The sequence below is a fragment of the Phocoena sinus genome, chromosome 19, assembly GCF_008692025.1.
Source record: "Phocoena sinus isolate mPhoSin1 chromosome 19, mPhoSin1.pri, whole genome shotgun sequence".
NCBI lineage: Eukaryota > Metazoa > Chordata > Mammalia > Artiodactyla > Phocoenidae > Phocoena > Phocoena sinus.
In genome coordinates, this window is record NC_045781.1 from 10609374 (window position 1) to 10672552 (window position 63179).

General features: G+C 51.1%; 2 protein-coding genes, 1 long non-coding RNA gene and 1 pseudogene across 4 annotated transcripts; 1 reads left to right on the forward strand and 3 right to left on the reverse strand.

Annotated features, from left to right (window-relative positions):
• Positions 1 to 2646: 2646 nt before the first annotated feature.
• LOC116744459 lies at positions 2647 to 7771 on the reverse strand. The gene is made up of 3 exons (XR_004347047.1): positions 7643 to 7771; positions 4803 to 4992; positions 2647 to 2917 (listed from the first exon to the last, which is right to left on the reverse strand). It is a non-coding gene; the product is annotated as an uncharacterized LOC116744459 (long non-coding RNA).
• On the forward strand, positions 4812 to 23747 carry SMG9 (SMG9 nonsense mediated mRNA decay factor). Of its 2 annotated transcripts, none has more exons than XM_032614189.1 (14): positions 4812 to 4998; positions 7649 to 7804; positions 10040 to 10114; positions 10203 to 10467; positions 10545 to 10642; positions 12143 to 12255; positions 14451 to 14562; positions 17355 to 17450; positions 17853 to 17938; positions 20593 to 20699; positions 21388 to 21495; positions 21666 to 21794; positions 22085 to 22229; positions 23228 to 23747. In XM_032614189.1, exons 2-14 carry the CDS (start codon positions 7655 to 7657, stop codon positions 23304 to 23306), a joined length of 1563 nt encoding a protein of 520 aa, XP_032470080.1. In that variant the 5' UTR covers positions 4812 to 4998; positions 7649 to 7654; the 3' UTR covers positions 23307 to 23747. The 2 variants fall into 2 exon arrangements, with proteins under 2 accessions (XP_032470080.1, XP_032470081.1); XM_032614190.1 differs by lacking the exon at positions 4812 to 4998 and adding an exon at positions 9378 to 9412 and having other exon boundaries at positions 7668 to 7804.
• A 799-nt stretch (positions 23748 to 24546) lies between these two features.
• On the reverse strand, positions 24547 to 30953 carry LOC116744096 (annotated as a pseudogene).
• A 262-nt stretch (positions 30954 to 31215) lies between these two features.
• LOC116744428 (interferon-inducible GTPase 5-like) lies at positions 31216 to 32581 on the reverse strand. Its single transcript, XM_032614192.1, is given in 6 exon segments — positions 31216 to 31437; positions 31439 to 31492; positions 31494 to 31758; positions 31760 to 31964; positions 31967 to 32389; positions 32392 to 32581. Coding segments are annotated over 6 exon segments (1359 nt in total).
• Between the last annotated feature and the right edge of the window lie 30598 nt (positions 32582 to 63179).

Sequence of the window (63179 nt, forward strand, 5' to 3'; positions counted from 1 at the left end):
AAATGTTCTCTACCTTGACCTGGTTAGTGGTTACACGATTATATATATTTGTAAAAATTCATTGACCAGTACTCTTAAGATCTGTGTCTTTTCTGCACTTAGCCACGTTTAAGTTACACCTCAACAACAAAAAAGATAAAGAAAAGTAAGTACCTGTAAACTTTTCCTTATAGATTCCATATTACGATATTGAGAAGTTTCCATGACATAGTGAGACTGAGACAGGAGGGAAGGGGGCAGGACACTACCTTTAAAAGAATGACACAGGGCTTCCCTGGTGGTCCAGTGGTTAAGACTCCATGCTCCCAATGCAGGGGTCCTGGGTTTGATCCCTGGTCAGGGAACTAGATCCTGCATGCATGCCACAACTAAAGACCCAGCGCAGCCAAATAAATAAATAAGTATTTAAAAAAAAAAAAAAAAAAGAATGACACAGCCCCTTGAGGATATGACTAAAACTGTTTAGAACCTACTAGGCCCAAGATGGCAGAAGATTTGACTTCCCTAGACCTTGAGCTTCATTATACGTTTGTTGCAATACATCAGCATATGCTAAGTGACACACCCACAGGCACCATAACAGTTCTGAGGCTGACCATAAAAAGCCGAAGAGTGGGTGGTGGCCCAATTCCTGGAAATCCCCGCCCCCTCCCCAAAATATTTGGAATAATCTTCTCACTTGTTAGCCTATGAAATTATCCAGCCCATAAAAACTAACCACCCCCGCACCCCAGTGCCACTCTTGCCTTCTGAGATGGTCTGCATTCTGCCGATGGAATGTGTATCTCTCTAAATGAACTGACTTTCACTTTACTGTGGCTCGCTCTTGAATTTTCCTGAGTGAAACCAAGGACCCTCACTTGATGGCCCGTCCCTGGGACTCGCCTGGGACATGACCATCTTCTTGCACCCCATTCTCCTGCAACAAGACTGGGGGATAAGACAGCCATGTTTTCTCCATGGTGGACCCCATGTCCACCTCCAGCTACTGCTCTGTATCTCTGCTCCCTAGTCGATCACCATCTTTTTGGAACTCTGTTTCCTCGGCCCCAGTTTATCACCTCTCCTGATATTCCTGCTCCATCTCTAGGATGCTGGTCCTTTCCCCGATTCCTAAATGTGGGAGGCCCAGGGCCCAGTCTCTGCTCAACCTACTCCCTCAGGCTGGATGGTTTCAGCAAATTCCGGGGCTTTAAATGTCATCTATATATTAACAGCTTCAAAATTTAGCACACTTGTATAGTTATTGATAAAATGACAGGACATCTGAGGTTTGCTTAAAAGCTTCAAAAATAATACAGAAACTCCAGGAAAAAGTGTGCTTATATGTGCGAGAAGAAAATAGAATAAATAAGATAAGTAAAATGTGATGACTCTCCACACTGGGTGGTGGGTATGTGGGAGTTCTTTACACCAGAAAACTTTTGTGCGTGTTTTTAAATTTTCATAATGAAAAGTCAGTAAAAATTCTGTATCTACAAACCCTGGCTTCGCCCTAGTGCGACCACTTACTTGGACCACTTAAGATGTCCAACGTGCATCTCAAAGTCAAGCAGTTCAAAGCTTGTCAATTTCCCGTCAAGTCTACTCCTCCCCGTCTTGGTAAAAAGCATCACTCTTCACCCAGTGGGTCAGGCCCAAACCTTCAGGATAACTTTTAAGTCATTCCTGATTCATGTTTCGTCTCACATAACCCTCTTCCTGAGTCATCATCATCTCTTGCCCAGGGAAGAGAGAGCAGCTTCCTCATCTCCTGCTTCCACTGCTGCCCAGCTGCAGCCCATTCTCCTCATGGCGGCCAGTGCTGCTTTAACTATTTTGTGCACAGATAAGAGTCACATAGTTCAAAAACATGAAAGTCTTAAGACGTTTTCCTCCACATCTACCTATAACCTTCACCCCCACAGGGAACCACTGTTACTACTTTTTGAGAATAACACTAGAGAAATCTTTATAAAACATACCTCACAACATGCTTGTCCTTGCTCACGGCCCTCCAAAGGCTTCCTGTTACACTTGTAAGTAAATTCAAAAGCTCTTACCATAGCCCACGAGACCCCATGTAACCTGGACCTCTCTACAGCTATATCCCTAAATAATTCTACCCCTTTTCCACTCTGCTCCGGTCACTCTGGTCATCTTGATAATCCTTGAACACCCAGGTCCATTCTCACTTCGGGATCTTTCCACTTACTGTTTTTCAGCATCTTCCTATGGTTCATTCCCTTACCATCTTTCAGGCTTCTGCTCAAATGTCACCTCGGAGCAGCCTTCCCTGACCACCTGTCACTCTCTGTGACCTCTGTCACTCTCAATTCCCTTATCCTGATTTTTCCAAGCATCTTTTACTTGACATCGTCTGCCCCTACTAGAAGATCCATTCCTGAAGGGCAGGTGCTCTGTCCTGGCAGATGACTAGAGTTCCATAATTCGTTCAGTAGAAACAAACGAATGAATGAAGTGACCAGAGAAGTGACTTGAGAAATGAACAGATCGTTTGGCAAAGGGCTCTTAAAATTCCCAGTGCATGTACCCTTTGACTCAGCAATTCTACTTCAAACAAGACATTCTATTGATAATACTGTCATCTACATGCAGTCAGATGTACAGGATATTCATTGTGGCAAACGTCTGTAAGAGCAGAAGTTCAGAAACAACCTAAATGTTTATCAATAGGGTAATGGTTAAGTATGGTACATCCACACAACAGCACGCCATCCCATTTATATAAAAGGCAGCTCTCTGGGTGCTTGATTGCACCACTGACTCACCGCTAGGCAGGCTGCCCAATGCCAGGGAAAAAATGTGGGCTCGCCCTAGAGTGAGACAGGGTTGGGTTTGAATCCAGGCCCTGATGCCTCCTGGCCCTGGGTACTTCAGTAAGGCCCTTCTTCTCTCTCAGACTCATTTTCTGCATCTGTTAAATGAGGAGGGGAGAAGGTTACAGTGATGTATATAAAGCAGAACCCGGTATACAGTGGGCCCATGGTCCAATGCCAAGCCCCTTCTTTTCCCTTAAGTCAAATCTCCACCTCTGAGGGTTGCCCAGAGGTGAAACTGGCATTTGTGAGGCTACCCTGGGGTTGAGAAATTCAGGTAAGAAAAAGAGATTTGACCTAACAGATGAAGATGCTAAAGGGGATAATGTCAGACATAACACAAAGATGGCCTGTCATGTGTATCTCTTCCAGACACCCACAATCTTCTGGAGAATCCATAAACAACAGGACTCTCAACTCAGTCTGTGTGATGGTTGTTTTCACCCAGCCTGTGACAGCCTGGAGAAATGGTTCCACCTGCCACCTGTGCTGAGAAAATGGCAGCAGGGATGAGGCCTGGACGGGAGGGGGGCAGTTCAGACTCAGTCACTATCACTGTCATCGTAAACCACGAAATAATGACAACACACAGTGCTACTATGCACCAGGCACTATTCTAGGCACTGTCACCCATTTAACTCTGCCAGTACCATCATTCAGCGCCCTCATCTCCATTGTAGCAACAGGACACAGACGCAGAGAGGTTAAGGAACTTGGCCAGGCTCAAGCTCTCAACCCCAATGCTTTGCTGTAACAGTAGCTCCAGAAGGAAACTGAGAAGCGGTGCTCTAGGAATGGAATATGGGAACCAGAGAGGAGACGGACTTTTCTTGTCTACCCCATGGACTGCTCGACTTTTGTCAGAATGTACATATATTTCCTGTCCAAATATACTTTTGTTGTTGTTTGGCCACGCCACGCGGCATGTGGGATCTTAGTTCCCCCACCCAGGGACCACCTGTGTCCCCAAGCAATGGAAGCCGAGTCTTAACCACTGGACCTCCGGGGAGGTACCCAAATGTAATTTTAAATGAAAAATGGTAAATTCCTCACTCACCTATATATCTATGAATATATGTATATGTATATATACCCTTCTCCCTTCTCTTGAAGCATCTGTCGTTCCCATTGGTAACCACCCGCTTCAGCTAAGTCGCGGAGGCCTTTGGGCTAACTGCGCATGCGGTCTCTGCGGGGCTCACTCTCCGCCCGGTATTCATCTTAGGCGTGCACAGGGTTCTCACCGCAGGCGTTTGAATTGTCGACTCTTAGCACTGTATCCCTCCTCCACCGCAGCCCCCGAAGGGTTTATACGTGCTCTGCTTCCCACCAGTCCACGTCTCACATCTCTTCAGGATCTGACCTGCCCATGTCTGCTGCCTCACCTCCCACCGCAGTGGAACTCCATGAGTCCAAGCCAGTCTGGACCTTTCTCCCGGGGTTCCCTCGCCTGGAGTGTCCTTGCCTGCCCTTCAAGGTCCAATCGTACGCGCACCCTTTCCTAAGTGATTTGATTCCCTAGCCGTCTCCCTCCACAGACCGGGATCCCTTCCAGGGCCTACGCCAGTTCTGATTCATGCCTGTGTTCTCAGCACTCAATCAGCCCGGGACACTTACAATTCTTTCCTGCCGTCCCACCCCACCGCGTCCTGCCAACACCACAGCTGAAGCGGTACTCGAACCCAAAGCCTCCGGCGTCCCCGCCCCGCCCCGCTTCCCCAGCTTCTCTGAAAGCCCACGTACGCCCCCTGCGATGAGCACGCGTACTGAAGCGGAGTCGCCGCGCACTCCCAACTGCCCTCTGCAACCCGCCGCCTTGCTGAAGCCAACCACCTACATCAACGCATGCTCAGCTCGGCGCTCACGCTCGATTCTCGCGCGCCCAGCCTGCGGCGCATGCGCAGGGCCGGCAGCCCGCGAGACGTGATCTCGGTTCGACCCCGCGATATCTTCTCGACTTCTTCCTCCCTCGGACCGGCCTACCTTCGGTGCCGCTTCCGGGATGCCCCCACCGGTTCTGGGTTGACCGGTACCCGTTCTATCCAGCCACGCTCCCGGGTTCCCAGGCTCCATTTACAGGCCGGTGGCTTGCAGTGGAACCTCCCCGTCCCCACCCCACCTCCGTCTCGGAGAGCGCGCGCCCCCTTACGCCCCGGGAACCAATCAGCAGCCGCTTTAGGTAAGTGGCCCGCGTGCCTGCGCTAGGCTGGCGCCTCGGCGGGGGGCGGGGAAACGGGGCGTGTTTCGGGGCCCGGCTCCTCCTTGACCGCTAACTGGTCGTTCGGACGCCTGGCGGTTCTGCGTAACTAAGTTCGGAGTCAAAGCAACGCGTTAAAAAGCGCGTTGCCGGGAGTGGGGTGGGCCGGAGACAGATAATGTGTATATTGGAAAAATTTCAGTTCTGGGAGACCATTTATAATGAGGGCCTGTAAACTGGCGGTAAAGTACTGCGAAATCCGTCCAATAACGTGCAGAGCCTTGGGGACACTCGTAGAGGGCCTGCAAACGGATTTTTAAACAGTGGAGAGGTCCTCCAAATTCCTCTAAATATAGTGTAAATAGAAACTTAAGTTCTGGGATTCCCTCTAGGAGGCCTGTTAACAGGTGCCTAATTATGCTGAAGTACCCTGAATAAAACACAGACTCAAGTTCCAGGGGAGACCCCATATAAGAGGCTGTACATATACATGTAATTGCTGGAGAGTCTTGTAGAAAAATAGTGTGAATAGACCCAAGTTCTGGGGTGGGAGTGCTCCATTAGACCATAAATACGGAGTTAGGAATTGGGAGTCTCCCCAAATAACTTGCAGGTAGATTCTGGGTGATCCCCCAAAAGGAGCATGTTAAGAGATGCTTAAGTACTGAGGAAGCCCCCCAAAGAATTTGTAATAGGGGAATTTGTAATTTGTAGTTCTGGGAGGTCACCTTAAGAGTCCTGTAAATAAACACAAGTAGACTGGCTTTATACTTTTGGGGGGGTCCCCAGAGGAGCCTGGAAACTATTGGGAGTCCCCAAAATGCTTGTAGGTGAACTCTTAAATTCTGGGGAGCTTGCCATAGGGGCTGTAGAGTAAACTCAGATACTGTGTAAGTTCCCAGAATAACATGCATGGGAAGAAGGTCCTCATGGGTTATGTAAACAGACACATTACTGGTGGAGCAGAATCCCTATTGAGGCAAGAAAACAGACAATTAAGTGCTGGGGAGGCCTCCAGGATAAAGTGTAAACAGAACCTTAATTGCAAGGCGGGGAGGAGTCTCGATTTCTGAGGAGGCTGTCCTTCAGGAGACTGTAAACAGTCACTTAAGTGCTGAATCAGTTTGCATAAGCATGTGTAAACTGGCCTTGCTCTCCTTTGTCTCGGAAGGCAGTCTTCCACCTAGTTTGTGGCTAGGGGAGAGGTCACGTAGAGCAGTGGGAGAGGAGCTAGACAAGCCCCTACCTGGCTAGCAAAATTACTCCTGCATCCTGTAAACAGATACTTCCGTTCTGGGGAAAGAGTCTTACACAAGGACCTCTTAATGTGACTGTACTGGGGTGGGAGGTGGAGGGATTCATAGAATGATTTGAAGGCACTTCAGAGCTAAGCAAAGGTCAGCAAACTTTTTCTGTAAAGGTCCAGAGAATAATTACTTTAGACTCTGCAGCCCATAGTATCTCTGTCTCAGCTACTCACCTCTGCCATTGTATCAAGAAGGCAGCCATAGACAACTTCTAAATTGATGGATGTGGCTGTATTCCAATAAAACTTTATTTCCGAAAACAGAAGGCAGACCAGATATGGACCCGTGAGCTATAGCAGTTGGCCTCGGAGTCCTGCAAACAGACATACTCAAGAGACATCCCTGGAATGAAGTGTAAACAGCTGGGGAAACTCTCTAGGGGCCTATAAGCAGCTAGTTAAATGATAGAGAGTGGGTTATATAGATAACCATACATTTTATAATGTCTTAGATGTGAGACATATAATGACATATAATGACCCTGGTGAGGGACATATAATGTCCCTGGTGAGGCCTTGGAGTGTGAGGGATGGCAGACCATCAGTAATGGAAGGTGAACACACTGAAAGTAGAGGGACACCTGGTGAAAATAGGTCCTTGAATACAGGTGCCCCACCCCCACATGTGCCAGTATTGGGTAATCAAAAGGGTAGTTGTCGGACTGGGGGTCATGTTACAGATTTGTATGGAAATGCTTTGCTGCACTTTGGGAAAGAGTATGTCCCATTTTTATGTGACCTTCCCCCATGTGTTAGTATTTATGTTGAGAAAAGTGATTAACAGTTGGGAATAGTTTTGGCTACAAGAGATAGAAGGGGATTTGTCACTGCATCCAGAGATAGGCAATTTAAGGTTAATAGGGAGTCCCCGAACCTTGTGTTTTGTCTCTTATGCCTTCCTTCCATTAAGCTGCCTCACAGACCTTAATGGCTGCTTGAGCTCCAGCCTCCACACCCGCATTCCTTTCAGCTAGTAGGAGGAAGGAACAAAAGGCAGGTGCCAGTGTCTGTGAAGAAAAGTTTCTGAACGCTGCCAAAACACACTTCTGGTGTCATACCGTTGGCCAGAAAGAGCTTAGTCACATGGCCGCAGCTAACTGCAGACTAGGCTGAGAAGTGTATTCTGGATAGCCAGGTATCCAGCTCAGAACTGAGGGTTTTATTTCTTTGGAAGTAGTGAAGAATGGCTATTGAGATCCTGCTGGCAGTCACTGCCACAGCCACAGAGCTCTCTTGAAAGGAAGTGCCTTCTTATAGTCCAGGGTAAGCCAGATAGAGTGGGGAGAGACTTTTTTCATCCTGGAATCAACCTCTTTCTACCCATAGGTGACCATGTCTGAGTCTGGGCACAGTCAGCCTGGGCTCTATGGGGTAGACAGGCGGCGGCGGTGGAAGGAGCCAGGCCCTGGCGGCCCCCAGAATCTCTCTGGGCCTGGTGGTCGGGAGAGGGACTACACTGCACCTTGGGACAGAGAGAGACGGGTGAGTGTCTGGGCCCAAGGGCAGCATTCATGTGTCCACTCATTCCACCAATGTTTATTGAGCACCAGCTAGGCACCGGGCCCTCATCTAGATGCTGGGGATATAACTGTGGACAAAACAGACTGCGCTCAGAGTGATAAAGAGGCTCTCTTAGATGAAGCAGTCAGAGAAGGCCTCTCTGAACAGCTGACTTTTGAGCAGAGACCTGAAGGAGGCAAGGGGACAAGTCCTGACAGAATCTGAGTGAAGAGCATTCAAAACAGAAAGAACAGCAAATGCAAAGGCCCTGAGGCCTTTATCTGGTGTGTTCAAGGAGTAGCCAGGAGGCCAGCGTGGCTGCAGTGGATGAAGAAGGGGAAGTGATAGATGAGATCAGAGAGGAAACTGGGGCCAGATCATGTGGGACCTGATAGGCCTTGGAAAGAACTTTGGATTTCACTGACTGGAATTGGCATTGGAGTTTGAGCTGAGAGGTGCCAGAAGCCCCTGTTTTCCAGAGTTGTGTCATAATAGCAGGCTTTTTTGTTTATTGAGCAGGGTGCAGTGTGCTGGTGCTCTGCAGGGTGCTTTCCATCCTTTGGGTCTTGCTGAGCTCCTGCAGCTGTCCCATGAAGTAGAGCCTATGATAGACGCAGTTTTCACTAATGAGGAAATGAGTCTTAGAGGGGAAGGGACCTACCCAAAGTCACAAGTCAATAAGCTTTGGGGCCAGGACTTGAACCCGAATCCAAGTGAACCTCGGGCGCAGCACCACTGTGTCTGCTGTAGAGTGTCCTGGACCGGGAATCGGGAGTCGGGAGCTTTGTTGTGGGCCCGGTCCAGCCTTGCTCCTCTCCCGTGTGTAGGTGACTCACTGCCACAGCCTGCCCCTCGGGTTCTTTCTCCAGGGCCCTGCCCGCCTCTAAGGGCTGTTTATTGGTGGGGGGGGGGGGGGAGTGGAAGAAGATAATGGTTGGGACAGTTTCTGAGCCATAAAACTGCAAAAAACATGAAGGAAATTTATTCGCAGTGAGCTTGGCTCTTACTTACTCCTTCCCTTGGGCCACAGCATAAGTGACAACACGCAGTCTCTCCTCCTTCCACACACATCTTTCTGGGGTATGTTACCATCTTCCTGCACCTTCAGCTTCAGTCCCTGAACAAGCAACTCCCAGATGTCTTGTCTTTGACCCTGGCAGCCTCCTAACTGGCCAATGGACTCCTCACGTCCTCCATGTCTCCTGGGGACCTCAGCGTCTTCCTGCCAATTCTCTTCCTCCCGCTGCTAGTGACAGCCCATCAGGTCTCATCCTGGTCACCCCCACGCCCATCGGGCACCAGTGCTGTACATGGTGCCTCCTGACTGTATCTCCTATCCATCCTCATCTCTTCACCCTCACCTGTTCTTTGCAAAGCACGTTCATATCCTTTGGTTTGTCCTTTGTCATAGGCCAGTGAGTGAGCAGGATTTAAATAAGTATCCTCAATATGTAGGTGAAGAAACAGACCTACTGAAGGGTCAGGACTCTCCCAGGGTTACTGAGGGTACCACAGAAGGAACAGGATTCAAACTCAGGTCTCTCCCCTTTCTTAGGCAGGTGGGGGTGAGACAGAAGAGGCATGAAGAGGGTAAGGCACGGGAATCAGTCCGCTGACTTGGCTAGCCCGGGTGGGGGCTGGGGAGCGGAGGTTGGGACAGCAGGGCTGTCAGGATAGCAGCTCTAGATACTATGCACCTGCCACGTGCCCAGTGCTCCGTGGACGGTTAGTGAGTCCTGTCTACTTTCAGCCTCTTAACAGTCCTGTGAGGAAGGAATTCCTATCCCCATTCGCCAGATGAGCAAACAGGCCTAAGTAAGGGCGGTTCCTTATCCGTGTTCACACAACCAACAGAAGCCAAGGCCAAGTTCACATGCAGATGTCTCTCGCTCCAAAGCCCCAGCGCCTTCTGCCTGGGCTTGTCTAGCAAAGGCAGCTGAGTGGAGCGGCTGGCAGCGTGGTTCTGGAACCTGGCTGTCTGGCTTCAAGGCCTGGCTCCACTGCTTAATTGGCTGTGTGGCCTTGGGCAAGCCAGTTAACCTCTCTGGATCTCAGTTTTTTCATTTGAAAAATGGGGATAAAGGTATCTCTCACAGGGCTGTTGGTAGGATTGGAGGAGTTTATGTCTGAAGGCGTTTAGAATGGTTCTTGACACTTAGAGGGGTGTCCAGGGAGCTAGGGGAGCCACTCCTGAGTAACTGCCCTCCCTCACCACAGGATGGCAGCGAAGAGACAAGCACGGCGGTCATGCAGAAAACCCCCATCATCCTCTCAAAGCCTCCAGCAGAGCGGGTGAGTGGGGAAGACGCTTTGGAAGGGGCGGCTGGGAGCAGTTAGGGCAAGGATCTCTCCACTGACCGGAACCTTCTCACGCCCGTAGTCAAAGCAGCCACCGACTCCAACGGCCCCTGCCGCCCCGCCTGCCCCAGCCCCTCTTGAGAAGCCCATTGTCCTCATGAAGCCACGGGAGGAGGGGAAAGGGCCTGCGGCCACAGTGAGTGCCTCCACCCCCGAGGGCACTGCCCCACCACCCCCTGCAGCCCCTGCGCCACCCAAGGGGGAGAAGGAGGGGCAGAGACCCACACAGCCTGTGTACCAGATCCAGAACCGGGGCATGGGGACTGCCGCGCCGGCAGCCATGGACCGTGAGTTGGGGCCGGGCGGGATCTGGTTGGGAGCCGGAACCCCCTCGCACAGACCCTCAGCACGCTCTTGTCTGCAGCTGTCGTGGGCCAGGCCAAACTGCTGCCCCCAGAGCGCATGAAGCACAGCATCAAGTTGGTGGATGACCAGATGAATTGGTGCGACAGTGCCATTGAGGTACTGGAAGGCCAGGGCTCTCTCCCTGCTCGACCTTCTCTGGGTCCCACACCCTCACCTCCTCCCCGCCCCCCACCTCCTTGGCAGGCAACACCAGACTAGACAGCTTTCGGGCAATGGCAGCAGTGAGAGAATGGATCAGAAAGTTCTCACCTAGCTGGGCCGAATTTCATTGGCTTACACTAGCTCAGCTGTGCTGGTTGTTAAAATGCTGAAATACTTTGATACTGGTTGGCAAAGAGGGACCCATTACCACCGCAGAGGCCCTGGGATCTCCTGCCCGCTCTCGCACGCAGCAGGGCAGCCTCCTGGGCCTGCTCCAGTCCTCCTCCTGATTGGTCAAGACCCATGCAGTACCAGTGTGAACTGTTTTGAATGTTAGCCCCCGGAGGTTCCGCCTCCATCCCAACAGCCCTCACTGTAGTCCACACCTCACACCTCTGGACCATCATATCTACTTCCAGTGTCCCAGTCTTCATTTTCCCCCGTCCTGCTTTTTCCCTCCCAGGCTTGTCACATTACTCAGATTCTCCCAGGTATGCTCCCTCTCCTTCTCCAACAGCTTGGATTTACTAACAACATACCAGGCCCATCTGTTACCACTCTCATGTTGATATCAACTGGGAAGCTTTAAAAAAAAAAAAAAGCCGCTGTCCAGGCCCTGCTATAGAGCGCTTACCCACAAATCCCCAAACGTGGATCGTATAATTGAGGAACTGATTTGTAGTTTTGTTTAATTTTAATTAATTTAAATTTAAGTAGCTACATGTGGTCAGTGTCTACCATATTGAACTGGGCTAGCCCTCGATATTCTGCTTTAGTGGGTCTAGGGTTCAGCCCAGGATTAGAGGGGGTTTTTTTAGAGCTCTCCAGATAATTCTGAGGTGCAGCAGCCACATTAAGGACATGACTGTTTTCCTTGAGGAGTGTCTCTTATGCCCCCTGGTGGTGAAAATCAGCAGAGCTGGCAGCCCAGAGGTGAAGGTCTCAGGATTCTGTAGGACTCTTAAATCCCACAGACAGAGCCAGGATGGGCTGGTCTCCCCTTCCTGCTTACTGCTGCCTTTATCATGCTTTCCCATGTTTTCCCAACCTGCCTGAAGCCCAAAGCCTCCCAGGAGTCTGCTCCAGTGGCCCTCAGTTACCCAGTCCTGGCTTCTTCCACCCATCCTTTTGTTCCTATGCCTCTCCCCTTCTCCCCAAAATCAGGCGCCCCTTTTCCTCTGTGTTCCAGCCACTCTGACTTCCTAGTACCTTCTTGACCAGCGAGGCTCTTTTCTGCTTTGGAGCTCTCACAAATGCTGTTCTTTGTGCCCAGAACGTTCCATATACCCCCTTCCCCCGCCCTTTGCCCAGTTGAGGGGATTTGGAGCACAAACGTTTTTCTTTATCTCTGAGAAGGTAGGTGGGCAAGCCATGGAAGTCTTTAGGGCCCCTTCCTCACTCCCACTCCATCAACCGACAGAGTTTTGAGGGTCTCATTCCTGCCTCTTCCCGCAGTACCTGTTGGATCAGACTGACGTCTTGGTGGTTGGTGTCCTGGGCCTCCAGGGGACAGGCAAGTCCATGGTTATGTCGCTGCTGTCAGCCAACACTCCTGAGGAGGACCAGAGGTGAGGGGGACATTGGGTCTGCAAGGGAGGTGGCACCCACCTAGGTCAGGGAAGGGTGGGCCTGGATATTGCAAGTGGTGTTTGGTGTTCCCCTACCTTGACCTCAATGTCTCTGTCAGACGAGGATGATGACCAGTCTGGACCAAACTTTCGTGTAGCTCCAAGGACAACAATCCTGTACCTCCCTCCCTCCCTTCCTTCCTCGTTCCAGCAAATGGTACAGGACCAGCCAGGAGCTGGCATGGCGTATCCATTAAGTCTTTGGATTTAGGTTCACCCCAGTCTCAGCCCTGCCGCTCACCAGCTGGCTGGTCTTGGGCAGGTCCCTTCACCTCCTGGTATCTCACTTTCTCATCTGTAAAGTGCGTTTTTGGAGGATGAGACAAGATCAGGAAGGCAAAAGTTAACAAGAACTTGGCACAGAGCGAGTGCTCACAGGATGTGGCTGATGTGGCCTGGGACAAGAGACCTGGGTGAAGGGCGTGGGTTCTAGACCAGCCTCGGTCCTGCCTTGCTGAGTAAGGACAGGGTATGATTGTGAAGGTAAAGGAGGGAGTCCTTTGGGGGAGGAGGGAGCTTGAGCACTAGAGCCCCAAACTGAGGGCAGGGAAGGAAAGAGGGAAAGGCAGGGATTGGGGAGTAAGGTAGGGAACACAGACAGTCTAATTAGGGAAGAATCAAGATGGGGGGTGAGCAGGGGTTGTGGCCACTTAGGGTTATCTTAAAGCGTAGGAGTTTGGTTTTTATAAAGTCGGTGATGTCACCCTGGACACCATGGATGGGTCTCAGGGGTCCATGAACCCCCGAATGGTATATGCAGGATTCTACACACATTGACAGTCAGGCTTCTCTTCTAGGGAAAGTGTCCATAGTTCCCACCAGCTCTCAGAGGGGCCTGAGGGAAACCCGGAACAGGTTAAGAGCCCCTGTGGTGAGAACATACATCACCAGACCCCGAGCTGCAGCGCCCCGCCTCCCAGGTCGGCTCCGTGCCCACGCTTCTCCACTCACTCATGACTTCAGCCCAACTGGGCTCCGCTCTGGCACGGCTGCAGCTCTCTTGGCTGGCATCCTTTCCATCTCAGCTTCCACCCCCAACTAGCAAAACTTCCCTGTGGCTGTCAGCTCAGACACTTGAGCTAGAATCCTGTCGGCCTAATGTGTCCTTCTGAGGCAGGCCCGCCTGTGACATGGCAGACGTTGGTACCAACTCTTGGCATCAGGTCTCATAAGTTTTACCTCCTAGTTATCTTGAGAATTCATCTGCTCCTCTCCTCCATGCCCATCTCCTGGTCCAGGCCACTGCCATCTCCCCTGGAGGAGGCCAGGAGCCTCCTAACTGGTCTCCCTGCTTCAGTTCAACAAATATTTATTGGGTGTTTACCACGGGCTAGGCCCTGTCCTGGGTGCTGGGGCTACAACAGTAAACAAAAGTGGCAAAAATCTCTGTCCCCGTGGGGCTTGCATTTTAATGGGGAGCTAGTAAACAAGCACATTAGAAGATGATAATCAAACAGGAAGGGGTTATAGGGAGGTGGCTGGGGCCAGGTTACTGTACAAATCAGCTGGTCAGGGGGCCATTTGAGAACAAGCAGACGCTGAGGAGGGGGAGCAGGGAAAGCGCTCCAGTCAGGGTAAGAACTGGGAGCCTGGATGCCCCGTACCCTCTCACCATGGGGTGGAGAGTATTCAGTGCTGTGTGTCCCATACCTGGCACATGGCGGATACACTTGATAATTAATAGCTAGCTATTTTATATCGTCGTGTATCAGGCACTCTTTTAAGCACTTTATGTATATTAACCTCACAGTCACTCTGAGAGATTGAGACTATTGTTGTCCCCGTTTTACAGACGAGGAAACTGAGGAGAAAGAGATTAAGGAACTTACTCAAAGCCACACAGCCAGGAAGAGGCAGAGCTGGGGTTTGAACCCCAGCAGTGCAGCAAAGTCCTTGCTCTTAAACACCTCAGTCTGTTGATTTTGTTAAGACTTAACAGGTCTGCCTATGGGTAGGGGTAGGGATGAAGTCATGTGATATAAAACACAGCCCCCTAGGCAGCAGGGGCCATGAATGGAAGGCTTTGCGGGCAGGCGGGGAATCACATCTCATGGTCTCCCTCACAGGGCCACACTCCGGAGGCGGCAAAGGCCAAGAACCTGACCTCTAATGCCCCCACCTGCTCCTTTCCACAGGGCCTATGTCTTCCGGGCCCAGAGCGCCGAAATGAAGGAACGAGGGGGCAACCAGACCAGTGGCATTGACTTCTTTATTACCCAGGAGCGGATCGTTTTCCTGGACACGCAGGTGCTGACCCCCACTCACCCCACCCTGCTGCGTGCAGCACTCAGCTTCATCCCCAAATGTGTTTAAGCCAGAACCTTGCTTGGATTCCATGGGGCTTCGGCCGAGCCACGGACATGCTAGTGCCTTTGGGCAAGTTGTGTCTCTTTTTGGCCCTTAGTCTCCTCTTGTCAGATTTCACCCCCTCTCCACTCCCATCCATCGTGTACACAGGAGCCTAAAGAATCTTATAGCACAGCAGTTGGAAGTGTGGGCCCTGGAGTCAGTCTACAGCCAGAGCTGGCCTTTAAGTAAGTTTTAACCCCCCCACCTCCATTTTTTCATCTGTAAATGGGGGTGATAGTTTTCTTAGCTTCATAGGAGGGTTGTAGGGAGTCAGTGGAACAGTCCAGGCAGAGTGCTGGGCACGGGATGGTGCGTGGTGAGCCTTCAGGCGCCTCACTGTCACAAGAGCTGGCCTGTCCTGCGTTACCTGGCAGCTTTCCTCAGCTTCTCCAAGATCCCTGTTCCTTAGCTAGGCAGCCGGGGCCTGTGCGGCTCGCCTGTCAGACTCCCTGGACTCCCCTCTCTGATGTAGACACCGGCCCCACCACACACACCTCCAGGCCTTGCCATAGTCTCGCTCCTGAGCTCTGCGACCTTGGCCAAGTTGTTTAACGTTTCCACTCCTTGGTTTTCTTAAGTGGGAAAAACAACATTACCTCCCTCGTGGGGTTTCTGTGAGGTGTCAGTGAATTAACACAGGTAAAGTCCTGGCATGAAGTGGGTTCTCAGTACTCTTGGCTGTCAGCATCGTCACCATTAGAACAGTCTCTCTCCCCTTGCTTTGTTGCTTGGCTATTGCCTTCTCCTCCCTGAAGACTCCGCAGGGGCATTGCCTCCTCCCGGAAGCCTCCCCCTCCTCTGAGCGCCCACCAGCGCCCATGTGCACCCATGTGCACCTCCCAGCGCAGCACGTGGCTTACCACAATCTGTTCTTGCATTCTGTGCCCGCTCCTATCCGGTCTGCAGCTCCTCAGGGTTAAGAATCTGCCTGCCAGTGCAGGGGACAGAGGTTTGAGCCCCAGTCCAGGAAGATCCCACATGCCGTGGAGCAACTAAGCCCGTGCGCCACAACTACTGAGCCTGCGCTCTATAGCCCTCGAGCCACAACTACTGAGCCCATGTGCCACAACTACTGAACCTGTGCTCTAGAGCCCGCGAGCCACAACTACTGAAGCCCGTGCACCTAGGGCCCGTGCTTCATAAGGAAGCCACCACAACGAGAAGCCCGCGCACCACAAGGAAGAGTAGCCCCCGCTCACCGCAACTAGAGAAAGCCCACGAGCAGCAGTGAAGACCCAATGCAGCAAGCAAACAAGCAAGCAATAAATGAATGAATGAATGAATGAATGAATGAAAAAAGACAGAATGGAACACTGCAGTGTTTGGGGTTTTAGAAAGTGAGCCATTGGATTGACGAAAGAGGAAAGAGGAAAGCCTCTGCCTTTTTTTTTTTTTTTTTTGTGGTATGCGAGCCTCTCCCTGCCGCGGCCTCTCCCATTGCGGAGCAACAGGCTCCGGACGCGCAGGCTCAGCAGCCATGGCTCAGGGGCCCAGCCGCTCCGCGGCATGTGGGATCTTCCCAGACCGGGGCACGAACCCGTGTCCCCTGCATCGGCAGGCGGACTCCCAACCACTGCGCCACCAGGGAAGCCCCAAGCCTCTTTCTTAAAGTTAATTCCATCCAGGGCAGGAAGAAGTGGATAGATGATCCACTAATTTAGCCTTTTGTATTTTTAGTGGGATGTTCCTTTAAGAAAAGGTGATGAGCTCACAGACGGCTCTTGTACACCCACTGATGCAGTTCTTTGTTTGTTTTGGCTGTGTTGGGTCTTAGTTGCTTCGTGCTGGGTTTCTCTAGTTGCAGCGAGTAGGGCCTACTCTTCGTTGCGGTGCGTGGGCTTCTCATTGTGGTGGCTTCTCATTGTGCAGTACGGGCTCTAGGCGTGTAGGCTTCAGTAGTTGCAGCACTCAGGCTCAGTAGTTGTGGCACACGGGCTTAGTGGCTCCACGGTATGTGGGATCTTCCCAGACCAGGGCTCAAACCCGTGTCCCCTGTACTGGCAGGCGGATTCTTAACAACTGTGCCACCAGGGAAGCCCTGATGCAGCCTTTTAAATCCTCACTAGTCTTCACATTAATCATTGTTATTTGACCTGAGTGATTATCCTAGTGAAGTTTTGAAAGCATTTGATACTTTTTGTTGTTGTTGTTTTGCGGTACACGGGCCTCACTGTTGTGGCCTCTCCCATTGCGGAGCACAGGCTCCAGACGCGCAGACTCAGCGGCCGTGGCTCACGGGCCTAGCCGTTCCGCAGCATGTGGGATCCTCCCGGACCAGGGCACGAACCCCTGTCCCCTGCATCAGCAGGCGGACTCTCAACCACTGCGCCACCAGGGAAGGCCTGACAGCATTTGAAACAACAAAATAAGGGTGTCGCAGGGACATGACTCATTCAAGTGGATGTTCGATTTTCCAGCACTAGGAGTGCTCTTCTGGGGCACGGAGCACTTGGGAGCAGTGGGGACTTGTGAGAGGGCTGGGGAAAGTGTGTCGGCTTTGAAACTCTTTTTCTGTCACCCCTCCTCTCACTGACTAGTTCTTTCCTAATTAGAAACTGCCTGTGTACCTGACATTATTTTGTCCTGAGAGGTGATGTATCTGCAGTCATTGGGTGGAACTTGGGTGGCCGTGTCCCCTGGGATCCTGACCCACGGCCCTTCCCTGACACCTTGCTGTCTTCCTGCTCCAGCCCATCCTGAGCCCCTCCATCTTGGACCACCTCATCAACAACGACCGCAAGCTGCCTCCAGAGTACAGCCTGCCCCACACCTACGTGGAGATGCAGGTGAGGGGGCTGAGCCAGGCCTGGTGGTCCAGGATGGAGCGCTAGTGGATACGGATTAGGCTAGTTTCTGCTTCATAAGAGCCCTGGGTACCCCAGAGCTGGAGGGAGAGGACGGCACCAAGAGTCAGACCTGACTCAGCCCCTGGCTCTGCCTCTCGGCAAAATCATCCCCCCTTCAAGCCTCCGTATCCGCCTGTGTAAAAAGGGGCTGATCATTGCCACCTGGCCCATTTTAGGGATGGCCTGGAAGGGAGGTGCCAGTGCAATCTGGGCGCATAGTTGGTGCTTATAGGCTCAGAGGCGCTTTTGCCCTGCGGCCCCCTCAGCTGAGTCCTGAGATCAGGGACCTCAGTCTGGGCTGAGGGGACCTTCAACTCTGTTGTCCCTTCCTGCCCCCCTCAGTCACTCCAGATCGCTGCCTTCCTCTTCACGGTCTGCCACGTGGTGATTGTCGTCCAGGACTGGTTCACGGACCTCAGCCTGTACAGGTGAGGCGCTGTCGGGAGCGGAGCCAGGCTAGGGACGGGGGCCCCGAGACTCAGCCACTTGCCCAGCTCTCACCACTTCCACACGGCAGCCACAGGGACCCTTTGACAACGTGCGTTGGAGAGGATCACTGCCACCTAATCCTCTCTCAGCACACATACACACTTACCACACTCCACGGACTGTGCACATCACTCAGAGTAAAATTCAGAGTCCTCCCCATGCATGGCTAACAGAGTTCTACATGATGTGGTCCCAGTCACTGCCCCGACCTCCCCCAGCACTTGCCTCACTCCTTCCATCAGAGGTGTGGTGGCCCCACGGCTGTCCCTCGTGGCGCTTAGGACCTCTGCATGCCTCATCTCTCGGCTGGAAACACTCTCCCCGCGGCTGCCAGGCCCCCTCCCTCATGTCCTTCACGTCCCCCTGAGGCCTCCCTAACCTGCTAACTGCCTCTCCTGTGACTCTCCCGCTCTTACCCTGCTGTGTTCTCCTTCACTGCACGTATCACTCCCTGACAGGATGGTGTGGACCTTTTTATGGTCTTGTCTCCCTCGTTAGAATGTAAGCCCCAGTGGCTCACACAGTGCCTGGCACAAGGTGGATATTTAACAAGTTTGTTGAATAAATAGCACGCTGAGGAACTGCTCCTTAGAGCCTCGTGGTCCATCTCCAGGCGTAGGTGCCATTCCCGTGGGTCCCTGTTGGGCAGGGAAGGGAGGGAGTCAGGATCTGGCAGGAGTACTGCCTGAAGCAGCTGGAGGTTCCAGAAATGCCCCCAGATAGGACTGGCTCCAATCCTCTTGGCCTCAGGCCCCAGGAGGTAGCTGTGGGGAGGCCAGCAGCCCTGGGCATGGGGCCCAGACAGACAGATGGAAGGAACGGGAGCTTGTGGGGAGGGGAGAGCCAAGCTGAAGGAAGCAGATGTCTCCGGAGTCAGGCAGCCCTGTGTTTGAATCCCAGTACTTGTTAGGCGAGCGGTTGCTTTTTCCACACTTCCTCATAGGCAAACGGTGTCCTGCAGATGAAGTGAGTTAAAGAATGTAAAGCGTTCAGCACAGCACCTGGTGCCTAGGAAGCAGTAGATTAAGTGGGAGAAGGTTTGTGTTAGTAGCTCTGGGGATGGGTGGGAGCTGAGGGTCTGGCCAACAGTAAAAAATCAAGCTGCTGGGGGAGCCGGCTGTTGTGACCAGATCTAAGTGACTTCATTCTGAAACACCCCCTCCTACCACCATCGTCTGTTGGAATTCATTCAAAAGACAAATATATTGGACATTTACGTAGGCTGGTCTCTGTCCTGGGCTCTGGGGATACAGGTGTGAACAAACAGGTAACACAGGCTGCCCTGTGGAGTTCACATTGTGGTGGGGTGTGGCCTCAGGCTGGCCCTTGCAGAGCCTCGGTTTTAAGCCAGAGTCTACAGGTGGCCTCCCCAGAGCAGGTGAATCCCTAGAAATTGTGGATACCATATTTGTGGCCCGATTTACGGACGGCCTGGAAGGGAGGTGCCAGCGCAGTCTGGGCACATAGTAGGTGCTTATAGGCTCAGAGGCCCTTTTGCCCTGCGGCCCCCTCAGCTGAGTCCTGAGATCAGGGACCCCAGGCTGGTCTGAGGGAACCTTCAACTCTGTTGTCCCTTCCTGCCCCCTCAGTCACTCCAGATTTCTTTGTGTACGTGTCCGTACGAGAAGAAGGGCCATAGTTTATCAGATCCCGTTAGCCCTTATCTCAGGTTTATTTTATTTACTTTTATATATACTTCTATATATTTGGAAGAATTACTTTAAAATAGCATAAACTGAAAACTTATATCCATACAAAAACCTGCACAGCTTTATTCGTAATTGCCAAAACCGGGGGCAGCCAAGATGTCCTCTGGTAGATAAACGGATAAATAAGTTGTGGTACATCCACACGATGGAATATTATTCATTGTTAAAAAGAGATGCACTGTCAGGCCATGGAAGACAATGGAGGAGCCTCAGATGGAGATTATTAAGTGAAAGAAGCCAATTTGAAAAGGCTTCATACTGTATGATTCCAACTCTGTGACGTTCTGGAAAAGGCAAAACTATGGAGACCAGTAAAAATATCAGTGGCTGCCAGGGTTGGGAGGGGGAGGGAGGGGTGAATAGGTGGAGCAGGGAGGATTTTTAGGGCCCTGAAACTACTCGTGTGATGCAGGTGGTGGGTTTATGTGGTGTTTGTCAAAACCCATAGAACATACACCACCAGGAGGGAACCCTAATGTAAGCCATGGACGTCGGGTGGCAACGGTGTGTCACTGGAGGGTCATCGGGATGTTGCCAAGCGGGAAGGCTGTGTGTTGGGGGGGGGGGCTCCGTGGGAATTCTCTTTGCTTTCCACTCAGTTTTGCTATGAACTTAAAACTCCTCTAAAAAGTAAAGTATTTTTCTTGATGGCATAAACTCGTTAAAAAAATACATACGTGTTGACATGGGTCCATGGATCAGTGTCTGAGAGGGCTGTCTCTGGGTTCCCTAAAACTGTGTGAGGAATATGGTGTGTATGTGGCATTTTTCTGAGTGTGGCTGTAGCTTTAATCAGATCTGTGAAGGGAGCCCCCTCCTTCCCCAGGCTGTGGGATATGGGGGGGCCGGAGGCAGAGCACCAACCTGTCACCCCAAACCCCAAGGTTCCTCCAGACAGCAGAGATGGTGAAGCCCTCCACCCCGTCCCCCAGCCATGAGTCCAGCAGCTCGTCAGGCTCCGATGAAGGCACTGAGTACTACCCACACCTGGGTGAGAGGCATTCCGGGGGCTGCACTGGTGGGCAGGGGAGAGTGGGGGGTGGAAACCGGGAGTACTCTGGGGAGGGGGCGCTGGGAGGAGCACCTGTGGGGGTTGTGAGGAGAGTCAAAAAGGATTAGCTGCCACTTCCTCTGAGGGGCCCCCTGGCCATCAGGGCGTGACCCCCGAGTCCAGCTCTGGCCCCTCGATCAGAATGGGAGCCCCTTGGGGGCAGGACCGTAGTCTGCCTGTTTCTGGGTCCATGGCATGGGGCTCAGGGAGTGAGTGTGGCGTCGGCCCCAGTGGCGCCACACACCCTGTTCACCCTGCTTGGGCCCCTACTCGTGCATCCCTGGTCCGCTCTGTCCTTGCCCTGCGCTCTGACGCACTGCTCCTCTGCAAAGATCCGGCTCGTTTATGACACCCCAGGCAGGGTCTTCCCTGCTTCCTCCACCTGGCCCAGCCCCTGGTCTTTCTGCCAGGCTCCTGGCGACTTCCTGAGGGCAGAAACCAGCTCTGACTCATTTCTCTGGGTCCCCAGCGCTGCCCAGCACAGGGCCTGGTACTAAAGGGAAGTTACTTATTATGTAAATACAAGTGATCTGAGCTCAGGGGCAGGGCCGGTCTTTGGTGTGAGAGTGGCGAGTGGCAGTGGCGAGCTGGAGCAGCACGGGAGCTCGGCCTCTCCTCCCACCCGCAGTCTTCCTGCAGAACAAAGCTCGCCGGGAGGACTTCTGCCCTCGGAAGCTGCGGCAGATGCACCTGGTGATTGACCAGCTCATGGCCCACTCCCACCTGCGGTACAAGGGTGAGGGCCCCCAGCCACCCCCCAAGCTGGCCAGCGGCCTTCTGGCTCCCAATCCAGTCCCAAAGCCCCGGCCCCCAGACCCGTCCCCTGACGCCCGCTTGACCACCCCGCGCATACCTCCCCCGGGCCTGCAGCACTGTGCCTGCAGCCTCACGGGTTCCCTCCGCCAGGTACGCTGTCCATGTTACACTGCAACGTCTTCCCTGGGCTCCCACCCGACTTCCTGGACTCCGAGGTCAATCTGTTCCTGATGCCCTTCATGGACAGTGAGGCAGAGAGTGAAACCCCCCCAAGAGCAGGTACGGTTCCGCCTCGAGGGCATCTGGTCCGTAGGGAGACACAGGCTGCCCCGGTCCGGGGGTGACAGGGACCCGCCCTGGTCTGAGGGGAGACGCAAGCCTGTCCCTAAGGTGCTCAGACCCACCCTTCCGTAGGAGCATGTTTCCGAGTCACGGAAGGACGGGGGGACCTGGGCCGGGGCTGAACTCAGAGGCGCTCCTGGCAGGCCAGGATTCTGTTGACGGGGAGGAAGGGCCTCTCTCGGCGGGCTGTCCCCCTTCCCCTCCCCTCCTAACTTCTGACTTTCCAGGACCCAGTTCCAGCCCCCTCTTCTCCCTGCTCCCTGGGTACCGAGGCCACCCCAGCTTCCAGTCCTTGGTGAGCAAGCTCCGGAGCCAGGTGATGTCCATGGCCCGGCCGCAGCTGTCACACACGATCCTCACCGAGAAGAACTGGTAAGAGCGCTCGGCAGAGGAGTCAGTGTGAGGGCCCCACCTCGACCGTGTTGAGGGTCTCGGAGGTCTCTCCACACCTCAGCTTCCCTTCCTGGAGCACTGATGAGTGCTACCATCTTGTTGCTGTTCCATGTGATTTTGAATCCCAATCAGCCAGGAGGGTGTAGATCTTGTCACCAGTTTTACTAGTGGGGAGGTTCAGGCTCAGAGAAGGAAGTGTCCATGCACTGTGGTTGGGTGTCACTTGACTGCAAGGAGTAGGGCCAGTGAGCTCAGTCAAGTTTAAAGATTTATTCTGAGGCCCTGAGTGCAGAGAGCATAGCTGCACCTGAGAGGAAAGCGGAAAGCTGTCGGGAACCACAGGAGCCGCGTTCTCCAGGCCCCCCTCCCCCCACTAGCCCCCTCCACTGGGAGCCTCTGCCTCTGGCTTTCTCCACCTTCCTTCACAAAGCCCTGCGCTGCCTCCCCAGCCCCGACTCTACGTGGCTCTCTATGCCCAGAGCCCACAGCAGTGCTGCCACAGACCCGGGGCTGCCTCATCTCATTTTCCAGAGAAACAGAAACTTGAGAAGTAGCTGCAGCTTGGCTCCCCTGGGTCTGTCTGCAGTCGGCTGTGGGCAGAAGGGGCAGGGAGTGCAGACACAGCAGGAAGCCACTCTGGAGCTCTGTTTCTCTCTTTGGTCTAAACCAGGGCCCAGCGGGGAGGGGAGAATTTGGGAGGTGGGAGGGTTATGCAGCTGCTAGACATTTCTGATCATCACAGGACTCTGGAGGGATATAGAGATAGACCCCTACCCACAAAGGCCAGCACTGAGTGGAGCGGGAAGCAGTTTGGGACCAGAGGTGGGCGCTCGAGGACTTCACCTTTGCTTCCCCTGGGGGAGGCGAGGGGATCAGGCCACCTAGCATCGGTGTTGGCATCTTCCCTGCATCCCAGGCGTTACGGTCATGCGGGGGCCACAGCCAGGGCAGCTCTGACTGTTGACCTCCCCTCACAGGTTCCACTACGCCGCCCGGATCTGGGACGGGGTGAAAAAGTCCTCCGCCCTGGCCGAGTACAGCCGCCTGCTGGCCTGAGGCCAAGGGGAGGAATGTCTCGCAGAGAACCCCCTTCCGGGCCCCCAGTGGATGGCGAGGGGCACCCACGTCCTCTCCCTGCGGGGCAGAGAGCGGCAGCAGGCCTGATGGACAAGGGACCGTGACTTCCTCACCCAGAGACACGAGGTGTCCAGGGCCGGTCCCCCATCCTCAAGGGAGCGTTGTTCAGGGGGTGACTTTGAGATCCCGCCCCCAGCCTGGACGAGGTAGCCCATCATCAGCCCCCACAGGGACAGGCGGCGGGAGGAGCCTGAGTGGTCACCAGGAAGCCCAGGCTCCGTGTCGGCCTCCCTCTGCAGGGACAGGAGCAGCAGGTCCCTCTGCCCTGACTCCAGGCCCCTGCCTGGAAGGTGAGGCAGGGTCTGGGAGCTCTTTATTGGGGCAGATCTGGTGGCTGGAATAAAAACAGTCACGCAAGCCTGTTCTGGCGCTCATCTTCTTCCCCCTCCCCAGCGTGCTGTCCTGGGAATCCCCCTGTTCTGGGTCCCAGCCCTTGGGGGCAGGTTAGCCATGGCCTCCCATTGGAGCCTGAATGAACTTCCCGTGGGCACATCCACTGTAGGTCAGAGAGTTGCCACGGGTGGTTAAAGACCAGTCTTTGCTACGGAGGAAGCCTCTAGAAAGGAGTATTCTATTTCCTGGGGTGATATCAAGCCTCCTGTCTCTGTGTGCCATGGAGAGGAAGGTACAGGGCCCTCGTTTTCTGCTCACTTGAAGACGGTGCCTTCCCTTTGGTGAAATGCCTAGTTAAATGCAATGCCTAACTCAATTTGTTAAAAAATAGAACACGTCCTTAGTTAAATACAATTAGTCAATATAGTATACTGTCACTCAGTATCCACAAGGGATTGGTTCCAGGACCCCCCGTAGATACCAAAATCCTTAGATGCTCAAGTCCCGTATATTAAACAGTACAGTATTTGCATGTAACCTACGCACATCCTTCTATCTACTGTAAGTCATCTTCTAGACTAGTTAAAAAACCTAATCCGTGGGCTTCCCTGGTGGCGCAGTGGTTAAGAATCCGCCTGCTGGGCTTCCCTGGTGGCGCAGTGGTTGAGAGTCCGCCTGCCGATGCAGGGGACACGGGTTCATGCCCCGGTCTGGGAAGATCCCACATGCCGCGGAGCGGCTGGGCCCGTGAGCCATGGCCGCTGAGCCTGCGCGTCCAGAGCCTGTGCTCCGTAACGGGAGAGGACACGACATTGAGAGGCCCACGTACCGCAAAAACAAACAAAAAAGCCTAATCCACCAGTCAGTGCTGTGTAAATAGTTGTAAATACAACGTAAATGGTATGTAGATAGTTGCCAGCACTTGGAAAAGTCAAGCTTTACATTTTGGAACTTTCTGGAATTTTTTTTTCAAATATTTTCAATCCAAGGTTGGTTGAATCCACGGATGTGGACCCCTCGGATACAGAGGGCCAACTGTACTTCCCCTTAGTGAAAACAGGTTCTACCCTTGTTCAAATGCTCATATGTTATCCTTACACATGATGTTACCCTTGCACGTGGTGGTTTCCTTCCTCTCTAAACCTCAACTGCTCTTGCTGAGAAATGGTCCCTCCCTTTAATCCAGAACCTACCCTCAATTAAATACACCATACAGTTCAATGTAGTACCTATCCTCACCTGCTCAGTTAAATATGGTACATCATCCTAGTTTAGTGTTTCCCAAAGTATGTCTCCAGATTGGTCTGTTCACTACACCCTAATCCCAAACTAGTCCTGGCCCTCAAATCATACCACTCTACCCTTCAGTAAAGCAGTTGGTTCCAGTCCAACCAGCTGATCTGGCCTGTCCACCACCCCCCATGCCACTTTGGTCTCCCTGGCTTCCCCCTGCCCTCTGACATACCCTGTATACAGTCCTGGTGTCCAGGTCATGGGAATCCCAGGGTCTTTTGAGAAAAAAAGCACAGCTGAAGAGGGTAGAGTAGGGGTCAGTAAAGAAAGCAGTCAGGCCAGAGAAGGTCTGGCCAGAAGTGGGGAGTCTGCAGACCCCAGGTCTGGGAGGTACGAGGCCCAGGGCATGCTCTGGCCCTGCCACCACTGGCTGAGACCTTAGGCAGGAACCTCCCTTCATGACCCCCCAGGCCCTTGAGAGCTGTTCACTGCCCTCTTATGGAAATGCTTCTGCGGCCTTTGCCGCCGTGCCCGATATGTGGGGACACCTTTCTGGCCGCTCTCTCCAGCCTGACAGCTGGCTCTTCTCTGCCTTAGCAGAACTTAGCACTCCCGTGTGCCGTTCCCACCCCTTGCTTCCCAGGGGAGTGCTGGTTGGTGTGTGGGTTCACCAGAGAAGGGAAGGTGGGGGCAATGCCAGCGAGAGTGTGAGACCCAGAGCACAGAAGCACGAGAGCACACGGGCGCAGTCCAGGAGAGTTGCTGCTGAGTTTCTTCCTTCCCGTCCCCCAGTGCCACCCAGCCTGGGCACAGATGGAGCCTGCGTGCTCCCAGCCCCTCACTGCCACCTCCAGCTGACCCAGGCTCAGGGCTGGGATCCTTAACTGGATTTATCTGGGAGCTTGTGTTCGGGGTTGTCGAGGGAGGCCTCAACCAGCACGCTCTAGGTGTCCACATCCAGGGAGGTGCGGAGCATCGGTAAACAGGGGCGAAGGAGAGTCCGCAGGCGGCCAGGGAGCCCAGGATGGGCACGTTGAGGGGCTCCTGGCTGAACGCCGAGGCATCCCCGGAGGCCTGGCCCAGCAGTTCCGCCACCAGCGCCTCGGTGGTCTTGGTCTTCGGGCCCTGTAGCGCCTCCAGGATCTTGTGCACGGGCCGGCCCATCTGCTCCGCCAGCCTGACGAGGGAGTCCTCGTCCAAGCTGAAGCTGCGGCGGTAGCCCTCCAGGGAGCGGGTGAGCGTGTGTGTACAGGTCACAGGCCACTTCCGGCACGCCCGGCACGGGGACTCGGCCCCGCAGGCCACCATGGCCACCAGCCAGACGTGCTGTCGTAGCGAGGCCACCTTCCGCTCCAGCATGGGCTTGGAGACGTTGGGCAGGGCCACCAGGAACGCGTGCCGCTTGTGGCTCTCTAGGCCCCTCACCATCGACTCCTCCAGCAGGCGGAAGGCATATTTGCCCAACTCAAACATGGACAGCAGGAAGACCTTGGGGTCCTTGAGGCCCTCCGCTGCAGGAGACAAAAGCACCTTCAGTGGGTTCCCGCGCCAAGCCGACCCAGCTGTCCTGAGAGCTGCCTGGGTGCAAGCTGGGTCTACACAGCATGTGGCTTAAGACCGTCAGCCCTGGAGCTAGGCTGCCTGAGTTCAGATCCTAGCCTCGCTCCCTACGCCCTGTGTGGCATCTGGCTAGTTACCAGACCTCTCTGGGCTTTCCTGTACTTACCTGTAAAACCAAGGGATGCTCGTAACCTACCTCCTAGGGATGGCATGGTGGTGAACTGAGCTGGTGCAAGTGGTTCGTGGCCGCTGGTGAGCCCTCAAGGAACAGCTGCCAGCCGCGACGCGTTGCCAGCATCCGCGTGGGCACGGGCGGATAGCATTTGCACTGCTCTAACTTGGCCAATACATAAGCCAGTACCTACCCTTTTTTTTCCTTAATGCAAGTGACTGGTCTCCATCACAGGTGACTGAAATGGCAGCTGTAAGCAGTATTTCACCATGGGGGCCATGTGACCATGGGCGACCCCTCACCCCACTGTGGGCCTCGGTGGGAAGATGAAGGGGAAGGGGGAGGCAAGCCCTCAAGAATCCAGCCCCCCCAAAATGAATAAAAACTAAAAATTAAAAAAATAAATAAGGAAATAGGAATTTCCTGGCAGTCCTGCGGTTAGGACTCTGTGCTTTCACTGCCAAGGGCCCGGGTTCAATCCCTGGTTGGGGAATTAAGATCCCACAAGACGCTCAGCCAAAAAAAAAAACAGAGAATCCAGCCCTCCAGAGCCTGCCCCTCACCCTCCAGCCGCTGCACACAGTCGTCCCGAGGCTGGATGAGCACCCTCTCCGAGAAGGAGCTGGGGTGGTGGCTGCATGAGGCGGTGATGTCCACATCCACCTTGGAGTGGATGCAGTAGAAGCGCTCGCCCCGCCGCCCCGGATCTCAAGGGCCAGCTGGGCATGGTCGGCGGCGAAGCTCTCCAACGTAATGATGAGGAAGAAGTCGTACCGGCCCAGCAGCGCCCGCTGGAGGTATTTGTCAGCCCGGAAGGCGTGTGCGCCTATGCCCAGCAGGTCCCAGATGACGATGTTGGGGTACTTGGGATGCGGGTATGGTGTGGGGTCCACGGTCATTTCCACCATGCCCGTGCAGGCCGAGGTGGGGGTCCTCGCCCCCCCAGCCCCTGGATGGCGTTGACAAAGGTCGACTTGCCTGAGCCCGTTCCCCCGGTAACACCAATGTCCAGCCCGACGTTCTCCAGGGGATGAAGCGTAGATTGTAACGTGGCAGCTACTGCTGGCAGGTCCCCCGCCTCCTTCAGAGCCCTGGTGCCCTGCGAGAGCTCCAGTATCTTGGACTGGCTGAGGCATGATTGGAAGACTTTGCTTGCCATGGGCTGCCTGACCCCCAGCTCTCCGTCTTCAGGACTTGATGACCTTGGACAGGACAGGTAAGGGAGTATTTTCACTCTGAGTTGCCCTCTCTTCTCTACCTCCCTCAGCTTGCCTGAAGTATTTGCGGCATCACCAGTAATAGCACTGAGAGTGTTACAAGATGCCAGGCCCGGTGCTAAGTGCTTTATTTAAGTTCGCATTTATTCATCACCACCAGCTTCTCCTCCTGGAGTATCTCATCAAATCCTCAAAACAGCCAGAAAAGATTCCCTCCCTTCCTCTCCACATTTGGCACTGAGACGACAGATCACTTGCCCAAGGCCTCCAGCTGATTCCTGGGGATATTGGGAATGGGGCTGAAGTCTTTTGGTCCTGGAATTCAAAGTCTTAAATTTGGGGGGGGCATTTACCATGCACCAGGCACTGGGATCAACCATAAAGGGCAGTGATTAAGAGCTGGAATCTTCATCATTGCTGGTAATCATAGATCAGGTTTATTTGATGTTTACTCTGGGCCAGCCACTGTTCTAACCATATACATGATTTCATCAAGTGCCCATTCTACAGAGCAGAAAACTGAGGCTCAGGGAGATAAAGGTCCCTTGCTAAATGTCTTACAGCCTGCACCAGAACCAGGATATGGGCCAGCTCCCTCTGATCCTTTTGCCGTACAACACCCCCCCCCCACCAAATCTTTGCACAGCTAAGCCCTCGCTACGTGCCAAGACCTCTTTGGGTGCTGCATTCCCAGCACTAGCAAAACAGACGGGTCTAGTGCATTTGTGGAAACATTACTCATCCTCGTTGCCTGGCTCCTGAGTATGTGCATGTGATCGGAAGCCACAGGGCACACCTAGGCAAGCCCCGTCCTGCCTCTAGGCCTCCAAGTCCTCACCGGTGTGATGGACGGGGCAGCCACGTTTACATCCTGGGATTGCGTGACGGCATCTAATCCCAGCCATGCCAGGGACTTGCGGGGTGACATGGGGCAAGCCATATCCCCTCTGGAGCCTTTATTTTCCCCTCTGTGACGGGGGGTGGTGCCAGTTTCCTCACCTGTGGAGTGGAGCGATGACTCCTCCGAGCCCTCCCAGCTCTGCTGTTCTAGGAAGACTGGGGGTCTTACTGCTGGCGAGGTTCAGGAAGAGGCCAGCTTGGGAAGGGCTTGGAACATCGGGCTGGGCTTGATCTTTATCTGTGGGTAGCCATGGAAGGGTTCTGAGCAGGGAAGGGAGGGGTCCGAGGTGGACCTTAGAAAGAGCCCCCCTGGGAATACCCCGACGGTCCAGTGGTTAGGACTCCACGCTTTCACTGCCGAGGGCCTGGGTTCGATCCCTGGTTGGGGAACTAAGATCCTGCAAGCTATGTGGCATGGCCAATAAATAAATAATAAAAATAATTTTAAAACGAACCCTCCGTGGCCTTACGGTGCATGAGACTGGGGCCTGGGAGACAAGGTGAGGGGCTGGGGCAGGACCTAGGTGTGGAGGGGGAGGCCTCAGCTGGAACAGGGGCTGGGGGTTGAGATGGGAGGTGGGAAAGGGAAAGATGGAGGCAGAAGGGATAGGACGAGGCCACCAGTTGGAAGCAGGAGACAAAAGTCACCCAGGCTGTCTCTCTTAACCTTAGGCCCAGCGTAGTGAGAGCAGGCCTGACCTTTCCATCTCAGCCACTTGGGGTTGGTGAGTCCTGTGCTTAGAATGATGTCTGAGGGTCCACAGGTATAGGGATGTGGGCTGTGTTTTTGAGAATCGATTTGGAAGGGACCTTCTTTCTTGTGCATCTAAGGGAACCTACCATGGTCCCTCGCACCTCCTTTGGTGCCAAAAGGTCCACATGAACCCCAAGTAGTCCTTGCAGAGCCAATGGGAGGCCTTCTGGGAAGAGGGGAATCTTTTGCAAAGCACAGAGCTCTTCAGCAAAGAAAATTGGCACCGCCATTAATCCTGCAGGTAAAAGTGGACCCTGTTAGTCTGTTTCCCAGAGTCAGGGGTAATTTGAGGACCCCAGATGAGGCTAGAACCATCACCAGGTCCTGGAACACCCTCGGGGAGTATTAGTGAGGCCACCTTCACAGCACCAGAGCTGCCTTCTGAATTCCTGGAAACTCGCCCTTCTCTGCACCTAAATCCCACCTTTCCCTGACCCTCATCCAAGCCCACAGATGCTCTTGGGGCAACCCCTGTCCTGCCCAAGCCCCCCAGTCTGGTGGTCCGTTTTTAAACATGCATGACCCTTGACTCGGCATGTGAGTTTTGGCTTGAGCAGGTAAGGGTGTCAGATTCCCTTCTGCATCCAGCCAAAAAGCCAAGCACAGAGCCAGAAGATGTGCCAACCAGTTGGGTTCCCAGGGTCTCCTGGGCCAGGCTGATACCGTCACTCAGTGCGTTACACACCCTCTGTCGTTCAAAGCCTCGTGCAGAAATCCCAACAGGCGTCCTCACTGTCAGACCCGTGGCCTTTCAGCACCATCCCCAACATCTGCGCCCAGCCACGCAGCCACGCACACAGACCCGGAACCCCAGTCTCAGCCAACTATTCACGATCTTAGACCACAGCACCCAAATCACAGAGACATACCAAGATTCCTCCCAATCACAGATACACCAGCAAGCTCACCGCCACACACATCCACACGTGGACCCACTCACCATCTTTCTGAAACGAGACTCGCTCTAGGTGTCCGGTTGCGCCCCTGCCTCTTCCCTCTTTGCATGCTTACAGAATTGCCCACCTGCCCTCTCACCACCTCCGCTCTCATTCTGTTCCCCCAGGTTCCCCACGGTTCCCCGTGGCCACCTGGCCTCCCCTCTCCCTGCCACCCCCCCCCCCCACCATCACTCACAGGCAGCAGGGCTGGTCTGTCGCCCCCATCTGGTCCCATCTCCCCCTCCTCTCTTTAACCCAGTTGCTAGGCACCATCGTGCCGATCCCGGGCACGCGTTGGCCGCCCCTCTCCCACCAGAGCAGGCCTTTGGGACTCTGGGGTTCTCAGAAAGGGACATGAGACTGCAGGCCCCAGTGCCCACTCAGCCACCCACCCAAGGTGACAGTGGGCTCCTGTCCTGGATCCAGGCCAGGCTGTCCTGTCGCCCCCAAATCCCTCATGGTCACTTGGGGACCAGGGAGAGAGAGACTATTAAAGAGCCCTGACCCCCCGCCCCCCGTCCATACCTTGAACCTCTCCCTCCCAAGGTCAGTTCCTATCCCAGGTTCGGGGCTTGGGCTTGGACTTGGGCCCACCTGCCACCCTCAGCCCTCCACACCCCGCCCCTCAGCAACTGCTCTCATTTTCAGCCTTTTTTGTCTGTTTGGTTGGTTTCGATAAGGCTTGGTTTGTGGGTGAGGCAGGGGGTTGGGGGCCGCACTTTCATTTGTCTTCCGACAAATCTCGCTTCTTCCAGCTGTGGAGAATGTACTTGAGGAGGAGGCCGAGCTTCTGGCAGGTCGAGAGCGGGTCTGCCTCGCCGCTCCCCTCCCTGGATCCCCGCTTTTCCACGCCGTTGTCACCAGCCGCCTGCAGGCTGACCTCAGGCTGGGACCCCTCCTCCTCCAAGGCCTTGATGCGGACCTGCTGGGCATCCTCGGCCATTCTCGTTGAGGCAGCCCCGGAGCATGGTGTAGACAGTGCTGAAGCTGATGCCCCCCGGCCACCAGCGTTCCGAACAGGGGGATGCCCTTCTCAAAGGCCCCGGCCTCCCTCATGGCACCGTCGGACGACTGGGAGTAGAGCCGCAGGGCAGTCTCGGGCGAGACCTCGTTGGCCAGCGGGGAGAGGATGGCCGCGTGCAGATCGCCTGCCTGTTTGCCCACCTGCTCGGCCAGCTTGTCTAGCGAGTCGTCGTCCGGGCCGAAGCTGCAGTGGTAGCCGCGCAGCGAGCGGACGAGCAATGAATTGTCGTAGGCGGCCGCCGGCCGGCCCGAGCAGAGCCTGGATGACGCCCAACACCAGGGCCGTCTTGAGCACCTGCTCCTGGAGTATGTCCGTCTTCTTCCGCAGGGCCTCCAGCGAGACGTCGGGCAGCGACAGCAGGCCGGCCTGGCGACGGGGCGCGGGCAGATCGTGCTCCCAGGCGGACACGAGCAGCGGGAAGTCGTGGCGCGCGGGCGAGAGGTTGGCACGAGGAAGACGCGCGGGTCGTTCACGCCGGCCCCACGCAGCCGCTCGGCGCAGTGCTCGCGGACGTCCTGCAGGGCCGCCGCCTCGCTGAAGCCCGAGGGTCGCTGGGTGCGCGTGCGCACGAAGTAGAACTGTTTGCCCTGGCGCAGGATCTCGGAGGCCAGGCGGGTCTCCACGGCGCCGCAGCGGCGGGGGGAGACCAGCAGGAAGAAATCATAGCGGCCGAAGTCCACCTGCTTCAGGTACTTGTCGGCCGGGCAGCTTGGAGAGCTGGCCCCCGGCAGGTCCCACAGGGTCACGTCTGGAAACTGCGGGTGCGGGTAGGGCGAGGGCTGCTTTGTGGTCTCTATGACGCCAGCGAGGGCCGCGCCGGGGTCCTCGGCGCCCAGGCCACGGAGGGCGTTAATGAGGGACGACTTGCCTCCCCCGACTCGCCTGTGACGCCCACCTCCAGCCGGGTGCTCTCGAAAGAGGTCAGCAACTCCCGGAGGCAGGAGGTGGCCTGGGGGATGTCGCCCGACTCGAAGGCTGTGTGCAGGGCCTCCAGCTCTTCCTTGGCCATGAGGATGGTGTTCTCCTCCTCCCCGGGCACCGCTGGCAACTTCGAAGTAGCCATGGTGACCGGCGGTTCAGAGGGCGCGGGGGCTGGGGGAGAGTCTCGGACGGACGCGTGATCCTCAGGGTCTGCGGGGGAGCGGGGAGAAGGGAGCCGTTCACGCCTCCCGGGCCTTGGCGTGGGGTAGGGAGAGAGACACACCGAGGATATAAGGGGAGTCCCTCTGGAGCCCCGCAACCCTCTCCTTTTCAAAAACCCGGGGTACGTTTTGGACACGAGGTAGGGGGCTTTGGAGTTTGGTAGGCCCAGGTTCCCATCCCGTCTCTGCCACTAACTTGCTGTGTGGCCTGGGGCAAAACGAGGCACCTCTCTGAGCCTGTTTGTTTCTCCGCTTAATGGGCGTAATGACTGACCTGCCTACTGAGGGGCTGAAGAGTCTTTGGGATAACCTAGGAACTCGGACCGTTTCATGGGCAGCTTGAGACCCATGCAGTCACACGGGGCTCCACGCTTAAAAGGCCCAGCTCTTTGCTTAATACTCTGATGACACTGATGAAAATTGAACTTTTAAAGCAGGGGCCCTGCAGTTTCATTTTGCACTGAGCCCCGAAATTTACTTAGCCAGACCTGCAACGGAAGGGGCTTCAACCCAGCTCGTGCCAACCAGGCAAAGAGAGCAGCTGCTCTCCTGCTGCTTCTACTGTGATCGGAAGCAGTGTGAAGTGATGGCCAAGGGGACCCAGACCCTGAAGCCACACTGCCTGGGATCCAATCCGGGGCTAACCACATACTGGCTGAGAGATTTGGGGCAAGTTCCTTAGCTCTGCCTCACGCTCCTCATCTTACACATGAGGATCATAATGATCATAGTAGCAAACCACCTCCTAGGGCTGTTGAAAATGAAAAGAGTTCGTACATATAAAGCACTTAAAATAGTGCCCGGGGAATTCCCTAGTGGTCCAGTGGTTAGGACTATGAGCGTCCACTGCAGGGGGCCAGGGTTCGATCCCTGGTCGGGGAACTGAGATTCCAAAAGCCTCGAGGTGTGGCCAAAAAATAAAATAAAATAATAATAAAAGAGTGCCCGACCCAGAGCAGGTGGTGTGCGTTATCAGCATCACCGTCATTGTTCTGATCATTATTAATATTCTGAGCTGTGTGACGTCCCTGCCCTCTCTGAGCCTCACCTGCACCATGGAAGGTAACCTCGCCCACCTCACAGGGCTGCTGTGACCATCGTGAGCCTCATCATCTGTCTTCTCTAGGCCATCTTTGAAGACATTCTCGGGTGCAGCCGGGCACGGGAGGTGGTGCCCCCGACACCGGGCGTCTCATTAAACACCCAGCCCTGTTTGGCAGGCCTTGCTAGGCCAAGTCCCCTCCCACCTCGCGGAGCCCGTTATGATGGTCTCTCCTGTGACCCCATCCTCCTCACCTTGGAGCTTCCCTGGCCTCCCTCTCCCCAGTCACACGCTCTTCTTGTCCATCGCCTCTAAAATACACTTCCTCATTGACTAAGACTCTTCAGAGAACCCTGGGAGAGACGCTCAGGTCAGGGACCACTGTCCCCATCGGACGGAGACGGACTGAGGCTCAGACTAGACAAGCGATGTCCCCGCTCAGAGGCACAGCCGGGACTCAAACCCAGGTCCCTCTGAAGAGCTGCTCTCCCTTCAACCACAAGTCTTTGCCTCCCCCTTCTCTCCTCGGCTGCCCCTGTCCCCAGGCGCACCCAACCTCCTACAGAAGACGGTCCTTATTCCACTGTTCCCTCCAGGTCTGATCCCCCAGCCCAGGTGGGGGCATTTCCCCCAGGCTATACCCAGTCCTTCCTGTGCCCTGTCCCCTTAACCCATCCCAGGGCATGGCCTGGGTAGAGGAGAGGGGGATCCTGGGACAGGTCCCAATGCAAGGGGCGGACAGGCCAGTGGCCCCTGGGGTGGGCTTAGGGTTGAGGGAGCTGGGACTGGGATTGGACAGGGCCCAGCTGGAGAGCCCTGTCCTTGGGGAACTCACCTGCCCTGCAGGCTCTCTCTCCCCTCTCACTCTCCCCACTGCTGGGGCCTCCCCCCACCCCGCACCCCCCACCCCCGTTAGCACAAGGTCAGGGCCCGTTGCTAGGACCCATTATAACAGCAAACCGCAGCTTATTGGTCAGCCAGCCCTGATACAATAATGTGAGGGTGATGTCAGAGGGTGGGGTCCCATGGTGGGCCCAGGACCCCACCCCCCAGCTGCTCATGGGGCCACCACTCCACCACACAAACACAGAGACCAAGAGATGAAAAAATATTCTCAGAAATTCCCAGACAGCAAACACACAGACTAAGTTTCCTCCCCAGAATCCACAGCCACGCAACCCTGGCCCGAAAGGGAAAGGAAAGACACAGACCCTCAAATACAGAGTCATTACAGAAAAGCTAAACGCAGGCAAACGTACAGATATAACAGCCACGCAAGCAACACACATTCAGGCACACACAGACTTGCAGACCGGAAGAGACACAGTTACACACGCAGACAATGTATACAGATGGCATCCCCTGAAACCCACCACATCCATTCGTTCTGCTCCAGCTCCTAATCCGTGTGGCCAGCCGTGGTCCGGGGCCCCAGAAGTACATCAGGCTAGGCTTGGCCCTTGGAGGCTCCAGGTTGGAGGAAAGGGGGATGGCAGCAGCCCAGGGTGACTGTGGGTCAAGACAGCTGCCGGGCACCTGCACAAATGCATCTAATGCAGGCTGGCACGCTGCCAGGGGTGCTTCTCCCAGCTCCTGAGAGCACCAGCCAGAGAGGCTGAACCCATGCCTGTCTGCCAAGTCTCCTCTTCTCTCTTCATCCATCAAACATTCAGCACCTCTCCAGGCCTCGTCCTGGGCTAGGTGCTGGGAGCGCAGCCATGACCAAGACGGCCCCGGCCTCTGTCCCCACAGGACTCACAGTCCAGTGGCAGAGTCAGATCCAACCCCAGACAGTGATGGCCCAGACGGGGCCAGACTGGGATGGGGGACCCCAGAGGACTGTGGGAGTACCAAGGGGCCACCTGACCCAGCTCAGGATTCAAGGAGGGCTTCCTGGAGGAACAGGCATCTGAGCTGAGATCTGAAGGATGAGTAGGAGTGAGCCAGATCGCCCGCTAGGGAGTTGCATCCAGGCTAAGGAACCAACCTATGCAAAGACGCTAAGCTGAGAGGGAGCTCTCATTTGCCCAGTAATTCACTCAGTTATTTGGCCATTCCACAAACATTTGTTTAGACCTGACCAGTCCCTGTGCCGGTCCAGAGATGTGACTCACACTCACCCCTGCTCCTACACACCTCCCGGGCTGGTGGGTGCGCCGAGTCGCTCACACGCTAAGGCTGAGTGTTCACTTACTGGCATTTATGACGCGCCAGGTGTGTGTGAAGCCTGTCAGATGGAGTAACTCATTTAACCTGGTTAAATCTAGAATTCTGTTCTCCCACCTGAAAAAGAAAGAATATATATATATATATATATATATATATATATATATATATATACATATGTATATGTATAACTGAGCCACTTTGCTGTACAGCAGAAATTAATGCAACATTGTAAATCAACTATACTTCAATTAAAAATATTTTTAAAAACGAACAAAAATGAACAAAAAAACCTTTACTGCTAAAAACTGCTAACCATCAAAAACAAACAAAAAAGAAAAGGCAGCTCCATGATGACACCCAGGCAGGGCCGGCTACATCACAATGGCCGCCTGTCTGTAAAGCACCATCGACTGGGACTCTTCCTGATTTCAGAATTGCTAAAACGCAGGGGGGATGAAAGGGGTGCATCTTAGAATCGATGAAGTGTTTCCTGAGGGCTCACGCTGCGTCTGCCAGTCCGGGAACACGGCAATGACGCAGACGGTATTTCCCGCAGGGAGGAAGTTTGTGCAGTATACGTTTACTATGGGCCAAGGCCCATTGGTCGATGTTCGGGACCCAGCAGTGGCCAAGGCAGCCCCAGCCCTGTCCCCACAGGATTCAGAGTCCCGTGGGGAACACAGACCCACCCCCTGACCGTGACAACCCACAGTGGGTGAGGTGGGGATGGAATGGCCCACAGGGCTGCGAGAGCCAGGGGATGCTTGACCCAGCGGTGTGTTGAGGTGCCAAGTCAGCAAAGGGTTTTTGGAGAAAGTTACTCAGCACGCGTTTTCTGAACACCTGCTGTGTGCCCGGCCCTGTGCTGGTCAAGGCTGGAGATACAGCCAGGACTAAGATGGTCCCTGGTCCTTCCTTCCTGAAGCTCCCGGTCCTCTGCCGCCTCTTCCTCCTCCCATTTCTCCTTCCAGCTTCTCATCCTCCTTTCCTCCTTGTCCTTTCTCTGCGTGTCTCTGAAAAATCCTAAAGCACCGCCTTAGAAATATCTACACATTATGACCTTCACCTTCCTGCCATTTGCCATCATCCTGGGGAAACCTGAAGCTTGTCCCCAGGGATTCATTCATTCATTCAAATACGTATTGGCTGCCTTCTGGATCTGGACACAGTTCTGGGCACTGACACACTGGTGAACAAGACACAGATGGCCTTTGCCCTCATGGACCTTATATTTTTGGAAAGATTTAGGTAATAAACAAAAATAAGGTAGTGTCCGATAGTGACAAGAAAAAAGAACAAGATAGCAAGGGTACGGGATGGGGCGGAGGGCTGGTGGATCACCTGTAACTATGGCTGCCAACAATTTCTCCCATCTCCTTAGACACATGCCACTCTTCCCATCAAGAGCGGGAGTCTCTGTCCTTTCCAGGATCTGAGCTGGCCTTATGACTTGCTTTGATCAACAGAATGTAGCAGAAATGACATTCTGGGATTTCTAGGCCCAGGCTTTAAGAGGGAAGCTTCTGCTTTCTCCTTCTCAAGAGCCCTGAGCTACCATATAGAGGTCCTGCTACCCTGCTGTAGAGACCCCATGGAGAAACAGAGACCACGTGGAGATAAGCCTGAAGCCATCCAGGGTGTTCCAGTCCCAGCTGAGCTCCAGCTGAATGCACAGGACTGACCCACAGGAGTGACCCTAGCCGATACCATGTGGAAGTGAAAGAACCATCCAACTGAGCCCAGCCAACCCTCAGACTTGTGAGAAATATTAAATCACTGTTTTACGCCACTAAATAGCCAAATGATTTGGGAGAGGGAGTGTGCTATTTTTGATAGAGTGGTCTGGGAAGTCCTGTCTAAAAAGGTAACATTCTTCTATCTTAATAAAGTAAAGAAACAAGCCTTGTGGACCTTAGGAGGAAGAGCATTCCAGGCAGAGGGCATGGACGTGCAAAGGTCCTGAGGCAGAAGCGAGCCTGGTGTGTCTGGCGAGAATCACGGTGGCTGGTGTGGCTGGAGCAGAGTGACAAGGGAGGGAGTTTTAGGACATGAGGTCTGAGAGGTGATCAGGACCCAGATCTCATGCTAGGCAGTGCGGATTTATATACCTTTTACCTGTGGGGGAAGCCAAGGCTTTTGGGGGGATGTCAGAAATGAGGTGGGGGATCCTTCTGCACTCAGTGACGCAGTTTGGTCAGAACTAGTCAGAACTAGGGTCAATAAGCTGGCATTGGGTGCAAAATTTAAGGGGTGCCAAAAAACTCAGTTATCAAGATAAATGATGTTTTTACTGCAATATTTTTTTTAATTTATTAATTTTTCATAAATTTATTTATTTATTTTTGGTTGTGTTGGGTCTTCATTACTGTGCACAGGCTTTCTCTCATTGCAGCAAGCAGGGGCTACTCTTTGTGGCGGTGCACGGGCTTCTCATTGCGGTGGTTTCTCTTGCTGCGGAGCATGGGCTCTAGGCGCGCGGGCTTCAGTAGTTGTGGCACGTGGGCTCAGTAGTTGTGGCTTGCGAGCTCTAGAGTGCAGGCTCAGTAGTTGTGGTGCACGGGCTTAGTTGCTCCGTGGCATATGGGATGTTCCCAAACCAGGGCTCGAACCCATGTCCCTGCATTGGCAGGCAGATTCTTAACCGTTGTGCCGCCAGGAAATCCCTCTTCACAGCTTCTCGACTCCAATTTTGAGTTAGGTTTCCTTAACACATTTTCACATTTCCTCCTTTTGATCAAGATCTTTCTCTGAAAGCACAGCTGATCAAAAGTTGGGTCATCTGTTCCTTATTAGAATAATTTTTGTCCTTTGGTACCAGGAAGGACCTTTCCTGGGTGTCACGTCCAACATCAGAGGGAAAGTGCATATTGATCAGAAACCATCTGAGGCCACATCTGAGTAACAAGGAAGATAGAAGGGGTGACTCTCAGGCATTCTCACTCTAAAAGATCATACCTAAGCTTATAAGCATTAAAATTCACTGCAAAGCACATTATTCTATTTGGTGCATTGTTTCTGCAGAGGTTTGACAGGCAACAGATGTAAAGTTTTAAAATAATTATGCAAAGCAGAATTTAAAGTAATATGACAAATCCAGTTTGTATAATCATCCTGAACCATGAACCCAGACCTGAGGGTAGTCAACTGAACAAGTTAAAGGACCATGGACAGTCACATGAAATTTGTTGTAACCAATGCATTTGTTCCCTGATCTTGTGTAATTGAGTTTCTACTTCTCCAGAGACATTTATCCATGTGAAAAAGGTACTTGCTATTGCACAGATGCCTCTTTCTTCAGCAGGTAGGTAATCAAGGGCTATGTGATTGTCCAAAACTATTTTAGTTAACAAATCAAGTAATGGTTGTTGGGCTGCTATTGCTTTGGCTGTGGAATTGGCCAGTTTTCCTAATGTTAGGGAGAGATGTCTGATCATACGTTTATTGACACTAAGTCCAACTCAAGGGAGAAAGGCTCTCCCTATGGAGGCAACCCCAGAGGCATGTATGTCTCCAAGTTGTTCACGCCTGAATCTGTGGCTCAGGACTGGAAAGGTGACAGCCACGGAGGCCAGTAAAATTTTAATTGTCTCTAGACCAAACAGGGAGTTTTATTCTTGTTATTCTTTCCTTATGTCCATTTCTTTACACAGAGCCTGGACAAAAATTTACCCATGTTTGGGTTTAACAAGAGAAAGGGAAATGGACCAGGGGGGTCTCTAGAATCACGGACAGATCAGAGTTTTTGATGACAAATACAGCAGTCCAAAAAGTTATCCCCCTTAACAATGGCCTAAGAGAAATGGATAATGGCATTATCTTTCCAGACCAATGCCAGAGTAAAGGAAAGAAAGGGAAGAAGAATGGAAGTGTTTTATGTTTAGCTAAAGTATGAAGTCTTTATCCGGCATCTCGGGAGGAGGCAGTCTACCTCAATGTCAGCTATATCTCTTCCTAGTCAAGTTGATTTGCAGGTCTCTGGCATTTGTACAGGATTGGATGCCAGGCAGAGCCTTTTTCAGCTGTGAGATGTATATCCAAGTTTCAAGTCCCTGAAGTTTGGCTGCCATCCAGGTAATGAGGAAGATATGGTTAGTCTCTTCCTAGGAGACCCAAGGGCAGTCTTTGTTCTTACTGACTGAAACATTAGTGTGGAGATTCATAGCCAGATATTTGAGGATACTAGACTTCAGGATCCAGTCCGGTTTACAGGTATATAACAAAATCTCAGAGACTATTTTTTTTTTTTTTTTTTTTTTTTTTTTTTTGTGGTACGCGGGCCTCTCACTGTTGCGGCCTCTCCCGTTGCGGAGCACAGGCTCCGGACGCGCAGGCCCAGCGTCCATGGCCCACGAACCCAGCCGCTCCGCAGCATATGGGATCTTCCTGGACCGGGGCACGAACCCACATCCCCTGCATCGGCAGGCGGACTCTCAACCACTGCGCCACCAGGGAAGCCCCCTCAGAGACTATTAACAGGATTGAAATATAGACAGATTTCTCTCTCTACAACTGCCGCCATTTTAATCAAAGATACACAGTAAAACTAAATTTATTTGCATTAAATTTGCCCTGATTATAAATGCAGCAAGAACAGTGATTGACCATATAATCTCTTTTTAAGTCTGCTTTGTTGGAACTTTTTATAAGGAATCTCAGATTAAATGCTAAAAACCCCTCGGGTCCAGGAAGTCAAGCCAAAGTTAAGGCAGTTCCTTAAAGCTGTTTGGTCATATTTGACTCTATGCATATCTCTCTTGAATATAATATTCCAGTCAACACCTTGGTAATAGAGCCAGTGTTTCTAATTGTCCTGTTACAAGGAGAACAGATTTTTATTGAACTTATGCAAATAAGTAACTATATTGCCATGAAAATAATATGCAAGAATTTCCAAATTTTGGAGGGATCAGGAAAGAAGAGAAAGTAAATGTTTCATTTTTGTTTACAAAGGTATACTTTGCCAAATTGCTATAAGTCATAGATAGCTTAAGACAAAAGGTTTCAGACTTCCCTGGTGGTTCAGTGGCTAAGACTCTGTGCTCCCAATGCAGGGGGCCCGGGTTCGATCCCTGGTTAGGGAATAAGGTCCCACACGCTGCAAATAAGAGTTCGCATGGCAACTAAAAGATCCCATGTGCTGCAACTAAGACCCGGCACACTCCCCTGGTGGCGCAGTTGTTAAGAATCAGCCTGCTAATACAGGGGATATCGGTTCGATCCCCGGTCCGGGTGTATCCCACATGCCACGGAGCAACTAAGCCCGTGCGCCACAACTACTGAGCCTGCTCTCTAGAGCCCGCGAGCCACAACTACTGAGCCTGTGTGCCACAACTATTGAAGCCCACATGCTTAGAGCCCATGCTGTGCAACAAGAGAAGCCACCGCAATGAGAAGCCCACACACCACAACGAAGAGTAGCCCCTGCTCTCCATAACTAGAGAAAAGCCCATGCGCAGCAACGAAGACCCAACACAGCCAAAAAAATACAATTAAAAAAAAAAAAAGGCCCAGTGCAGACAAATAAATAAATAAATAAAAGTAAATATTTTTAATAAGACAAAAGGTTTCCTTAAATATGAAAAAACAGAGACTTCCCTGGTGATCCAGTGATTAAGACTGTGCTCCCAGTGCAAGGGCCTGGGTTTTATCCCTGGTCAGGGAACTAGATCCCACGTGCCACAGCTAAGACCTGATGCAGCCAAATAAATAAATTAATTAATTAACAAAAACACACAAAATCTTTCCTTTCTAGGCATATTGCTTAAAAAGTAAGGAAAAACCTTTTACAAGCTCCTCTCAGAAGCAGACCAATAGTAGAAGCAAACTTTGTCATTTTAACAGATGAAAGAAAGTTAAGTTCCAGTTTTATTCATAAGTACACTATTGATATTAAAGCTTATTTTAAAAAAAAACCTTTATAGCAAATTTTTTCAATCTTATCCAGCTTGATCACACCATAAAATTCCTTTCCCAAGATTTTTTTTCCATGAATCTTCTACAAATATCTATGTTCATTTTAGTTTCTTTCCCTTTCCAAAATAACCAGCTTTACTTTAGGACAAAATCACTTTCATCTTCCTCAACAAAAATACATCTCCATACCTCACACCCTTTCTAAAACAATAATAACAATTAAAAAAAAAAAACCCATATCCTAGTTTTCTTGCATACTGAGTTATTTCTCTTATTATTTCCAGTAGCTTTAATTGCATATATTAATTAGAATTCTTAACCCTTAGAAACCTTAATTTTTAGTGAAAATAAAAGAGTAAACAATTCTGAACTGTTTCTTCTAATTAGCATTCTGTGGCTTGGCAAATTTACGAATACTTTTTATAATTTCTAGATACAAATTTTCTCATAGACATTTTTCTCAGTGTGGCGTAAAACATGTTTACTAATAAACCCAAATGTCTAAAGGAAGCCCAAAATGTATAAAACTATGTTCAATATTTAATGTTTCACAGACTTCCCTCGTGGTACAGTGGTAAAGAATCGCCTTACAATGCAGGGGACGCGGGTTCGATCCCTGGTCAGGGAACTAGGATCCCACATGCTGCGGGGCAGCTAAGCCCGTGCGCCACAACTACTGAGCTCACGTGCATCAACTAGAGAGACAGTGTGCCGCAAACTACAGAGCGCACGCACTCTGGAGCCTGCGCGCCACAACTAGAGAGATGCCTGCACGCTGCAACAAAAGATCCCGCATGCCTCAACAAAGATCCTGCGTGCGGCAACTAAGACCTGACGGAGCCCTAAATAAATAATATTATTATTATTTTTTTTTTTTTTTTATTTTGCGGTACGCGGGTCTCTCACTGGTGTGGCATCTCCCGTTATGAAGCGCAGGCTCAGCGGCCATGGCTCACGGGCCCAGCCACTCCACGGCATGTGGGATCTTCCCGGACCGGGGCACGAACCCGTGTCCCCTGCATCGGCAGGCAGACTCTCAACCACTGCGCCACCAGGGAAGCCCCCCTAAATAAATAATAAATAAATCTTGTAAAAAATATTTAATGTTCCAGTGTTTTATCTATTTAGAGATGATTTGGATATTCAATGAATTCAACTTAACTCATTATTTAACTGAACTTAGCAAAACTAAGGTTTCAGCTTCCAAAAGATTTGGGGAAACTATTTTTTAAATTCACCTAAACACTTTTTATCCTACTTACATCTATTTAATTTACTCATTTTTAACAACAATGTTTAGATTACTTATGAAAATTTCATACCAAGTTACTTTTCTTGCTGACAAACTTTGTAATATGAACTTATTTGACTAATAAGCCCAGGTTGAATAAAAGTTGTATGTTTGCATTACATTCCATGTTTATAACTCTAAGACATGTCCATTTTAATCAAATTATTTTAACCGAACAATATTTTCCCATATCACATGAACCTGAAAAGCATTTTGGTGAAGTTCTACTATATTTCTTGAAATTTTATGAATACTTAATTTATACAAGCTCTTTATTTTCTTTAAGCCAATTAAATCGAACTACACATTAATTTTATTGATTTAATTTTTTAAATTTTTGGCTGCGTTGGGTCTTTGTTGCTGCGTGTGGGCTTTCTCTAGTTGCGGCAAGCGGGGGGCTACTCTTCGTTGCGATGCGCAGGCTTCTCATTGTGGTGGCTTCTCTTGTTGCGGAGCACGGGCTCTAGGAGCGCAGGCTTCAGTAGTTGTGGCACGTGGGCTCAGTAGTTGTAGCTCATGGGCTCTAGAGCGCAGGCTCAAGAGCTGTGGCTCACAGACTTAGTTGCTGTGCAGCATGTGGGATCTTCCTGGACCAGGGATCGAACCTGTGTCCCCTGCATTGGCAGGTGGATTCTTAACCACTGTGCCACCATGGAAGTCCCTACACATTAATTTTTGTGATACCATCCAAAGGTAGAAAATCCCACACATCTACAACACATTTATTGACACACATAAGCACAGAGACAGATGCAAACAGAGACCTTATAGTTTCATTTTTAAATTTATGCCATGAATCAGGTACAATCGTACCAAGCACACTAGTTATAAAAGGACAGTTGGAACAAGTTAAGTTTATCTTCCCAGACGGCTAAAGCTCTCCTCCACCACCCAGGTATATTTTAGCTTAAAGGAAAGGGTCTAAAAGAAAATTCCTATCCGGATCTGTATATTAGCTTCCAGATTGGCCAAATTTCTGATCATGACGTTACTAAATCCTTTCAAATATCTTGTCAGGTTTCAGCTGGGACAAACAGTAAATATTTCTGGCAGTATTAAATAACTCCATGGACCCAAGAGGTGTCCTCAAAGAACGTGCAAAGGTTATTACCTTCCCGAGATCCAGAGTCACTCCTACAGATAGCCAAAAGGAGGAACCAACAGCTGCTTGTCCCAGGCAGGTAGAAAGCCAAGCCAAGGTCTTCAGATGCAAAACACAACAAGCAAGAAGGCAGTAGCTATCTCTAGGAGAGAAAGGATCGATAATGAATGGGTCTGGACCTGGAAAGAAGAGGCAACGTGAAATTTTATTTTCCTATCGCAACTGGCCACTACAGATGGAGATTTGGGAGAGCTGATCTTAGTAAGAATTTTCACCTTTTGTTGGCTTCTGCCAGATTTTTTTAAGGAGTGCATCTACAAGTTCTAAGTGGGGTTTAAAGTGGATAGTGTAGCTCCAATATTTACCAGAATTTGGCAAGGTTTTCTTATTAATTTTTAATTTTAGTTTTCCCTTAGCGGTTTAAGGGAATAATGTAGCAGTTTACCAGGAAATCCCTCGGAGTCTCGTCAACTTTAGGAGAACCTATAGGTCAAGAGAGGAAGTGACAGCCAGAGGTTCAGAGAAAAGGGGAAGTTCAGGGAGAGGATTAGAATGGAGAAGTGGAGGGTACAAAGAAGATGGGGCAGGTACAGTAGCCAAAGAGGAAGTTAATGCAGTGGGGTAAAGGGGGTGAAGAGGCCTCTGATGTCTTTTTATTTTCTTTCAATTGTTTATTTACTTCAATTTAGAATAGTATTTTGTAAAGAGATAGGCGTCCCATTCCATTTGTTTTATTTTAGATCCACAGTCTTCAAATTTACTTTTGAGAAAAACAAGTTTGGGGAGATCAAAAAATGCCCCGTAATGGTCATCGAAGTTCTAAATTATCTTTGGTTAGGTTAATCCATATAGTTAAAAATGCGCATGACGAGGGACCATAGTTTTTAAATATAAAGCTGGCCAGGATCCCAGAAGGAGGACCCTCCTGAGATAATTTAGAGGATTGGGATCCCATACTTCAAAATCAGAGGTTCAGAAAACAAATAAATACTCACCAAAAAGACGATGCCTTCGAGAAAAAAGATCCCGAATAAAGTTAGAGAGCTCGATCAAAAGGAGGGAGCGCGAATCCAAGAGAAGACTTACCAAACCAAAAGGAAGGAGATGGTTCACAGAAGCAGAGAGCACAAGGGGCTTAAATGGGTACCGCACATGGTTCTGGGGGTTGCTAGTTCCTCAGGAGTTTGTTTCCTTCGGATCCCACTTATGACACTGATACCGGAAAAGGCCCTGTGGCCCTGGGCACAAAGCCTTTCTGAGTCCCCCATTTCTTTGATTACAGGAAATAGCCTTCATTCAGCCTCCGTGACCTTCCCGGAGTTCCAACGGGCAGATTCAAGCAGCTGTTCATTAGGGAAGGGAGGGGATGCGAGAAAAGGGAGAAACAGTGGAGAGAAACAATAGTGCAGCCTTGGGGCAAGGTCCTGCTTCCCCATCAACAGATACACACAACAGCTTAGAGCTGTTTTGCAGATACGGAAACCTCCTCCAGGTGGGAGAAGTTAACAATTAATGATGGTATGCAACAAGCACGTAGACGCCAGACCAGTTGGAACCTGAAGGCTGATGTTGCTGGCTCCTACTTACTCTCCAAGTGGGGACCCCTAGTTCTTCGAGGCAGGAGCCTGCTGTGTCCCCCTTTGCCTGGCAAAGTAATAAAGCTATTCTTTTCTACTTCACCCAAAACTCCGTCTCGGAGATACGATTTGGCACCACGTACAGAGAAGCTGAGCTGTCGGCATCAACACCATGAAATGTCAACCTTAATCAGAGCAAAGAGCAATTTGATTTAAGCAAAAATTGAGGTTATTCAGGAACAGCTGAGGAAGTGCAGTTCAGAACAAGCAAACCATGGAGAACCATATGTAAATCCAGAAAACGAAGGAGGAAAGTATTCTTTTACAGAAGAAAAGAGGAAGTTGGGGAGGGGTTGTTTTGAGCAAAAGTTCATTGAAGGAAAATGAGAGTTTGAAGTGGTGGTGGCTCCTCATTGACCGCAGACAAGGGCAGCTCGCTGTTGTCAGGCACCTGCAGCTTGCTGTTGCCAACCAAGAGAGGAAATCTTCCTTCTTCCTGTTGGACTATACAAGCTGCAACACGTGACATGCACGAGAGCCCTCCCTTTGTGGCTTCCCAGCTCCAGTTTTGAGTTAGGTCTCCCTAACACATTCTCACAAAGGTATTTTCTCCACTTTTGTCTATGTTGACATTTCCTTAATGTTTAAGGTAGAAAAAACTTTATCTTCTGGAGTCAGACAGATGTGGGTTCAGATCCCATTGCTGACACTCCTTAGCAGTCCTCTATCCCGCCTGAGTCTCAGTTTTGTGTTCTTCACAACGCAGATAAATAATAGGACAGTTATCGCGATGATTAGCAACCACAGGAGATGACTACTTCCATCTGTTGAAAACTTAGACCGTGCCAGTCCTTAAGCTTTACATGCCTTACAATAATGGGAGGTCAAACTCTAAATATCTCCCAATTACAAATGGGGACACAGAGCCTAGAGAGGTTATGAGACTTGTCCAAAGCCACACAACAGATAATCTGTGGATCTGCACTACAGACCCAGGTCAGGACCCCAGGTCTCCCAGGTCCAGAGATCTTAACCACTACCCTACCCAAGGCAACAATGTGAGATATTTGGTTCTACCCCCAACTCTGCCTTTAATTACCTTGTGACCTTTGTACTAGTCAGGATAGGCCAGGTGAAGCTACAGTAACAAACAGCCCCACAACGCTTTGGTGGCTTACAACAACAAGAGTTTATTTCTCACACACATCACATGTTCATGGTGGTCAGCCTGATGGACTCTGCCTTGTGGGCATCCAGGTAGAGAGAGCAGGGATACGGCAAACCACTCTTAAGGCTCTTAAAACTTCTGTCCAGAAGTGACTCCTGTTGCTTCTGCCCCCATTTCAGAGGCCCTGCAAGGACATCCCCATTCTTTCAAACTAGGCCTGATGACACTTCAACCCACGTGAATCCGTAATCATAGATGAGTCCAGCTACTTGATGGCTGACCTTGAGATGGAGACTCAAGGACTCATCTCTCATTTGCAAAATGAGGGTCTGTAATGCCTAACTCATAGGGCATTAAATAAGATTAATTATGTTTAACACCCACACAGTGCTAATCAGAAATATTACCTCCTTCCCTCTTTCCTTTAAGTAATGTTAGGGACTAAATGTTTGTGTCCCCTCAGAATTAATATATTGAAGCTCTAACCCTCCGATATGATGATATTTGGAAGCAAGTCCTCTGGGAGATAATTAGGTTTAGTGAGGCCATGAGGGTGGGACTCCCATGATGGGATCAGTGTCCTTATAAGAAGAGGAAGAGAAACCAGAGCTTGCTCTCTCTGCCATGTGAGGACACAATGAGAAAACAGCTGCCTTTAAGCCAGGAAGAGGGTCCTCACCGGAACCCAATCATGTCGGCACTCTGATCTCAGACTCCCAACTTCTGGAACTGTGAGAAAATAAATTTCTGTTGGCTAAGCCAGCCAGTCTATGGTTTTTTGTTTTGGGTTCTTTTTTTCTTTTTTCTTTTTTTTTTGGCTGCGCTTTGTGGCTTATGGGATCTTAGTTCCCTGACCAGGGTTGAACGCAGGCCCTCTGCAGTGAGAGTGCAGAGTCCTAACCACTGGATCACCAAGGAATTCTCCAGTCTATGGTATTTTGCTATGGCCGCCTGAGCCAACTAAGACAAGTAGCCTAACAACTGCCATCTAATGAATGCTTATTAACTACTTATTAACTACTAAGTAGTTAATACTAAGTAGTTAAGTACTAAGTAGTTAATACTAAGTAGTTACTTATTAACTACTAAGCACTCTATATTCATTTGCCTTTTCAGGAACAGTTACTTCTCCCATTTTACAGATGAAAAACTGAGCAGGAAGGGACCTGTTTAATGTCATTGTTATTTACCTATGGTCCCTCAGTTCCATATCTACCCTTCTCTGCCCTGTAATGCTGGGGCTGGGGGATTTTGAAAACTACATTTCCCAGGATCCCTTGCCACCTGACTCCTGCAAAGAGGAAGCACTCCAGGTCAGAGGGTAAAAAGAGCCTCCCCCGCCCCTGCTTGTAGCATTATCTATGGAGCTGTGCCTGTGTGTGGTGCCTCCTCTGTGGCCCCAGCCCTTGCCACACAGCCCCCCACCCATGGTTCCAGCACAAGTTGCCCTGCAGTACAGCAGCGAGGGGCTCTCAGGTGTGCTAACACCACCTCCTCCCTTTGGTTTGCCTGGCGTTAGCGGTGGGACCTGCTAACTGCAGTTGCTAATCAGTGGAATACTTCCTATGGCAGATTGTATTTTTCCAAAAGTATTTCTGATCCTACATGCTCTTTTAGAGCCTTGTCACTCCTCACTCCCCATCAAGAGTGGAGTCCAGCTCCCCTTTCCTTGAGCCTGGATGAAGAGAATATGGCAGAAGTGATCCTGCCTGTCTTCATAAGCTAGGTCTCTCTCTCTCTCTCTTTCTCTCTCTCTCTCTCTCTCTGTCTCTCTCTCTCTGTCTCTCTCTCTCTGTCTCTCTCTGTCTCTCTCTGTCTCTGTCTCTCTCTGTCTCTCTCTGCCTCTCTCTCTCTCTCTCTCTCTCTCTCTCTCTCTCTATGCTCACCCCAGGGACTGACTCTTGATTAGGCAAAGTCATTCAGAGTAATCTATCACCATGCCAGAGGTTGGCAAATAGGACGTAAGAGATGTCTGCTAGGTGATGGGGGTTTCTGACAAGACAAAGATGGGAAGCCACCTCTTCCAGCTTTGGATATAGTTGTAAGAGGGCTTGATGCTGGAGCTCTGGCCGTCATCGTGCAAACACCAACATGCTGAGGACGGCAGGACGGCAAAGTATGTTCCCAATGACTCCTTGGAACGGCTGAATTAATGACCCATGGGTATGTCCATCTCCATTCTTTCTGTTATGCTGTATAATATTAGATATTCCTTACTGCTCCTACCCCAAAGCCTTTGTGTTTGCCATTCCCTCCACCTGGAATGCCCCCCACTCACTCCTCAGACATCTGCACTGCCCTCTCCCTCAGCCCCTTCAGGTCATTACTCAGATGTCACTCTTAACCCACCCTGCATAAAAGTGCACCCCTTTGGAAGTATCCCCACTTCTCTTCCCTGCACTGTTTTCTCCAAAGTACTCATTACTATCTGGAATATCATATGAGAGGTTTATGATCTCCCCCATGAAAACATAACCTTCCTGAAAGCAGGGGATTTTGTTTACTCTGTATCCCTGGTGTCTAGAATCATCCTGGAGGCATAGTATTTTGATCAATACCTGCTTGTTAAATGAACGCTGAGTGAATTGCTTCAGTTCTCCTCCTTGGACTTTCTATTACTTTCAGCTGGAAGCAAATGTTCCTGGCATTCTGCCTCCTGTGGGTTCCTCGATTTTACCTCTCTGCTCAGTCCTTTGGGTCCAGTGCTTGCTCTAAAATGACGCTCACTCCAGACTGAGCATCTGATCTTATGCTCACTCTGGCCCCCAGACATTGTCCTCTGCAGGTCCCCTCAGGTCCCAGAATCCCCAGAGGTGAGAGTAGACCACATCCAGGCCCCACTTGAGGCTGCAATGTCAGAAAAAGGAAACTCAAACTTCTCGGCATTGTGCAAGGCGATTCATTCAGATTTGGTTGCAGCTGGGAGACTGAGCCCAGACAGAAGAGGGCCCATGGCGGGGGTGGAATGGGCTGCTCTAAAAGACTGGTGGGGGAGGCGGTATTTGGTCCTCAAGCCCCGGGTTGACTGCCCAGGACTTTGCTAGACCCTGAAGAGGGAGAGAGAAAGAGGAGTTGTTGCCCAATGTTCCTGAGAAGAGATACAGCCCTAGTCTGAGGGAGTAGCCTGGTGATGGGGACCCCCTAGTTTGAATAAGGATGCTTAGTCTTTGGGGCCCCCAATCTGAAGGAGAATGCGTAACCATGGTGGCTTCTCTTATCTGAGGAAGAAAAACAGCCTAGCCTGAGGGAGGAGGTACAGCCTTTGGGGTCCTGGCGTGAAGGAAGAGGACTAGCCTTGGGGAAGCTCTTAGCCTGAGGGAGGAGGCCCACCCCTGGTTTTTGACTTTCTCAGCAGGAGCTTCCAGGCCCCTAGAGATGCCATAGCAGGGGGGAGCCAGGGCGCCATCTAGCGGGACAAGCAGGCGGGCTCCGGGGAGGGGGTCGGGGGTCCGGGTCGGATGGCTCAGGAGCGGGCCACGGTGCCCAGGGCGACCATCAGCACAGGCAGGGCAAGGCGGGGGCCAGGCGCTGCGCCCGAGTGGCACTCGGAGTCCAGGACAGCGCGTTGGGTAGTGCTGCAGACCGGCCAGCGCGCCAGCCGGTGGCCGGGGAGCGTCGGGAGCCCCCCGATCTGGCACAGGTCGCGGGTGCCGCAGCCGCGCACGCTCAGGTTCCGGCCGCCTGTGGAGACGCGGGTGGGGAGGGGGACGTGAGGATGCGTGCTGGCAGGTGTTCCCCTGCGCGCGCGCGCGCGCCTGGCACACGCACGCCACCACTGGCACCAGCCCTGCGTCGCTGTCCCCAGATTCCGGGGGTCCCTCCAATCGAGCAGATTGCCCTGAAACTCCCTCCAACCCCGCGGGGTCGCCTTCCTAAAAGACTTCGACACATGGAAAAGGGAACATGGGAGCCTGCCAACCTCGGAGGGAATGGCCGGCCCTCAAATCCATGTCCTTGGGGAAAACTCACCAAGAATGTTCTGATCCTTGATCTGGGGCTGGTCACGGCCGTCCCTTTCCTCATTCTTTATACCTTGCACGTGTGTTACAGGTGTTCTTTTACTTGTGTTCAATATTAATAAAAACTATGACACCTGGAGGCCACTCAACTTCACACATCCCTCCAACCGGTTTCCCAACTATTTCCTGTGCGTCCTCGGAGCCATCCATATACGATATAATACAATAGGATGGGATATATTTATATATAAATGTAAATATACCGATGTAACCAGTTTGTGGAGGACTTGATGGGAAATGCTAAAGTGAAATCGTGTTATTTTACCAACAGAAAAACACCTCACCACAACTCTTGGTTATTTTCAGGTCCTTAAGTTTTAGCCATATGTGGAAATACTTATTGTCAAGAGATAAGATATCTGTGTGCATTCAAAATAATATGGGGTCAAGGTGGAGATGAAACACGATCGGCTATGAGTGGATAATTCTCAGAATTGGGTGAAGGGTACCTGGGGCTTATTAAACTGTGCGCTCTTTTGAATTTTTCCATAATACGAAAGTTAAAAAGAAATGTAAGCCCCACAGCACTGCCTGTATTTGTCTCATCTTGACCTGGAGTATGCTGGAGTATGCTTCCTCCACAGAGCCATGTTTGTGAGTCCTGGCCCCACACCCACTATCATGCACACCTACCCACACGTGTACACACACACACACATCTCAGTCACAAACAGCTCCCGTGATGCCCCAGTGACCAGAACACAATCCACACCAACGTGCCCAGCCTCCCTGCCCACTGTCATATCACCCCTCCCCCAGAAACACACACACACACACACACACACACACCCATTGTGCGCACAAACACAAGTTCCCCAGCACATCCATTCTCTGGACAGTGATTGATTGAAGGTCTGTCCAGTCCACATAAGCCTTATACACACATAACAATGATGACCACTAACACTGAAAGTCATCAATTCCAAGACTCACATTCACATCCCCCAACACACACACACACACACACACACACACACACATTTTAACATTCCTGAATAGAGCTGTCTTCCTGTCTTCCCATCGGTAACATCTTAGGTTTGCTGAAATGCCATACACAGTCCTAACTATGTTCCAGAATTAAGCTGTTCAGTACAATAGCCAGTAGCTGTATGTAGCTCCTGAGCAATCACCAAGTGGCTGATCTGAACTGGAATGGGCTGTGAGTATAAAAGCCACACCAGGTTTCAAAGACTTAGCAGGCAAAAATGAATGTAAGATATCTCAGTTATGAGGTCTTATATCATTTGCATGTTGAAATGATAACTGTCGGGTATATTGGGTTAAATAAAATATATTATTAAATTAATTTCACCTGTTACCTTTTACATAAGGCTAGCGGAAATTTTTAATTTACACATGTGAACATTGTATTTCTTTTGGACGGCACTCACCTAGAAGCTTCATGGATTATCTTATTTAATTTTCACAGCAGTCTTGGGGATAAGAGACGATAATTTCCCCCTTTCTCAGATGGGGAAATTTAGGTACAGAGAAAGAAAGTCCCCTGCTCAAGGTCACCCAGCTCATAAAAGCTAGGATTTGAACCCAGGCAGCCTGGCCCCAGAGTCCTGCTTTATGCCCTCCACTCCATCACCTCTCTCGTGAACAAATTTAATCCTCACAAAACCCTGTGAGGTGTTCTTCCAGCATTCCCATTTATCATAAGGGAAAACTGAGGCTCAAAGAGATGAAGTGGCTTGGGTCACACAGAGTCAATGATGGAGATGGACCCCCAAACCCAGGCATGGCTGTATCCAAAACCAGTGCACCCAGGCTCACTTGTGCACACACACATACACACACCTTACCTTCTTCAGACACCAGGTTCATCTGGACACACTCTGTCTCCCCATTGGGACACTGCATGTAGAAGAAGTGGTTGCAGGGCCCTGAATGGCCCCCAGGACATGCAGGACACAAGAACTTGCTCAAGGTGCCTGAGGCCGGCAGGGTGGCTATGTAGGGGAGAGTGACAGTCAGCCGGGAGGACTCTGAGGACCTCCCAGGGCCCTTCGTGCGCTCCTAGGCTCTACTACAAGGGAATGACATTAACGGGCTTTCCCACTGAACTGGGGTCAGGGCGCCTTAGGATAGCCTGGCTGGAGAATGGGTGTTGAGTGCACGCCCTCTTCGACGCAGGACAAACTCTCCTCCAAAGTCACCCCACCACCTCCTTGGCCACCCATCTGACTGCTTTCTGGTGGCAGCGTACCGGGAGGAGGGGGGTCTTGACAGTTGCCTTGGCAACAGGTGGTGTTGACCCAGAAGCCAAAACCAATGCTGTAGGTCAAGGCAAAGATGGAGTTGTCAGATGTGCAGTCCTCGGAGGCCACACAGGAACCATTTCTCCAGGAAACAGAGTTACTTGCACCTAAGACTGGAAGGATATGGAGGGCAGGCTCATGAGAAGAAGCAATTACCAGCCACCACCCAACTGAGCCCCCCAAATCCCTCTGGGTGCCATTGTTGGCATGCACTCTGTCTGAGATTCCCCCTCATGGACTTGATGTCATTGAGCATGAGACATATAATCCTCTTGAGGACACAGTCGGGGGGAAGACAGAGACGAAGTGAGAGAGTAGCACTGACATACATACACTACCAAATGTAAAATAGATAGCTAGTGGGAAGCAGCCGCATAGCACAGGGAGATCAGCTCGGTGCTTTGTGACCACCTAGAGAGGTGGGATAGGGAGGGTGGGAGGAGACACAAGAGGGAGGGGATATGGGGATATATGTATACGTATAGCTGATTCACTTTGTTATACAGCAGCAACTAACACACCACTGTAAAGCAATTACACTCCAATAAAGATGTTTAAAAAAGAAAAATGATGCAGAGTCCCCTGCCTTCTCCCCTTAGGGTTTCAATGAACAAGGTGACTCTGTACCTGTTCATTGGCGATGAACAGGTACACCTGTTGGCAATGTCTCCCCAGCCTGTCCCTGAGTCTCACATAGGCTTAGCCAGAAACTTCTCTAGGACCCCAGAAGCGCCCAGCACTTGGTCTGGTACATTATCCTTACTATTCCTAATTATATTGCTGGAATTCCTATCTCAGCTATTCGTATGCATCTTGGAATTCATCCCAGAGAAGAGCTGGTTTCTAATTTAATCCCTCTTCCCATTTACAGAAGAGTCCAGTTTTTCCCTTTATGATGCAGATCGACAGGGAACGTTGGGGGCTCCCTGCCCAGAATGTTGCAGTAGATGCCAAGATGGCTACAACTGTTTCTCCCATCCCACGTGCTTTTTTGCAACATGACTTTTTACCACTCCCCCATCAAGAGGTGGAATCAGTTTCTTCACCTCTTAAATCTGAACTGGCCTTGTGACTATTGTGATCAATAGACTGTGGCAGAAGTGACAGCGTGCCAGTTCTGGGCTTATCTCTTAAGAAGCCAGTGGTTTCCACTTTTCCCTGCTCAGAAGCCAGCCACCATACTGTAAGGAAGCTCAACTAGGCTACAGACTATGAGAGACCACATGGAGAGAGGCCTCGGAAGGTGAGAGGCTGTATTGAACATTGCAGCCTCAGTTGAGTTCCCAGCTGAGTGCAGCCACACCCCTTGGACCTCAGCCTTCACCCCTGGAGCAGAAGAACAGCCCAGCTGAGCCTGGTCAACCCACTGAGTGGTGAGAAATAATAAATCATTGTTTTTGGTTTTTTTGGCCTTGCCATGTGGCTTGTGGGCTCTTAGTTCCCCAACCAGAGATTGAACCCAGGTCATGGCAGTGAAAGCGCTGAGTCCTAACCCCTGGACTGCCAGGGAATTCCCAAAATCATCACTGTTTTAAGTCACAAAGTTTTTTTTTTATCACTGTAGTAAAAAATGCATAATATAACATTTACTTTCTTAACCGCTTTTAAGTGTACCGTTCAGTACTGTTAACAATATTCACATTGCGGTATGATAGATCTCTAGAAATTTTTCATTTTGCAAAACTGAAACTACCACCATTCTACTTTCTTTTTCCATGATTTTGGCTACTGTAGCTACCTCCTGTAAATGGAATTATACACTATTTGTCCTTTGTGCCTGGTTAAGCCTCTACATCTTGAGCTGCTTGGTTACTCAGGAATAACTATGACAAACGTGACATCGGATTTTAAGCTCACATCCTCCACTGCAACCAGCTTCTGTCCTCCATGGCTGGAGTCAAGGCAGCAAACACAGGAGGGCAAGGAGAGGTCTTGGGTGTCTCAGGTCCCATTTCTTCCTCTCCTGCCCAATCCTGTCCACAGGGGCACCCACCTGTGACGCCCGCTATCTGAAGGCAGTAGTTCCTATCTTCCGTGCAGGGGAGAGGGCTGCAATGGTGGAGGTCTGAGCAGGTGAAACAGACGGTGACCTTAGCCTTGGTATGGGTCACAGGTACATGGGGACCTGGGGAGAGAGGAAGATGAACTGGCTAGAGGACAACGTATGTGTGTGTGTGTTTGTGTGTGTGTACATTTCTGGGCACACAGCTATATGCCTGTGACTGTGCTGCGTGGATGCACTACGTTTGCGTGTACGAGCATGCAGGTCTGTTTCTCTGTGTGCACATGTGGTCACGTGGTTGTGCATGTGTACGTGTGGAATTGTCTGAGGAGGGCTGGGGATGTTTGTGTGTCCGCTTCCGTGGGCCCCTGTGTGTATAGGTAGCTACGTGCATGTCTGTGTTTACGCGTATATGTAGGAGGCTTGTTTGGGGGAGGTCCGTGTTTCCAGCAAGGTTTGGAGTGCTTGGATATATGTTGGTGCACAGATATGGATGTGAGTAAAGTGTTTCAGTATGTCTGTGTATATTTTGTACTTTTGTATGTTTGTGTGTTTGTCCCTCTCTCTTTCCCTGTCCACGTGTCTGGATCTGACACCGATGTGTCCCTGCACAGATATGTTATATGCCCGCAGGGACTGTATACACGAAAATTCCAAGTCCCATCTTCCAGTGGTTAGTAATCCTATTTTGCCCTGTTTCCCTTTCCATGTCGTAAATTTTAGCTCCCAAGTCTTCCTTTTTTTTTTTTCTTCATCGTGATCATTCATTTAATCCTCTGCTTAGTTTTGAAAAGTAAACCGCCTAGCAGCTGGTAATCCGAGAAAGTGAAGGTGAGAATGTTCCTGCTTTGCCTGCAGATTCAGCAAACAGATCCCCTTCATCACAGAACTTGTCCTTGCTGTGCGGGTTTCTAACAAGAGCATCTTCTACATCCCCGGAGCTGAGGGGATACTGCTCTATCCAGGTTTGAAAATTTTCTCTGCTGGTCTGAAATGGCTGTAATTCCGGTCAGTGGTCTCACTTAAAAAGCTGTTGCCCTGGTAAATACTATCTCAATTAACATCTCTCTTTTTCTGGAAGACGAAATTTATTGTCAGTGTTCTTTGTTAAGCTGAAAGAAGACTATTGGCAAATCTGGCTTCTTTCACAAGCAAGGAAGTGAAGAAAAGGGAAAGACCGCCAGATTTCTTATCTAAATCGAGTCTAGATGTCTAATCTCACTTACACAACAGGATGTTCGTGTTTTGAAGTACATGCTCTTCTGTAGGTGTGTTTTGGGTGCTGGGATGTAAATGTAGATGTCTGTGGAGGTGTGGATATATGCCAATGGGATTTTCTGCTTCCAGGTGTCAGGTGGTGTGAGTCTGTACGTGTGTGTGCGCGCGCGCGTGCACACGTGTATGGGTAATTGCACTCGCTGGGAGCGTGATGGTAGGGGGAGGGGATACCCTGGGAACACATAGGATCGGGAAGGGCATTTGGGATCCAGAGAGGGCAGAAAGGGTAGGGTCTCAGGAAGTCAGGGTTCAAAGCACCTGGGTGGGTGGTAGGAGCCACGTAGTTGCATTCAGGCTTGGTGGTGAGATGAAATCCAGACGCTTCCGGGCCCAGGGTGGTGTTCGCTTGCAGGTGGCAGACCTCTGGTGTAGCACAGCCCTTCAGGATTTGGGGGGCCCCTGCAGAAACAGGGGGAAGCTTGAGGGGGAGACTCAGAGCTTGAGCCTTCCCAACTCGATGTCTGTCTTTCTCTGTCTGAAAGTTCCCAGCACTTGATTGTTCTGTGCGATTCATTTTCACATCTATCTGGTCATTTCTTACAGCCGCTTGTTGCCTGCTTAGTTGGAGGAGTCTAACTTTATTCCTTCCTGTGTGTCACATATAGCTGTGCTGTGTTCTGTAGCTGCTTATGATAATAGCTGAGTTCCTTGTGGACCTCTGTCTGTGGTCTGTTGCTTCTGTTATCGCTCTTGGTGGCTTGTCTCCTTATGCGTTTCATGGTCTCTGGGTTGTCAGCTCCCATTTGGTTGATGTCAATCTGTGGGAGTCCTGGGGGCTTTTCCCTGGAGACGATTTGCCTTTGCTTATACTGAGAGTCAGGAGGTGCTACCAACTTGGGATCATTTCAGCCTCCTTCCACGGTCCCTGGCTTATGTGGGGATTAAAGAGTCAGCTACCCAACCATGCTGTGGACCCCAAGACCTAGTCACTTAAACCAGACTGTTATCAGCATTCACCCTTACTGTGCCTTTCATTTTCACTCACTGATCTTCTTCCTGATTTCTGTTCACATATTAGTTTAATTTGGGGAGCCGTGGAAATTTCCCTAACTTCCCATAAGCCCCCAAAATCATGGAAAAACATTTTTGACAGCATCTAGTTCATCTGTAAACGGTACCAAGGGGGATGGGTGGTGGGAGCAATCCATCCTGGAAGCAGGCTATAAGAGGGTGTATTGTCTGCAGAGCAGTTAAAAACAGTAATAAAACGAACTGAAAGTCAATCTGCTTTTTATTATCACCATATACCCACATTTCTAAACATTGGTGGTGATAAAATACCTCTCTCCACTGGAGTGGACCACTCCCCCCATTCTTCTTCCTCCCACCTCCACCTTTCCAGCATGCCACTGTTTGTAGAAGAAAGACCCTTCCGAGAATCTAGTCTGCCAGGCTAGACTACCAGGAACAGAAGCCCAGGCCATTTCTCTCTTTCACTTTGCTGCCTTCATAGTTAGTCTGTTCTCTGATCAGTTTGATTCTGTTCTAAGACTTTTGTTCAAAAAGCCTCTGCTCCAACCATCTGCAAGCAATAGTGATGATTTAAAAATACATCTGCAAATTCTTTAAGACCAAAAGGTGAGGGTCTATACCTCCTCTCCATGAAATCAGATGGACTTTTGTGACCATTTCAACCAATAAAGCATGACAGAAGTGACAAGGGGTGAGTTCCAAGGCTAGGTCATAAAAGACCATGCAGCTGCCACCTTGTTTGTTGGAACACTTGCTCTTGAATTCTTCAGCTGCCATGTAAAGATGGTGGCAGCCATGATGTGAGGAAGCCCAATCTAACCAATGTGGAGAGAACACATGGAAAAGCCTGGATTCTACATGTATGAGATGCTCATCTAGCCCCTAGTTGCCCTCAGCCCTGCAGTTCTAGCTCCAGCAACCGTCTGACTGTAACTATATGAGAGACCCAGAACTGTCCAGCTGAACTTTTCCTGAATTCCCAGCCTAGAGAAACTGTAAGAGTTAGTAAAATGATTGTTGTTGTTTTAAGCCACTACGGGTGAGAGTGATTTGTTAAGTAGCAAGAGATAACCAGAGCACACATGCAAATAAACCTCAACACTGATTTGTGCAGGTGGGAGGGAGGCCAGCCATGCAACTGACCTCCTGAAGGGAACCCTTACCTCCACGCCATGTCCCATTGAGAGTGAAACACACAGTCTCGTTCCCGGTGCAGTTCATGACCGGAAGGGAGTCACATGGGGCCAACTTATTCCCAGAAGAGTAGGAACACTTCACCCCGTTGGGCTGAGCTTCGGGTCTCGCTTCTGGTGGGAGCGGTTGTGGTGAGGGTAGGATGGAGCTGAGGGAGACCCCCCTCTCAGCCCTCTTTTCCCCCTCCAGCCCTCTGTTCTTGCTGTTTCCACTCACAACAACCCAGAGCAGGACTTCCCTGGTGGCACAGTGGTTCAGAATCCGCCTGCCAACGCAGGGCACGTGGGTTCGATCCCTGGTCCAGGAAGATCCCACATGCCGCGGAGCAACTAAGCCCGTGCACCGCAACTACTGAGCCTGTGCTCTAGAGCCTGAAAGCCACAGCTACTGAGCCTACAAGCCGCAACTGCTGAAGCCCGTGCACCTAGAGCTCGTGCACCGCAACAAGGGAAGCCACCACAATGAGAAGCCCACGCACTGGAACAAAGAGTAGCCCCCGCTCACCGCAACTAGAAAAAGCCCGTGCACAGCAATGAAGACCCAATGCAGCCAAAAATTAAAAAAAAAACAAAACAAAAAAAACCCAGAGCATTTTCCTCCAAAGTGGGACCAGCCTGGTCTCAGACACCCTTCTGGCCCTTGAAGATTTATTCCGAGGAGCAGAGTGAACAGAGCCAAAGGTGGAGCTGGCCCCACTCTGTTCATTTGTCCTGCACAAACCTTCAGGCTGAATCCCAAGTCTTCTTGCATTCATTCCACAAACATTTCTTGAGCACCTACTGTGTGCCAGGCCCTGTTTTCAGGACACAGCACTGACCACACAGACAGAAGGCCTCCCTCAAAGACCCCAAGTGCCAAATGTGACGAAAAGGTGATCCTGTTATTTTAGGCTTTAAGATATTTTGGTGTTCTACAAAAGAGTGGTATGCCACCACCTGATTCGTTTTCAGAGTTTTCTTAGAGATCTGAAACATTTACGAGGAAGCCATTTAAGCGTGTTCTTCCTGAGTCAAAACTAAGCCACATGGGCTTCCCTGGTGGCGCAGTGGTTGAGAGTCCGCCTGCCGATGCAGGGGACACGGGTTCGTGCCCCGGTCCGGGAGGATCCCACATGCCGTGGAGCGGCTGGGCCCGTAAGCCATGGCCACTGAGCCTGCGCGTCCGGAGCCTGTGCTCCGCAACGGGAGAGGCCACAACGGTGAGGGGCCCGCGCACCGCAAAAAAAAAAAAGGAAAAAAGCAAACAAATAAAAAAACCCCAAAACTAAGCCACATATCGTTTTTTTTGTTGTTGTTAATAAATATATTTATTTATTTATTTTTGGCTCTGTTGGGTCTTTGTTGCCGCGCGCGGACTTTCTCTAGTTGTGGCGAGCTGGGGCTACTCTTCGTTTCGGTGTGTGGGCTTCTCATTGTCGTGGCTTCTCTTGTTGCGGAGCACGGGACCTAGGCGCGCGGGCTTCAGTAGTTGTGGCACGCGGGCTCAGTAGTTGTGGCTCACAGGCTCTAGAGCGCAGGCTCAGTAGTTGTGGCACACAGGCTTAGTTGCTCCGCGGCATGTGGGATCTTCCCGAACCAGGGTTCGAACCCGTGTCCCCTGCATTGGCAGGCAGATTCTTAACCACTGCGCCGCCAGGGAAGTCCCCACATATCGTTTTAACATGGGTTTATATTGAAACATTGGCAGATATAGAAAAGTAGAGAACTGTGCTGATTAATATACGGCTGCTGTCTACACATGGCTATTAAGTCGTTAAACTGGCTGGTTCCCTTTGGGATGCGTCGTGAGTACAAACACACTCTAGATTTCAGAGGCTTAGTTTGGGAAAAGAAAGTAAAATATCTCATTAATAATTTTATATTGATTATCTCCGTATTGAAGTAATAGTTTAGATATGGTACCTTAAATAAGGTCGATTCTTAAATCAATTTCGCCTGTTCCTTTGTGCTTTTGAATGTGGCTACTAGAAAGGCTTTCATTCCCTAATATGGCTCACATTGTATTTCTACAGACAGCACTGCTGTCAGCATCTACCAAGAGACAATTACTCTAGTACACCTGAAACTACCACAATATTGTAAATCAACTATAGTCCAATATAAAATAAAAATTTAATACAAATTTAAAACTTCCTGGTAAATTGGTCTTGTTGATATGAAGCGTCCTTGTTTATTTCTAGTAACACTTTTGCTTTCAAGCCTACTGTATCTGTTATTATATAATTTCCTTTTGGTTTATATTTGCACAGTATATCTTTTCCAACTTTTTTACTTTCAACCTTTATGTACCATTATGTTTTGTTTTTTTAATAAATTTTTTAAAATTTAAAAAAAATCATGCTAAGAATTTTTCATGCTAAAAAAAAATTTTAAAACAGAACAAAAAATAAAATAAAAATGATCAGTAGAAGAATCTGAAAAAGAATGGATATATGTATACATTTATTTTAAAATAAAAAAAATTAATAATAATAAAAGAATATTCCGAGGTAGTCTCTTCAACCTTTCTTTACACATAGTTTTGTTTTGTCTGATGCAGTTATACTCATAATTGGCATTTTATATGCTGAATAGCATGCCCACCTCTCAGCTTGGACTTGGCTATTTTATTTGGTTGACGTGCACAATTTAGGAGGAGGGAAATCCCACGTGTCTGGAAGGATGGCTAGCAGCCCTGAATGTGGAGCTGTCTCAAGTCTCTCCACCGCTATACCTGCCAAATACAAAATTCCTTCTCTGGAAAAAATAACCAGGCAACCAAAAGTGATCTTTATCACCACTCAGAGACAGGTCTGGAGTGAGCCAGCAAGGAGATGCTCATTGTCAAGGTCGAACAAGTGCAAAGTCAGCATCTGAAAATGAGCACCTCCCCTTACCCTAGACCAGAGCCCATCACCACCCATGACATTTCTTGTTCTGCTTGACTATCCTTCAGGGCAGCCCCTCTCCTAAGGAGAAATAAGAGACTGGGGCTTCTCTCCAGCCCCACCGCCAGTAACTGGATAAGCACAGCTACAATTTATAGAGTGCCTACTCTATGCCAGCCCTGTGCTGGATGCACCCCCTGCCAAAGTTATTTCACACCCATTTTCCAGATGAGAAAACTGAGGTTCTTCCTTCCTGTCCCAGGCAGAGCCGGAAACCAAGGCCAAGTTCCCATGTCACCCCACCCGGGTGTGTGACCCCCAGGTCCCGCTGACCAACCTTGTGGGGTAAACCCGCTACAGCTGTTTTCACAACAGGCTGTGCTGATCCAGAGACTCAAGTGGGGGCCGCAGGTCAGGGAGTAGACATCTCTTCGACATTCCCCAGGGGCCACGCAGGACCCATTCTTGACGAGAGTCCCATTTGCTGGCGACAGAAGTTGAGGAGGGGAAGTTAGAGACCACCCCCCAAGCCCTCCCAGACCTCTGCCCCTCTGCAGCCATGCCCAGAGGTCAGTCTGGGGCCTCAGCTGGTGTTGAGAGCACCCCATCCCCCAACCCCCCGCGGCAGTGAGCTGAGCTACCAGGCAAAGTTTGGAACCTTCAGTCCCAGGGCGGCAGGTCCAGGCCTCTCCCCTCTGACCCCTGCCCACCCACTTTGGGTACTTTGTCCATCCTCCCTGCCCACCCCCTGGCCGATCCCCCACCCAGCTGCAACTGGCTTAACAAGCAGGAATCCCGGGCTGGAGGACAGGTTATCTCCGTGCAGTTTCCTGGCAGAGAGCAGACTGGACACATCTTGGAGGTCCCTGTGGAAAGAGAGGGGTGATCAGAACTTGTGATTTGAGAAGGAAGAAAAGGGGAACAAACACACACACTCTCATGCACAATTCAAGAACAGAACTAAGGGGGAATTCCCTGCTGGTCCAGTGGTTAGGATTCGGCCCATTCACTGCCAAGGGCCTGGGTTCAATCCCTGGCTGGGGAACTAAGATCCCACTGTGGGGCCTTTAGGGACTTTCCACCCCCTCACTTGTTCCCGTAAACCAATTCTTCTCCCTATCGTGCGCCACTCCTTCTCCCTATCGAAACCAATTCTTGGAGTTTTTCAGTTGACGGGGACTTGCCAGACAGCGGGTAATTTTCCAGTTGCCCGTAACAGGTATACGCCCTAACGGCCACAATGAACAGACAACTATAACGGCCAGAAGGTGGGACAAAAGTTCCTAAGCCAATGAATTCAAAAGTCACCACATTTACCCAATCATTGTGAGAATATACCCGCCCTATGAGTAAATAAACCTATAAAAAGTATGTGATTCCGCTTTTAGGGGTTCCCCATCGGCCTCCTGCGTGAGGTTCAGGGAACCCCGGTGCATCGGCTCCTAATAAACCTCTTGCATGTTGCAACGGCTCTCGACTCTTGGCGGTTCTTGGGCGAGTTGGAATCCTTCGTAGACCGTTTGGGTCTAACACCACAAGCTGCTTGGCACGGCCAAAAAAGGATAATAATAAAAATAAAGAATAGAACTAAGGGCTGGGGGTGGGAGGACTGTTGGGAGAAGATCCAGGAACATTTTCCTGGTGGTGAGTAAATGGCATTCC

Excerpts from the sequence above, each read along its gene's own strand:
- SMG9 (XM_032614189.1), top strand. The coding sequence starts at position 7,655 with ATGTCTGAGTCTGGGCACAGTCAGCCTGGGCTCTATGGGGTAGACAGG. Across the intron at positions 12,256-14,450 it reads ACTCCTGAGGAGGACCAGAG|GGCCTATGTCTTCCGGGCCC; the intron begins GTGAGGGGGACA and ends TCCTTTCCACAG. Across the intron at positions 17,451-17,852 it reads ACACCTACGTGGAGATGCAG|TCACTCCAGATCGCTGCCTT; the intron begins GTGAGGGGGCTG and ends TGCCCCCCTCAG.